At 31.7% G+C, this 72,089-nt stretch overlaps 1 protein-coding gene, 2 long non-coding RNA genes and 1 pseudogene across 3 annotated transcripts; all 4 read left to right on the forward strand.

Moving 5' to 3' along the window:
* The first annotated feature begins 9,766 nt into the window (after window positions 1–9,766).
* LOC139498702 (uncharacterized) lies at window positions 9,767–10,761 on the forward strand. The gene is made up of 2 exons (XR_011657990.1): window positions 9,767–10,502; window positions 10,539–10,761. It is a non-coding gene; the product is annotated as an uncharacterized lncRNA (long non-coding RNA).
* A 14,993-nt stretch (window positions 10,762–25,754) lies between these two features.
* Window positions 25,755–29,610, forward strand: LOC139497663 (uncharacterized). The gene is made up of 2 exons (XM_071285894.1): window positions 25,755–26,399; window positions 28,475–29,610. The coding sequence occupies exons 1-2, from the start codon at window positions 25,755–25,757 to the stop codon at window positions 28,484–28,486; spliced, it is 657 nt and encodes a 218-aa protein (XP_071141995.1). The 3' UTR covers window positions 28,487–29,610.
* LOC139498704 (integrase/recombinase xerD homolog) lies at window positions 27,098–29,610 on the forward strand (annotated as a pseudogene).
* A 33,473-nt stretch (window positions 29,611–63,083) lies between these two features.
* Window positions 63,084–70,761, forward strand: LOC139497164 (uncharacterized). Its single transcript, XR_011657699.1, has 3 exons — window positions 63,084–63,184; window positions 69,381–69,472; window positions 70,568–70,761. It is a non-coding gene; the product is annotated as an uncharacterized lncRNA (long non-coding RNA).
* Window positions 70,762–72,089: the final 1,328 nt, after the last annotated feature.

Consider the following 72,089-nt stretch of genomic DNA (forward strand, 5'->3'; position numbering starts at 1 on the left):
AGAAGAAGAAAGTTACCTCTGTCAAACATAGGGTGTATTCTTCATAGTATTATACATTTGGAATGTAGCTTGAACTATTTCGGCCGAGTGTGGCATCGAAAATCAACAGCGACTTCCAGGGTTAAGTTATACAAAATGTGTCTATTACTTGCGGATATAAAAAAATATCCACTATGTTGATATTGCTGGCTAATAATAACTCAGATCTTAATGAATTTTCAAATACATGTAGATACAAATTAGCAAGATATCTTTATAGGCATATACATCTACATGTTTCTTATTATGACTGTAAAAAGTCGCACAACTCTGAAATGGAAAACCAGACAAAAATATCCTAATCCACCGGCAAATCTACATTCCACCATTCCAAGGATTTGTATAGTATCTTACTATTATACAAATCCTTGCCAATTCCCAGCAGCAGTCAGTGTAAAGTTTGAAGTGATCCAAGTGCAAGACATATGAGAAGATCTGGTGGTCAAAGTACCATAACTCTGGAATTAAAAATCGAAAGTTATCTGATTACTTTTACCAATTCCAATTATTAAATAAATTGTGAAAGCACACTCAGTTTACGGTAAAAAAATATTAGAAAGTCTTTCAATCTGATAGTTTAAGTGCTATAACTCTAGAATAACACACCATTTAATTTACATAATAGAAAGGGGGTTCCAGTTTAAAATCCCAACAATAGTGTAAGATTTGAGGAAATTAATTCAAAGATATACTGGGGCGAGTGTGAGGAAATGTTGCATGGGTACTTGGGGACAAAACAATTGTTTAGCCCCCCCCCCCCCCCCCCAATTTATTTTCCAAAATCCATTACTGCTATTTACTATCAACAGTGGTCACTGATATGATACAAATATTCTAGTCTATGTCGGAAACTAGTTATTGTTGAAGGTATGCATTAATCCAGTAGAGCCAGTAGAGTAAGAAGCCTATGTTTACTTTTGACAGAAAGCATAGGCGGATCCAGGGGGGGCCCTTTCTTGGGAAAAATTTGGTTGATTATATAGGGAATTATTGAATCATGACTGGAGCGGGCCCCCCTTAGGAAAAGTTCTGGATCCGCCACTGGAAAGCTCTCTTACTTGTTTTTTTATATGTTTAATAGAAAACCAGAGGATATAGGGTACCATACACAAAATAAGTACACGCAAAATACAGCTGTATTTGTCAAATCTTATGCAAACATGTTTGACCCTGCCATATTTGTATGTGCCTGTCTCATGGCAGGATTCTACATTCATTATTTTGTACATAAATTAGGCTGTAGTTTTCCTTGAATGAATTGTCTTACATTTGCCATTTTATGGTCTTCTATAGGGGACTATGCTGTATGGGCTTTGCTCATTGTTGAGGGCTGTACAGTGACCCATAATTGTTAATTTCTTTGTCATTTAGTCTCTTGTGAAAAGTTGTCTCATTGGCAATCCCACCACATCTTCTTTTTTATATATGTATTTCGCATTAACACTATCATCCTGTAATATTAGCCCCAGGACATTTATCAGATGTTAATATATAAATTAACCTATGACCTTATAAGCAGCTATACAAAGAGTGCATTATGCATCCGTTTTGTGCATTTTACCATTGTTGCAAGAATAGAATTAAATGTTTAAAAGCAGCTGTAATTTAGTTGTTGTTTGTGTTTATATCATTTGAACTCTGTAGGATAGTTTTTTTATTTGCACTCATAACATATCTCTTCTTTTTTTTTCATATAGAACAAATAAATAAATCTATTCTATTAAACACATGAAAATACAAACCACAGATATAATCATCATCATAACGGATTTGAATGAGTAATCAACTATCCAGAGTATGGATACTCTTTCTATTCTTTTTCCTGTTGGAACATTATCTTCTTCATTTCATCCAATTCAAGTTCTTGAGATGGCATCAGCTGGATCGCATCATAGATTTCTAATAATCACAAATTTGTTTGTAAATTTGTTTTCTTAATGAACAAAACTGTAACTGCTGTTTGATATGCTTTGACTTAGTTATCATTTTTATACTGCAACTAGTTGTGTTTACTTCCTAAATATATACTTCCTAAACTATGCGGTATGGGCTTTGCTCATTGTTGAAGGTCGTACGGTGACCTATAGTTGTTAATGTCTGTGTCATTTTAGTCTTTTGTGGATAGTTGCTTCATTGGAAATCATACCACATCTTCTTTTTTATATAGTAGCACAGCTATATTTTGTGCAATGTCAATTTCATCATGGATCACTTTTTCTACAATCAGGGGTACAAGATAATGTATAACATCCACTAGACAACTATCCATCAATGGTAAAATATGTATAGTCGTGTTTGATTTTTGGAGATATTAAACAAGCAAGTACTTGTGTTTCTCTCCATAACACCAATGAGTACTTGATCAGAAATTCTTCACAGAGTTGACATCCCTATTCATCATCATACATCTCAAATCTTCTAGCAAGGTAAAAAAAGCAAAATAACCATGGTATATCACAATTTATTAACCAACAAAGACCACAGTTGTATATTCCAAATATTATACATAACAGAAGCCAATCACAGTTTATTGTTTTTCGTAACCTAAATCTTTCCCTCAAATACATCATACAAAGTACGGGAAATAATGTGGTGATCAGAGTGGTAAAAATATTCCATGGATTTGCACAGTATTACGTAAGGTAATAAATAATAAGAAAATATACAATATAAATATAACATTTACAAAAGAAGTGAAAAAAATAAATAAGTTACAGCTAGACTCTACTTAAAGTCATTGTATGACCCAAAATGTTATCACCAGATGCTCCGCAGGGCGCAGCTATATACGACCGCAGAGGTTGAACCCTGAACAGTTGGGGCAAGTATGGACATAACATTTAAGCTGGATTCAGCTCTAAATTTGGATTGTGATTAAATAGTTGACACAGCATAGGTTTCTGACACAGAATGAATGTGGTCTAATGAACTTAAATTTTTTTTTTTGCCTTTGAGCAATTCACTATGCTGTTGAATACTAATCCTCTCAAAAAAATGTTTGAAGAAATTTTCTTTTTATTTATGAAATCTGAAATGAGAAAAATTTACCCCCCCCCACCTCATTTTTTTTTCACATCCCCCTTTCCCTTTTTCCAAAACTGATCTCAATTCAAATTCCTAATGGAGTTTGCAACAATAACTACTCATTTAAATACATCATAAAATATTAAAATGTAAAATAAAGTGCTTGTTATCACTGAATGGTAAAGATTGTTTTAATTTATCAGTTGGTAGTAAAAGTGAATATACATTGTATATTGTATAAAACAATGATTTAAGTTGATTCAACTACTATTCTGGACAAAGAAAGATAACTCCAATTGAAAATTTCTCGCTATTGCACAATATTGTGCAATTAGATATTTCTTGCTATTGCGCAATACTGTGCAATTGAAAATATTTGCTATAGCACAATACTGTGCAATTGAAGATTTCTTGCTATTGCGCAATACTGTGCAATTGAAAATTGCTTGCTATTGCACAATACTGTGCAATTGAAGATTTCTTGCTATTGCTGAATACTGTGCAATTGAAAATTTCTTGCTATTGCACAATACTTAATATAATAATTTTGGACCCCGATTTGGACCAACTTGAAAACTGGGTCAATAATCAAAAATCTGAGTACATTTTTAGATTCAGCATATCAAAGAACCCCAAGGATTCAATTTTTGTTAAAATCAAACTAAGTTTAATTTTGGACCCTTTGGACCTAAATGTAGACTAATTTGAAAACGGGACCAAAAATTAAGAATCTACATACACAGTTAGATTCGGCATATCAAAGAACCCCAATTATTCAATTTTTTTATGAAATCAAACAAAGTTCAATTTTGGACCCTTTGGGCCCCTTATTCCTAAACTGTTGGGACCAAAACTCCCAAAATCAAACCCAACCTTCCTTTTATGGTCATAAACCTTGTGTTTTAATTTCATAGATTTCTATTTGCTTATACTAAAGTTATGGTGTGAAAACCAAGAATAATGCTTATTTGGGCTCCTTTTAGGCCCCTAATTCCTAAACTGTTGGGACCAAAACTCCCAAAATCAATCCCAACCTTCCTTTTGTGTTCATAAACCTTGTGTTTGAATTTCATTGATTTCTATTTACTTATACTAAAGTTATTGTACGAAAACCAAGAATAATGCTTATTTGGGCCCTTTTTTTGGCCCCTAATTCCTAAACTGTTGGAACCAAAACTCCCAAAATCAATCCCAACCTTCCTCTTGTGGTCATAAACCTTGTGTTAACATTTGATAGATTTCTATTCACTTTAACTAAAGTTAGAGTGCGAAAACTAAAAGTATTCGGACGACGACGACGCAAGACGACGACGACGACGCCAACGTGATAGCAATATACGACGAAAAATTAAAATTTTTGCGGTCGTATAAAAAGTTGTTTAAAATATGATGTATTTCTCCTCTTTTTGAGTAAAAAATTCTAAGTTTCAGAGGTTTTGTATAGTAGCACTATACAAATCTATACAAATCCTTTGTATTTGTATTTCATTTTCTACAACTGTAAAACTACCCCTTGTCTGAGGGAGGGTTGTTCCCAACCTGATAATAACAAACACAGGTCAAGGTACGGCCTTTTACACAGGGCTTTGATCCAGACCAAACAGCAACCTATAAGGGACCCCAAAATTATTAGTGTACACAATTCGAACAGAAAAACCAACTATCTAATTTACATATCCAAACGGGAAAATACCAATGACCCACATCAACAAACGAGAACTGCTGAACGACAGGCCCCTGAATCAATCAGAATAGGTGCATAAACATGCAGCGGCTATGGATAGTTTTGTTTCGCCAGCATACAATATAATTGCAGTTGAAGGCAAATCCTTCAGAAGTTCTTTGTACTTTATTCTAACAACGAACATTTTTTGATAGGGAATATAATAAGTAAGGGGGAAAGAAACAAATGTTTTGTTCTGTACAGGTATTTCCCCTGTTATATATTTAAATCGGAGCACTCCTACGTGGGATAAATCGCTTTCGTGCTGAAACAAATATTCTCACAAATATTTACAGTGTGATGGGGATCTTATAGGTTTAAAATCGTTATATACTGGTTAGACTGTGATTTTAAAAACAAATGTTGCTATCTTTTATAGAATTTACAAAAAAACGATACGGGATATTATAGACATGATTACATTTCCCGATGAGGTAAGCGGGAATATAAAAAAAAATCTGTTTTAAAAAAAATAGGTGCGGGTGGGTCCGTCGAACAAGGAATTCAATTGGTGTGGCCTAAATGACAAATTTGTTATTTAAAGTCTAATTTCATTTTCTCTTTAAAGCTTTTACGTTTTTCCATCTTAGGGAAATACACATTCAATGTCAAATTCGAAAATTAGAACAACGAAAATGGACCTCTGCTTTCCATTGGTCGGTGGGAATAACACTTGTGTCGGTAACGCCTGAGTGGTTTCCTGATTGAGAACGGTAATGACGAAGCAAAGCCGGTTCCGCCCTGATAATGGCTGATTGGCCAATATTTTTAAACCTGATATATTTCTGGTAAAATGGGGAATTCAGTGCGAACAAATGACGAAATTTATGCACTTGTAACAGGAGACGGTTTAACCTCTGTATTTTTCTATGTATAAAATATCTTTCTTTTATTAACTCTGTGTTTTATTTGTTAAAGTCAGCTATAATGTTAACTCAGCCTCTAAAGCTACAGGTATTTCTACATTGTAATGACGAGTTCCTTTTTATCGTGTGTCCAAATCAACAATACTGTAAATACGTGTGTCTGCAACGTAAATGGGTTTTCGTGTGTAAACGTATTCTCATTCATAATCTGTCTCATGACATTAAACCCTGCTAGCTCAGCCATTTACGTTACTGGTAGAGAGGGTTCGGCCTGTGCTTTCGCTCCAGGACTTCTGACAGCATACTGACAATACAACGAAACAGTAAATTCAATAAATGACAGGTATAAGAAACCTAAAAATGACCAGTGATGACGATTTGCCAAGCAAGGTATTTGCTCATAGAACAAATGACAAAAATTCATAAAACAGTTTCATATTTAATAGACAAAGACAACATAAATACATAAATCATATCGCGGTATCTCCAGGGCAAAAATATCAATTTAGAATTTCAATACACTTTCGAACTTCCCCTTCTTGGACAAACCATGCGGTGAAAAATACCCATACAAGTTAACCATTTCAAAGAAGCGTTTGGCCTTAGTTCTATCTAATTGAATAAAATAAAAATGATACTAGAATTTTGAGGTGTCCGTTTACTTTAAATATTGAGAGCTGTACACTATTCGTTTTTAACTAAATTATAATCCAATCAATCAAGTTGTGACGTCAACCTTCCGAGACAAAATAATTATACCCACTGGTTCCCACCGACTTTGTTAGACTAGAACATGAATCTCATTATTCTATGACTAGGGAACAAAAATCGATCCAGTAAAAAAAACCATCGCATTTCCCGTTTAGTTTTCAATCCAACCAGAGCAATGTCTGAAAAACGTTTTTCAGTAAAATTTGACCAGTTCAAGATCCAAAACCAAAACATGCGATAATACAAAATTCTATTTCAGAGTAATTAGGCACGAACAATCCCGTAGATTGACGACCGTTACTCCAAAATATCCCTCGGATTAACCCTCTGTCTAAATATCGCTATCAAAATGAAACCCATCTCTTTATAAACCCGAAGTAATAAAATATTTAGCTAGTGTACAATTCCCTCTATTTATTCTGGAACGGAAACGTAATTTAATATTTTAGAACTGTTTGACTACAAGACCGAAAAGAAATATATCAAATGAGAAGAAATAAATATTTAAGTCAAACATCAAAATACAAAATAAAAATGAAATTTTAAAGTACAACTTACCAGTACGAAAGTTTTCCCCAATCTAAAGAAATACTGCCCTGACGAGGTTTAAATATCCAAGTCTGGACATTGAGTTCAAGCACGAGATAAACGATCCCCGCGAAAAAGTGACCGGACAACTATAGTTATATATAGTATCTAAAAATAGAAAAAGGGGAATTTACGATGACCCACAAACGTTACAATACCCCCTACCCAGAAAAACAAATCGTCCGCGATTTGACAACATAGTAAGACAATTTAAAGGACAAGACACGGTTGTCTTTAAACAGTTGAAAATGTGCAATTTTTTGTATATAATTTAAAATTTCAAAGTCTAAATGTTGATAAATGTCCAAGAAGGTCCAAACAGTGATGAAGGTCTAAATGGTGACGAAGGTCCAAATAGTAATGAAGGTACAAATGGTGACGAAGGTCCAAATAGTGATGCAGGTTCAAATGGTGACAAAGGTCCAAACATTTCCATTGTTGAAGGCAATGTCCAAGCGAATTAAGAATTGAATCCATATACGTCTTTAATATTCTTTTACTCCAACAATGCACAAACACTGAAAAATAATAACTGACAAAAAATAGAATCAAATCAAATATAAAAAAATAAATAAAAAATCTTTAGGTTTTTGGAGATACCGACAACCACATATATTAACATTTTACGTGCAGAGCACGGAGATTGGGGAAGGTAGACATTCGAAATTAAAGTAATTTTGGATACATGTAATCTAAAATGAACTAAGGCCAAGCAATTATTTTCGAGAAAATCAGTACCGATTACACGAGTGTGCTACGTCCCTACGTGGGCGCCAATGCAACGTAAATGGGTTTTCGTGTGTAAACGTATTCTCATTCATAATCTGTCTCATGACATTAAACCCTGCTAGCTCAGCCATTTACGTTACTGGTAGAGAGGGTTCGGCCTGTGCTTTCGCTCCAGGACTTCTGACAGCATACTGACAATACAACGAAACAGTAAATTCAATAAATGACAGGTATAAGAAACCTAAAAATGACCGGTGATGACGATTTGCCAAGCAATGTATTTGCTCATATAACAAATGACCAAAATTCATAAAACAGTTTCATATTTAATAGACAAAGACAACATATGAATACATAAATATCGCGGTATCTCCATGTGAAATTATCAATTCAGAATTTCAATACACTTTCGAACTTCCCCTTTTTGGACAAACGATGCGGTGAAAAATACCCATACAAGTTAACCATTTCAAAGAAGCGTTTGGCCTTAGTGCTATCTAATTGAATAAAATAAAATACTAGAATTTTGAGGTGTCCGTTTACTTTAAATATTGAGAGCTGTACACTATTCGTTTTTAACTAAATTCAATCAATCAAGTTGTGACGTCAACCTTCCGAGACAAAATAATTATACCCACTGGTTCCCACCGACTTTGTTAGACTAGAACATGAATCTCATTATTCTATGACTAGGGAACAAAAATCGATCCAGTAAAAAAAAACATCGCATTTCCCGTTTAGCTTTCAATCCAACCAGAGCAATGTCTGAAAAACGTTTTTCAGTAAAATTGGCCAGTTCAAGATCCAAAACCAAACATGCGATGATACAAAATTCTATTTCAGAGTAATTAGGCACGAACAATCCCGTGGATTGACGACCGTTACTCCAAAATATCCCTCGGATTAACCCTCTGTCTAAATATCGCTATCAAAATGAAACCCATCTCTTTATAAACCCGAAATCATAAAATATCAAGCTAGTGTACAATTCCCTCTATTTATTCTGGAACGGAAACGTAAATTTAACATTTTAGAACTGTTTGACTACGAGACCGAAAAGAATATATCAAATGTAAAGAAATAAATATTTAAGTCAAACATCGAAATACAAAATAAATTGAAATTTAAAATACAACTTACCAATACGGAAGTTTTCCCCAATCTAAAAAAATACTGCCCTGACGAGGTTTAAATATCCAAGTCTGGACATTGAGTTCAAGCACGAGATAAACGATCCCCGCGAAAAAGTGACCGGACAACTATAGTTATATATATAGTATCTAAAAATAGAAAAAGGGGAATTTACGATGACTCACAAACGTAAATGGGTTTTCGTGTGTAAACGTATTCTCATTCATAATCTGTCTCATGACATTAAACCCTGCTAGCTCAGCCATTTACGTTACTGGTAGAGAGGGTTCGGCCTGTGCTTTCGCTCCAGGACTTCTGACAGCATACTGACAATACAACGAAACAGTAAATTCAATAAATGACAGGTATAAGAAACCTAAAAATGACCGGTGATGACGATTTGCCAAGCAATGTATTTGCTCATATAACAAATGACCAAAATTCATAAAACAGTTTCATATTTAATAGACAAAGACAACATATGAATACATAAATATCGCGGTATCTCCATGTGAAATTATCAATTCAGAATTTCAATACACTTTCGAACTTCCCCTTTTTGGACAAACGATGCGGTGAAAAATACCCATACAAGTTAACCATTTCAAAGAAGCGTTTGGCCTTAGTGCTATCTAATTGAATAAAATAAAATACTAGAATTTTGAGGTGTCCGTTTACTTTAAATATTGAGAGCTGTACACTATTCGTTTTTAACTAAATTCAATCAATCAAGTTGTGACGTCAACCTTCCGAGACAAAATAATTATACCCACTGGTTCCCACCGACTTTGTTAGACTAGAACATGAATCTCATTATTCTATGACTAGGGAACAAAAATCGATCCAGTAAAAAAAACCATCGCATTTCCCGTTTAGCTTTCAATCCAACCAGAGCAATGTCTGAAAAACGTTTTTCAGTAAAATTGGCCAGTTCAAGATCCAAAACCAAACATGCGATAATACAAAATTCTATTTCAGAGTAATTAGGCACGAACAATCCCGTAGATTGACGACCGTTACTCCAAAATATCCCTCGGATTAACCCTCTGTCTAAATATCGCTATCAAAATGAAACCCATCTCTTTATAAACCCGAAATCATAAAATATCAAGCTAGTGTACAATTCCCTCTATTTATTCTGGAACGGAAACGTAAATTTAACATTTTAGAACTGTTTGACTACGAGACCGAAAAGAATATATCAAATGTAAAGAAATAAATATTTAAGTCAAACATCGAAATACAAAATAAATTGAAATTTAAAATACAACTTACCAATACGAAAGTTTTCCCCAATCTAAAAAAATACTGCCCTGACGAGGTTTAAATATCCAAGTCTGGACATTGAGTTCAAGCACGAGATAAACGATCCCCGCGAAAAAGTGACCGGACAACTATAGTTATATATATAGTATCTAAAAATAGAAAAAGGGGAATTTACGATGACTCACAAACGTTACAATACCCCCTACCCAGAAAAACAAATCGTCCGCGATTTGACAACATAGTAAGACAATTTAAAGGACAAGACACGGTTGTCTTTAAACAGTTGAAAATATGCATTGTATTGTATATAATTTAAAATTTAAAAGTCTAAATATTGATAAATGTTCAAGAAGGTCCAAACAGTGATGAAGGTCTAAATGGTGACGAAGGTCCAAATAGTGATGAAGGTACAAATGGTGACGAAGGTCCAAATAGTGATGAAGGTCCAAATAATGAGGAAGGTCCAAACATTTCCATTGTTGAAGGCAATGTCCAAGCGAATTAAGAATTGGATCCATATATATATTCTTTTCCTCCAACAATACACAAACACTGAAAAATAACAACTGACAAAAAATAGAATCAAATCAAAATAAAAAAAAAAACTTTATATTTTTGGAGATACCGACAACCACATAATTATATTAACATTTTACGTGCAGAGCACGGAGATTGGGGAAGGTAGACATTCGAAATTAAAGTAATTTTGGATACATGTAATCTAAAATGAACTAAGGCCAAGCAATTATTTTCGAGAAAATCAGTACCGATTACATGAGTGTGCTACAAGAACAAACTAATTATGTAATTAAACAGTATTTCCAATATAAAATATACTATAAATCAATATATCAAATGCAATGAAGTTAAATAAGTGTGTATGATGTGTGTACTAAACCCAACTTCAGAAGTACAGTAAGCTAACTATTAAAACATAAGAAAGATAACAATCACGTGCAAATGCTATTCTTTTATTTCAGAGTGCATTTCTGTCACCCATGACTCTATATATATCTACATGTATACTGCCATACTGTGAATCTTAGTTCACGTATCAATATTATTCATAAATCATCTATATTCAGCTTAAAACTACTGCACCACCAAAGCTTATGGTAGCGATGTATGGCCAGAGCAAAGCTAATACTTTCTATGTATATTATATCCAGGCAGTTTCAACTGTATACTAATGTTCAACTGGTCATGTGCATGGGTGAATCATAAAATCATGTATTTACTGTCATGTATACGATTTACATGAATAAGATTTAAAAAATAATGTACTCGTGAACTTTTTTTTTTTATGCACCTCTAAAATTGGATTCAACACACTTTTTCTATATTTCATCATCACATGCAATCTTCACTGCATTAATCTTTTACCATATATATGAATAAACTTATTCCATCACAAGACACCGTAAATCTATTATCATTATTATAGAGAGCACCGGTGGAAGGCCAACTTTCATCACTAAACTCAATAATTTTTACATATTAACATATCAGGTTATTACCTTCCCAAATTACTTGAGTTAAGTTTAAATTCCTCCCAATGAATACGTTTGACTAAGATTAACGTCCATGCGCAGGCAAAATTGACCATTCACGCAAGACGCAAATCTGAAGTCAATTAATAAATAAATGAATATCTGAATAAATAGAATAACCCTGAAAAAACGTATACTAAACCCCTTAATAGCAAATAATATATAATAGATATATTCGAGTATGAAGGCACCGACTGTGTAGAAAACAATTCCTTATTCACAACAAGTCTATGCACGGACTTGTAAAAAAAAATCACTCATACGTAATTTACAACATATATCAACCTTTCAATGAATATGACCTTTTATTAAAACAATCTACAAATATTCAAATTTGCCAACATACAAAAACAAAGGTTTCGTACCCCCTTATCTTAACAAAGTATCAGTTCATGACACACAATGACTGTAAATAGTCCAAATTCCGTTATTCCGCACATATATAAAATAGTTCTTCAGCATAACGCATCCTTGCTGCAGTCAAGAATATTATTCACAAGCGTAGGTTCTGACCTGGGTCAGGAGTCAGAATCAAACTTTCAACATACAGATTGTTCATAGAAATAAATCCACCAATATAATCGTTCGACTATAGTTATACTTCGCAGATAAGGAGGCACGACAAATACATACACTGTCGGCAAGGTAAAAAAAAAAAACATTACGAAATAAACTTCTTTTTTTTTAATTTTATTTTTATGAACATGAAATGAATGATAACAACATTATATTACACAGCCGGTGAAAAATCTGACAAGCTATACAATTTATATTACAAGCTCAGCCTTCCACTGTCGCTACCAATTTCTCGAGATTAAAATAAAAATCAAAGTAATGAGGTGCGGAAGTTCGAACATGAAATGAAAGGTCCTAAAGCTAGCAAATCGGGGGGACTCTAGTAAAGCTGGGTCCCTACGTGGGCGCCAATGCAACGTAAATGGGTTTTCGTGTGTAAACGTATTCTCATTCATAATCTGTCTCATGACATTAAACCCTGCTATCTCAGCCATTTACGTTACTGGTAGAGAGGGTTCGGCCTGTGCTTTCGCTCCAGGACTTCTGACAGCATACTGACAATACAACGAAACAGTAAATTCAATAAATGACAGGTATAAGAAACCTAAAAATGACCAGTGATGACGATTTGCCAAGCAAGGTATTTGCTCATAGAACAAATGACAAAAATTCATAAAACAGTTTCATATTTAATAGACAAAGACAACATAAATACATAAATCATATCGCGGTATCTCCAGGGCAAAAATATCAATTTAGAATTTCAATACACTTTCGAACTTCCCCTTCTTGGACAAACCATGCGGTGAAAAATACCCATACAAGTTAACCATTTCAAAGAAGCGTTTGGCCTTAGTTCTATCTAATTGAATAAAATAAAAATGATACTAGAATTTTGAGGTGTCCGTTTACTTTAAATATTGAGAGCTGTACACTATTCGTTTTTAACTAAATTATAATCCAATCAATCAAGTTGTGACGTCAACCTTCCGAGACAAAATAATTATACCCACTGGTTCCCACCGACTTTGTTAGACTAGAACATGAATCTCATTATTCTATGACTAGGGAACAAAAATCGATCCAGTAAAAAAAACCATCGCATTTCCCGTTTAGTTTTCAATCCAACCAGAGCAATGTCTGAAAAACGTTTTTCAGTAAAATTTGACCAGTTCAAGATCCAAAACCAAAACATGCGATAATACAAAATTCTATTTCAGAGTAATTAGGCACGAACAATCCCGTAGATTGACGACCGTTACTCCAAAATATCCCTCGGATTAACCCTCTGTCTAAATATCGCTATCAAAATGAAACCCATCTCTTTATAAACCCGAAGTAATAAAATATTTAGCTAGTGTACAATTCCCTCTATTTATTCTGGAACGGAAACGTAATTTAATATTTTAGAACTGTTTGACTACAAGACCGAAAAGAAATATATCAAATGAGAAGAAATAAATATTTAAGTCAAACATCAAAATACAAAATAAAAATGAAATTTTAAAGTACAACTTACCAGTACGAAAGTTTTCCCCAATCTAAAGAAATACTGCCCTGACGAGGTTTAAATATCCAAGTCTGGACATTGAGTTCAAGCACGAGATAAACGATCCCCGCGAAAAAGTGACCGGACAACTATAGTTATATATAGTATCTAAAAATAGAAAAAGGGGAATTTACGATGACCCACAAACGTTACATGTCTACTCTTCGAACACACCTTTACCTATAAGTACACAGACAAATCAATACTTGACATTGACCTCAATATACCTAAGTTAACTACAAATTGAAACACCTGTAATCGGACAATTATATTAAATCAAGCGTAATTAATCTTATGGCTCGGAAATGATTAATTCCCGAAACACAAGTCTACTTGATATTTCCGACTATAAATTGTATAAAACCGTCTGTTAACCTTATGTAAAGGTTCGAACCACTGGGCCCTGAGTCTCCTTGGCTGAAGAGATCGAGATAAGTAAGTTTATATAATTTAATAAGGTCTCTCAAAATATCAACAGATGTAAATTATATTGCAATAACAATACAAAGTATCAAAGTCACATAAAATATTACATTGTAAAATAATGTAAAAGCTCCTATAAAAAATGTAAAATGAATATTAAGTTTCGGCTTCTAAACAAATGGCATTTTACCGTAAATACCCTAAACGGTGAAACTCTATCGTAATCTCATTAAATCTTAAATTCAAACCCCCAAAATATAAAAGCTTCTTTACTAAATTCTTACTAGAACACGCTATGGACTAAAAGCGGACCAAATAAAGCAACGAACAATCACCCTAAGAAATAAAGCATATCGGTTTTATTCAAACCAAGTTGCAGTGTCTTATTCAGACATCGGGGTATAATACACCCGTAAGCCCTTAATAATAAAGATAAACAACGGCGGTTTTATTCAAACCAAATGTCGATTATGTCTTATACAGACCTTGGCTTTATACGATCAAGCGGCCGAATTAATAAAATATCTACTTTATATACTAATTACAGGTGAAGAAATAACAACTTTAACCAACCGCGTACTTCGATACAAACTTGTATATAAAGGTGCACTCGAATATATTTTAATCCAAACAACTATTGATTACTACCGAGAAGGAAAGAAAAGCTTTTTATCATTTATCTTATGTAAAACACCGAGAAGCCTTAGTGATTAACCAATGAAAATCAACTACACTTTTTAGTTTACCCTAGATACGAACATGTAAGCAAAATAATAACAATGAAAATGAATTGTAAATTGAAATAAGCAATCTAACATATAATTTTAGATATATAAAAACCGATTCCGCTACACACTCATGATTTGAAGGGGGTATAGAACACTTTACTCAGCTGTGCAGTGTTATCACTGAATAATCTAAGGACAAAACAGCAGACACTATTGATTTTGTAAAATTTTAAGGTTCATCATAACAAATGGACAAATATGACCGTATTTTCACCTCAAAAACTGCTCCGTGTACAAACCTATCTGTGCTGTTTGGAAAGTTTTAATGCCTAGCATCCACTAGATATATAAATGTTAAATGCATTTTGTGTTTAAGAAAGATGAAATCTTTCTTGGTTTTTGATGGGCATTTTTTTCATTTGTGCAGAAGGTGTAAAAATAAACAAACACCTGAATTACTTTGATACTGTCCACTCACTGACTCAGATAAACTCTTTAACTCACCTGTATTTGTGAAGATACTCTTGTCCATGTCAATTAAGGACAATCAAAACAATACAAACAGGTTTTTTACCTGAGGGAGCATCTCAAAGTTGTACCACAACTTAGTTAATTTTCACACTTTAAGCATGAAAGGAAAAAAAAATGCCCATCAAAATCCAAAAGAGATTTTAACTTTCTGAATCACAAAATGCATTTAAATTTAATATATCTAGTGGATGTCAGGAGGATTTTTTTTGATCGGTTATTTATTTTTGTAAACTAAGAGGACAGATTATTCATTTTCTGCACTATTGAAGCAAGATTTTTCATTTTCATTAAAGCAAGGGACTGATTATTCATTTTCACAACTATATTTTTGATATTCGAAAACATACAATTTTTAAATGATTTGTTTATTATAAATAATACATATAGTATAGTCAAGTCATCATGTACCATTTAATTAGATTAACCGCCCCCCCCCCCCTCTCTGCAGAAATGAATCTTTGAAATTCCCAACTGCATATACATGTATTGCATACATACATAGTATTAAAGTTTAGTCATAACTTAACAATTTTAAATGTATTGGCAAACATACTACGCCAAGCGGAGCGAGGCAAATTATTTTTTGGAGGGTTTTGGAGCCACTAAAGGCCCAAGAAACTATAGAACAAATGATGCAAAATCATGCTTTCTGGGTTCCAAAGACCCTTTCATAATCTGAAAATGAAGTTTTGTTTTAATAATTTTTTGACAATATTTTGGTCTCAAAGCAAAATGTATAAATTCAGTGTAAGACTGAAGTTTCTAGGAACAAAATCAAAAGACCAATGTGCATGATAAAGCAAAAATGGAATTCACATAGTTAAGTCTGTGGCTGCTGGTTTTTTTTAAAACTCATGATCAACTTTATAACAAAATTACTAGATTACAAAAAGAATGCAACACTAACAGAATACAGAAGGGCAATCAATGAACAAAAGACAATTAAATAAGAAACATTGATCCTGAAAAATCAGGGAAAACAGAACTTTCTTCTTGCAAGGCCGTGAACACAATTTGATATGGAGACAAGCGTTTGGTTTTGAAATTGCCTACATGAAGTTAGGGCCCTGTTAAAAATAAAAGTGAGGTAAGGTTTCCTGAGACAATATACCTCAAGTTAAATGAAACCAATTTTCAGACATTTCAAGTATATTTAAATAATATTTATACTTTTGTTATTAAAAAATTTGGGAAGTGTTTCCCGATTTTTTTTGGGGAAAAAGATGAATATATTGTTACGTCCTATTAATTAACTTATTCATGTTATCATTGTTTCTATTAATTCATCATGTTTATAATGTTGTTCTATTATTGTGTATATAAATAATTATTCTTGTTTACCTGTTTACCTATAGTAAACCGGTTTATATTTGTTTCACCTGATTGATTTTATGTTACTGATGTACCTTATATGAATTTAGAACATACTCACCCCTTCTCGTCCAATGAAAAGTCAGTTTTTTGCCCTCTAATTTTCATAGTGCATGGTTTTCCATGCACTATGAAATGCTGTACATGAATGACTTTCCATTGTCAGTTAATTATGAAAGTGAACTCTTATTAGCTGCACTAACGAAGTGTACAATCCCCTAAGGCATTTTGCTTGGGAAAAAAGCCTACTGATTAAAGATGAAAGAGCAAAGATTAAAATAAAAACATTTTGAATTTTGCAAAATTGCATGCATTTTCTAATGGTACATATATATAGAATACACAAAAAAAAATGGTAAGGATAAATAAAATTATATTTATTTAAATTATATACTTTACATTTGAGGGAATTATTTTCTTTTTCTTTCTAAAAACACAATGTCAGACTGCTGATATATAAAGCAAAGAATTGTTTTCGGAGAAACACAATACATTTCAATTTCTCAATAAAAAGTAAGCATTTAATGTTAAATGGTCTGAATTCAAATATTCATACAGAGTTTTATATTTATAAAAAAAATCAAATTCCAAAAATTGTGTTGCTTTTTAAAATAAAAAAAATGTAATAAAAGATATATATAAAGTATTAAATTTTACCTGAAGTAGAAGAAAAACAATGTATCCTTCACAAACTATGTCAATGCTATTTCATTTCATCTATTGAAATGATCATTACCTATGTTTTATATTTAGTGCATTATAAAAAGTGAACTCTTATTCAGGTTTGAATATTACAATGGGAAAGGATTGTCTTGTAAGGTCACTCGAAAGTGTGAATATGTTCTAAATTGGTCAGACAATACTTGGTAATGTTTTATGAAGATTTAAGCCCTCGGCTTCGCCTTGGGCTTAAATCTTCATAAAACATGACCAAGTATTGTCTAACCTATAAGTATTGTTATAATATCACGTGACTGGTCAGTTCTATTATAAAAGGCGTCTGAAATTACAAATGTCCCAAAACATCAATATATAATACTTGGGTGTTCAGTCTGTCGATATACACAGAACGTTACGAACCCTTGGTGAAGGCAGCCATGACAATTATAATTAAGTTATAATTAATTAGTAGACATTGGTTACAACCCATAATTGTGGTTAAAGATACCCAATTAGTGTGGTTAATGATAACCAGGAACTGTGGTATAACTATACCAATAACTGTGCCGGTTAAAGTATCCCACTAATTATGATTAAAGTATACCAATAACTGAGGTTAAACTTTACCAAGAATTGTGGTTAAAACTATAACAAGAATTGTGGTTAGAACTGACCAGTTGTTTTTGTCATTGTATATTAATTCAGACTTGTTTCTATTACTATAATTAAAGCAGTCGATACTGTCCGACCGCTAATAAAATCATTTATCCTTAGAAAATCTTGATTCATCTAGCCATATTAACGATATCGGTTCATGCTCGCAACTGAGACACTTAATGCACTGAACCCAAAATTGTAGCGAAAGGCGAGCTCGTTACAATATGAAGAATCTGGTGCCATCTCATACTTTCGATTAGACCTGCTGAGTTTTTTATTTTCTATTCATTGCAAGTCAGGTAATTTATTTTCAAACTACCACAGAACAAACCATTTATTTTTGTGATTATCAAGCCTGAGTTATTTATTTTCAAAATCCTCCTAAATAGACTTTTAAGACGTCACAATTAATTGAATTATTTGGACTAGTGTCAGACCCTGTTTTATTTGGCACGAGTATCAGTCATTCCGTCAAATAACCACAAAATGCAAGCTGAATATATGTCACAGATAATCTTTTTCGTGTTTTAAGTGATTAATATGTATACTTAAATAAAATTGAGAATTTGTTTTCAAGTTCTAATTTTATGAATTATATTTACTTACCAGTCAAGGAATATACATAAGGATTATCTCCCTTACAACGTTCTCATAACTCGCAACACCTGGATGATTTCAAACATCTATCTAACATTGATCATCCGGGTAAAGGCCTCCTCAGTTTATCGGCGGGAACAAAATATTCCCTATACCGAAAATTATTTATAACTGGGGAGGTGGTGGGAGCCTTGACTGGTAAGTAAAAATAATTCATAAAATTAGAACATGAAAAAAAATTCTCAATTTTATATCATATATATTTTTACTTACCAGTCAAGGAATATACATAAGGATTACTACTGATTTCAAAGCAGTCTGAACCTTAGGAGGAGTGTTATAAATAAATTATCTCACCTGAAGAGACTTTCTACAACACATCTAATAACAGAAAAACTTCTCTGTGATTCTTTGTCATTTCAACTTCATCATAAGTTCAAATGCAGTTCATAGTTAAAAACATATAAAATACTTCCACCATTTAAAATGCTTCCACCAATAACATTTTAATGAATAACAAAAAACATGCTGTGCAACTCGCCGAAAATATCAACTAAGTCTATTTTCTGTAACACATTTACATCTAATTCACGCAAATAAAATCTACTAAAGGTAGATTCCGAACTCCAATCTGCAGATTCTAAGATCGAATTGATAGATGCTCCTTTAAAGAATGCCCAAGTCGGACCAATAGCTCTTGTAGAATGTGCATGTATTTTCCCTTTCCCTGAAGATTCAGAGTCAGAATAAGCCTGTTTAATAATTTGAACAATCCAATGTGAAATTGTCTGAGAGGTAACTGGTTTGTGAGGTTCACATAAAGCTAAAAATAATTTCCCTCTTTGGTCCTGCTGTAATTATTTTCGCAACGGTTTTGTTTTATCTAAATATTGTAACAAACTTTTCCGTGGATCTAAAGAGGTATTCTCAGTGTATGTAGGTACGAAAATTTTTGCTCCAAAATGTTTCTCCCTATCCTGTTTGGCCAGGCCATGTCTTATAAACGTAATTCCTTTAGTCTGTATTCTCATGGAGCCTTCATCCGTTCTTAGTGCCTGCAGATCGCTACATCTCCTGAAAGTAGTAATGGCAGTTAAGAATACAGTTTTTAAAGTCAAATCTTTTAAACTCATTTGTTCAACATTGTCAAAAGGACTATTTTCTAACATTCTTAATACTATGTGCAAATCCCATTCAGGTAATAGTTTTGCAACTGGAGGTCTTGTATTGAAAACACCTTTAATCAATCTAATTATTTTAGGATGTTGTCCAATTTGGAAATTATCTATAGGAGGTAATACTGTGGACAACATTGAGCGATATCCTGCAATCGTTCTGTATTGCAAACCACTATCAAATAAATATGATAAAAAAATCAGCTATCTGACTTAAGATATTTTATAGGGATCAATTTTCCTTGTACTACACCAGCTATTGAACCTTTTGAATTTTGAGCAGTAATCTTTTTGAGTCCCTTTCCGCCATGAGGCGGAGAGTAACTCTCTAACCCCTTTAGAAAAGCCTTCTGTTGTAAACCGTTCGTTGATAGAAGCCATGCAGTCAGCTTGAAAACTTGTTGATTGGGATGATAAATCCGAGTTTTCGGTTGACATAACAATTCTGGAATTACTGGTATCCTGATGGGAACTGCTATCAATAATTGAAGCAACTCTGGGTACCAATGTCTCCGTGGCCATTGTGGCGCTATCAACAAAATCTGACACTGGTACTGCCTCATATATTGCAAGACTTTTGGGATCAGACAGATTGGGGGATAAGCATAGGCATACATTCTCTCCCATGAAATTGTCAAAGCATCCAGAGCTAAAGCTTTCTGATGTGGGATCCATGAACAAAAAATTTCTGTCTGACGATTGTCTATTGAGGCAAATAAATCTATGAGAGGAGTCCCCCAAATTTGAAATAGATTTTGAACCACAAGTTTGTTCAGAGACCATTCCGTATGTTGAATTTTGGTTCGACTGAGTTGGTCTGCTAAAATGTTCAATTTTCCCGTTATATGAGCAGCCTTCAATCGAATATTGTTTTGAATTGCTAGATTCCATAAATCCCATGTTTGGTAGCAAAGAGTGGGCGATTTCGTCCCCCCTTGTTTGTTTATATATTGGACCACTGTGGTATTGTCCGATCTTATCAGAACATATTGACCTTTCAACTGATTTAGGAAGTGTTTCAGCGTTAAAAACACTGCTTCCAATTCTAGGGAATTTATATGTTTCTTGCTCTGCATTTCTGACCATTCCCCTAGAAAAATTTGATTGTTCATAAAACCCCCATACCCGGTTTTGGAAGCATCTGTCGTTATGGTGACAGAAGTCTGAGCCAGTTGAAAATATTGGCCTCTCAGCGTGTTTGCTGAATTTTTCCACCAACTGAGATGTGATTTCAGATGTGGTGTAACTGGGATCTTTATGGACAGATCCTGACAACTTGGTCTCCAAAATGAGAGGAGATGTAGTTGAATAGGTCTCATGAACAAGCGTGCATTCGGAATTAACTCTATGCAAGATGCCATTATGCCTAGTAATTGTAGTAAGTGAAATGCTGACACTGCATTCCCTGATGAAAGAATTAATATTGCCATATTCAGTTTGTCTATTCTTTCCTGAGTTGGGCAAACAAGTCCCTTGTCCAAATGAAACTGCCCCCCTAGGTATATCAAGTTTTGAGTTGGTACTAGACTTGATTTTTCTCTGTTGATAAGAAAACCTAGTGACATTAGGAGATCGAGACATTTCTTTCGATCTTGATATAATTGATCTTTGTTTTGATTGACTACTAACCAGTCGTCTAGATAGACTGCTAGTCTCAAATTTTGAGTTCTCAGAAAAGCCGCTACTACCGAAACCATTTTTGTAAAGACTCTCGGAGAATAATAATATCTGAATTATATCCAATGATAATTGGCTTATTGGTTATGTGATCTAGTTGGTCCGAAACAAAGAACTTTCCACTGATAACACTGGTTCTGAACAGAAAATCTGAGAAATTTGCGATGTTTCTGAAATATTTGGATGTGTAAATAAGCATCGCTTAGATCTAGAGAAATGGCCCAATCTCCTATTTTTACTAAATTTAATACTTTTGTGAGAGTGTCCATTTTGAAATGTATTTTCTTGAGATACCTGTTGAGGGGTCTGAGATTTATTACTGGTCTCATTGTCCCATTCTTTTTGGGGACTAGAAAAAATGTACTGTAGAAACCTGTTGCTGCATCTTGCTGGCGAACAGGTTCTATAGCGTCTTTTTCTATAAGAGTATTTATTTCTTGGACTAAAATATCCGAGTCTTTTAAAGACACAGAGGTTTTCCGTATGCCTGTCCAAAATGGCATTTCTAGAAACTCTAGTTTGTAACCCTCTGTTATTACTGACAAGACCCATTGATCGTCTGTTATTTTTTCCCAATTGTCCCGAAAAAATCTTAGACGACCCCCAACTGGTATCTCGGCCTGATTCTGATAACTTATTACCTTCAACTCTGAGTCAGCTACTGTTTTTCTTTGGGATCCGAAAAGAATTCCAATTGCCACCTGCTTTCTTTTCTTTATCCTTTTTCCCAAAGTCATCAGCTTTATTGTCTTTCTGGAACTTCCTGGGAACAGATCTCACAGAAGATTTGTTATAATTAAAACCTGAGCGTTTATCAGCTGAATTAGCATTGTTATAATTAACATGAGTAGAACTATTATTAGAACTATATCTAGGAGCTTTATTTTGCCAATCTTGACGCACCTGAGTTGATTCAAACTTTCTCTTATTATTGTTTTTATACTCAGGTAAGAGATCGTCTAGTTGCTCACGTTGTTCTTTACGTTTCTCAAGTTTGTCTTCCAAACATTTACCAAATACACCCTCATTCGAAAGAGGTAAATACAACACTTTAGCCTGTATATCTTTCAAGTTATTTAAACCAGACTCAGTAGCTGCAGCTTTCCTGCGTATCATATGGTTAAACGCCCCTGTGCGTCCTACCTGATCAAGAGACTTTGTCGAAATTGCAAACAAGTCCTTCACCATTTGACAAGTTTCATCACTTACATTTTCATTCTCAACTCTCTCTAATAAGGTTCCTAATGTTTGTTGCATATACAACACTGATATAATACCCATACGTGAAGCCACCTGCCCTTGATAGGCTAGATTTTCTATCTGTTTTAAAGGTTGAGTAACCAGTTGCTTGTGTTTGTCCCATGACTTAACACTATTTGTACCATGAACAGTTCTTATCATTGGTTCTAATAAATCATCCAAACTGGGTACTTGCAAAAAGCTTTTAGATTTATCATTAACCGGAAAACAACTACGGTATTCATCTTTAAAAGCAGTAAGTTTCTCTGGATTTTATTTCTCCAGGAACGTTCCAGAATTCTAACCTGCGCTTCATCAATGATCAAGCCACCTGAATTATCAGAAGATTCTGAAGGAATATCTTCCTTGAAAAGCTTAGACAATAAATTTAAATTATCTGACTGCTTGTCTACAGTTTTATTGTTATTATTATCAATGTTACTTGTTTGTCTCTGATTTGACTGACTTTCAACATTGTTATTAATTATAGTAGGTTGAGTTTGTAGATATTGGCTAAATCTTTCAACATTTCTAGATTTATTGCCAGCCTGAGAATAAACACTAACAGGACTACCAAGGCCACGAGAATATTCATCCTCTGATGAACATAGACCAAGTAAATCAGCCTTTTCACGACTGTCTATATGAAGAGAAATTTCTGACCTATTGTCAAAATCAATATTTCTAATAATTCTAGGACTTCCCAAGTCCTCATCAAGATTTGCATTCAAAGAAATTACCGGTCTACGCTCCCCTGTATTTGGGACGTTATCCGAACTTTGTTCTCTCTGCGTGGCTAAACCACCAGATTGAGAAATCTCTGCAACAGTCGAACTACCTGTAGTAGCACATGACTTGTTCAAAACTGCAAATAACATATCTATTTTCTTATCAAACCTGTCCTCCATACTGGTTAACTTATAATCAAGTTCAGCCGTCTTTGACACACGTTTCTTTTTCTTTGAAGAAGAGTCTTTTGTTGTCCTCGCCATTTTTTTCACGAGAAAATCACCCGTTGGCGTTTCACCTGCACTATCTGAATCTAAATTTTCAGCATTTGCGTCAGCAAGTGAGTGTCTATACTCTTCAGCCATCGTCCAATATGAACGGACGATAATATCAAACGTACATAAATAAAAATTTCAACGACGAGACTATAGTAGAAAGTCTCAAAGTGAGAACGTCTTATTTTGTTGCCGCCGAAAGATAAACTGAGGAGGCCTTCACCCGGATGATCAATGTTAGATAGATGTTTGAAATCATCCAGGTGTTGCGAGTTATGAGAACGTTGTAAGGGAGATAATCTTTATGTATATTCCTTGACTGGTAAGTAAAAATATATATGATATAAAATCATATTCTTTTGTGATGTAAATCGTAAATATATGTGTGTGATTTTCTATTCCAAATACGGAAATCACACGAATTTCGAATGTCGCCAAGAAAAACTCCAAATATCGGTGTGAATTAAAATACTTAATTTCATCTGAATCATGATTAGATTTACGCTTTTTATTTGACACCATATTGATTTTTTTAACCACAAAAATATTTTAGAATCAAAAGTAATAATATACACTTTGATTTACCCATTTAACCAATGAACAGTCTCCGGGACAAGTTTGCAATTCCGCTGAGTGCAAAAGTTGTCACCTTAATTTTTGGAGTTAAGTCAAAATGAAGTTGATAACTTGGTTGGTATTGGTTCCCTGATATTTGTCCTAAATTTTTTTGGCTCTAGTACCACTGTTGAAAAAGTTATGCCCCTTTTTTTCAACAATTTCCTCAGAGGAAAAGTAGTTTTCCTCAAGGGAAATCAAATTTCCCTAAAGGAAAAAGAGTTTTTCTCAAGGGAATTTTTTTTTCCTCAAGGGAAAAAGATTTCTCTTAGGGAATTTGCTACATAAATATTTCCTTTGAAGAAATTCTATTTCCTTAGAGGAAATTCTATTTCCTTAGAGGAAATTCTATTTCCTTTGAGGTAATTCTTTTTCCTTTGAGGAAATTTGCGGCTTCAAATTTTCCTTTGAGGAAATTCTATTTCCTTTGAGGAAATTTGCGGCTTCAAATTTTCCTTTGAGGAAATATTTTTTCCTGTGATGAAATTTGCAGCTTCAAATTTTCCTTGGAGGAAATACTTTTTCATGTGAGGAAATTTTTGACAAACACTTTTCCTCGAGGGAAAATTCAAGACAACAAATTTCCTCTAAGGAAATCATTGTTCTTCAAATTTCCTGTAAGGAAATTTCCGAACATCAAATGTCCCTTAAGGAAATGTTTTCCCCTATTTTCCCTCTATGAAAATTTCATAACAGTACAAACATTATAAAAATAATTTTTCCTAGACTGAATTATTGATACAAAAGATAATTAAAACTTTAATACAAATTTTCATGGTGAGTAGTAAACATACAAAAACAAAAGGCTGACTGTTAAACATGTTTTAAGACAATACAATAATAGGCAAAACGCTATGAATATCATACCATTTGTGATGTTATTAATATTGTGCTCATATTTGCATATTAAATAAAATAAACACTGTTCATGTTAAATTAATTTGTCTTCTGTTTCAGCTGCTGTGTACAATTATTCGACCCCCTACATAACAGTTCAGTGCATAAATAATTCCATCCACAAGACATCTTCCTTCAATTGGTTGAATAAATTTTGGCAACTTGTTCTTCAAACATCTTCTCTGTATATTTGATATGATCATGGAAGTATTATATTGACAGGAAATATATTTTTCAGCGTTTCGCAGTATAGCGGAAAAATACTGTCTTAAAGTTTCTATAATATATTGTATGGGTCAATCATGTATGATTCGATAGGTCAGGTGACCTAATGTTTTGTTATGTTAATTTGTTTTTCGCGGGTTCGTGAAAAAATTGTCTAGGTGGTCATTCTAGCCGTAGACATCGTACAGTTAAAATGTCGGAGCCGGTACAGCTAGATTCTTTAATTAAACAACGTGTGCAAGAATCTGTTTCAACCGCACCGAATGATATTGATGGACAGGATTATCAAAAGCAGTTTCGACGCTTTCCAAAAGTCGACGAACGAAAATCAACGACAATTGTCAGAAACACAACTTGCCAAGATTGAAGAAATGAATTCAGACAATTACGTGTTTAAGAGAAAGGGGAATGAAGAACAATTTAAAGTCAATTCCAAAGTTGCCAACAAGTTGAAGGAAGCTAGATGTTTTCTGAGGGAAGACCCGGAGCAAACCGAACAGACCCAAAAGGCAGCACAAAGTATCAGTGAAGGTTTGGATATGTTACGTCATAGACAAAAGTTAGTTAAATTGGCAGATCAATCTGAGAGTGGCTGGAAAACAGTGACAGAATACGAAACTCATAGTCTGGCCGACGACTCTGAAGATGAAAAACGAATCATCAGAGCCGAAAACAAAGCTGCACGTAAAATCAAGAACGAAAAACAAAGTAAACAGCATAGATCAACCCCTTACAGTACCTCTCAGTCGTCGAGATTTAATTCCAACACACCTAGAAATAATGTTCCAGTTCAACGCCCAGGGAAATGTTATGAGTGTGGTATTCCCGGACACTGGAGAGTCGACCATCAAACTGGTGCTTTTGGTGCAACAATGCAAAGAAACAAGATTGACAAGATAAGTAAAAATGTAAATAGTTTTGATAAAACTGTAGAAAACTTTGATAGTTTTGACAAAAGCACAATAGCAAAAGATACGCATTCACAATTGGTCAAGCTTGATAACACATTTAAAAGTACAGTTAAAAAGGTGAACTCTAACGATTCACCGGTAAACAGGTTACGCAACGCGTACACTTATTGGCAAAGTATTAATGCAAACGACTATATTCTTAGTATTATTAGAGATGGTTACAGAATTCCGTTTTATACAGAACCTGAAAGCTGTAGTTTAAGTAACAATAAGACAGCATTTGATAATTCAGAGTTTGTTGAATCCGAGATCACTAAGTTAATTAGTCGGGGTTGTATATCTCAAGTACACGAGTTACCTAAAGTAGTCAATCCTCTCACAGTTGCGAGAAATAAAGAAAAATTCAGACTTGTTCTTGACTGCAGGCGTATAAACCCCCACTTACACAAATTTAGGTTCAAATATGAAGATGCTGTTGAAGCTAGTCATATGTTCGAAAAGGGGGATTATCTATTAACATACGATCTTCGATCGGCATATCATCATATTGAAATATTTGAGGATCACAAAACGTACTTAGGTTTCAGTTGGTTTCATGAACATGAAAAAGAAACAAAATACTACGTTTTAACCTATTACCTTTTGGTATAAGTACAGCAGGATACATATTTACTAAGGTCGTTAAATGCATTGTAAAATACTTAAGAGATCAAGGATTACAGATTATAATGTATCTTGATGATGGCATAGGCGGGGCAAGTGAAATTAGTAAGGCTATTTTCTGTAGCTTAACTGTACGTTATGCTTTAAGGTCGGCTGGTTTTTTAATTGCCGAAGAAAAGTGTAGTTGGGAACCAAGTCAATCAGTTACTTGGCTAGGTTTGGTGTGGGACATGAAAGATGGTATTGTTTATGTGACAGAAACTAGATTGAATAAGTTGAAAGATACGTTGAATGTGATCATTCACAGGTTGGGAAAAGGTGAAATAAAAGTAACAGCCAGGTTTTTGGCGTCCATTATTGGACAGATTATTTCTATGCAAGGGGCAATGGGCCCAGTAGTACGGCTGCGTACAAGGAGTATGTACGATTGCTTATTGTATAGAGCAAGTTGGAACGCTCCTGTGCTTTTGAATAGCAAAGCATTAGATGAAATTGTTTTCTGGAAGGAAAACGTAGCCATACTGAATGGCAGAGATTTGAGTATAGTGGAACAGTACTCTTGCATTGTTTATAGTGATGTCTCTGGTATAGGTTTCGGAGGGTATGCTGTCAGTATCAGTGATACTGAAGTTATGGGTAGTTGGAATTCTGTAGAAAGTTTGAAAAGCTCCACATGGAGAGAGTTAGAAGCTGTATATAGAGTTTTGTTGTCATTACTAGTAACATTACAGGGTGAAACTATTAAATGGTATACTGATAATCAAAATATTGTTTACATTATTAAGCAAGGTAGTAGAAAGGGCGATCTACAATTAATCGCTATCAAGATAGCCAATGTATGTAAGCTTAACAATATTTTATTGTTACCACAGTGGGTACCAAGAGAGGAAAACGTTAAGGCTGATCAGATCAGTAAAACTGTAGACTGCGATGACTGGGGAATAGACCCAGAAGTGTATTCAGTTCTAGATAATTTGTGGGGTCCTCATACGGTAGATCGATTTGCGTCAGATTATAATACAAAATGTTTGGTTTTCAACTCTAAGCACTGGTGTCCTAATACTTCAGGTATTAATGCTTTCGATCAAGATTGGAAAAGCGAAATTAATTGGATTGTACCACCACCTTCACTTGTTTCCAAATGTATTCAAAAAATGAAACAAGAAAAATCTATCGGTACACTAATTGTTCCATACTGGAGGTCAGCTCCTTTTTGGCCAATTTTAAACGTTGGTTTTGAAGGTTCGCAAAAATTTGCTAGTTTTGTAGGTGACAGCAGATCGTTGTTATCAAGTGTAGTTATGAGAGGAAGAGGAAAGAACGGATTATTCGGTAAGACCGATACAAATTTCACTTTGTTGGCACTTAAAATTAGATTTTAGATATTTATTATTGTATTTGTTTTTTAGGGATCGGGTTAAAATGTACCATTCAAAAAGAGATTTCACAGTGTGGAGCGATTTCAGAAAATTTCACTCATCTTGGTGGGAAAATGGAAGAATTTTTGTTACATTAACATAGTAGCAACACCAATAGTAAATATTTTTATTCTTTTAAACGTTGGGAACAGTTCATATCTAAAGAAGGAGGAAAATCTATTCCCGCTTCTCCAATTCACGTTGCGTTATACTTAACCCATTTACTGGATAAAGGCTCGTCTAAAAGTGTTGTGCAATCTGCCGTTTACGGGATCAAGTGGGCGCATAACATTCAAGGAATTCAAGATCCGACAACAAATTCTTTCGTTGTGAATTTAATGGAAGCTGCAAAACGACAACCACAAAGACCGAAAGTGAAAAACGATCACATTACCGTAGGTGTTTTGATAAATTTATGTTCTAGGTACAAAGATTGTAATGATTTACTTGTTATACGGGATTTAACTATGATTATTTTATGTTTTGCTGGTTTTCTTCGCTATGATGAAGTAAGCAGTATTCGTTGTAAGGATATAGTTTTCAAAGATGATCATTTTTCAATCAAGATATTTAAGAGTAAAACTGATCAATATAGATTAAGTGACGAAATTGTCATTTGTAAAGGAGAGTCAATTGCCTGTCCATATTTATTATTGAAAAAGTATTTTCAATTAGCTATGATTAATTCTGAATCAGATAATTTTTTATTTAGACCAATTTTCAGATCAAAACAAGTTTGTTCATTAATATATAAAAATAAACGGTTAAGCTATACCAAAGCTAGAGAATGTATAGTTTCTAGGTTAAAAAGTATTTGTCCTGATTTAAACATTGGTTTGCATTCTTTGAGAGCAGGTGGGGCTACTGCAGCCGCCAATTCAGATGTAAACGAACGTTGTTGGAAACGACACGGTCGGTGGAAAAGCGACACTGCTAAAGATGGTTACGTGGCCGATTCACTTGATCATCGGCTTCAGGTTACGAAAAAAATTGGTTTGTGAATGTTTAGGGTTTGAATTTTATTTTCTATTATGATTTATGATTTTGACCAGTATCTTGCATTGTATTCATATTGCATTTCTCACGCCCGTTCTTTGTTTTTCTAGTCTGTCTGAACGGCAAAATGCATATTTTAGTTGAGTCTAATTTAGTGGCCAAAATTATTGTGTAGTTAGGACATATATTTTTCAGCGTTTCGCAGTATAGCGGAAAAATACTGTCTTAAAGTTTCTATAATATTTTGTATGGGTCAATCATGTATGATTCGATAGGTCAGGTGACCTAATGTTTTGTTATGTTAATTTGTTTTTCGCGGGTTCGTGAAAAAATTGTCTAGGTGGTCATTCTAGCCGTAGACATCGTACAGTTAAAACTTCCTTTTTGCATAAATAAAAATGTTTTTTTATATGATGGAGTACGGCATCATTACCCAGAAACGGTTCTTGCATCATGTTACCTCCCTTGACTTAGATGGTCGATGTTTTTGAAGCTCATACAAAAACTTGGTTTTAACAAGGATTTATACAATTTGTGCAATTTTGGATTAGATGGTTTGCTTCCGATATAGTTCTACTTTGCAGTGAGTGTTGATTTTTGTTGTTTATTACAATATCATAAGACTTATACTATAACAAGTTTATTGAAAATTTGCATTGACATAACTGAAAATAACTCACTAACCAACCGTCCACAGTAAAGTAAACACTAAAATACCCAACGGCTATTTGTTATTCAGTGAACTTTGAACTTTGAACTTTTGCACTGAAATGGGTAAAAAGAATAACGGTAATGGTAATACCAGGAATAAATCTACTCAGGACAAAAGTAAAAGCAATGATGTCATTGATGGTAATACCTTAGATGATTCGGTGAATGTAATTGGTGCCATCACAGAAGCCCATAACGTAATTTACAATGATGACGAAACTTTGTTCGGACATCTGTTCGACAATACGCAATCCCAATCAAATAAGTTAAAAAGAAAACTTTCAACAGTCAGTGACAGTGAAAGTGAGTCAGATTCATTAAAAACTACAAAACAACATAAAACGCACTAAAAACCTCCAGACAACAGTAAGCGGTAGTGCTGAGGGTAATAAAACCAAATCCGTTAGTAATGTAATTACGGAAGCTGAAGTACATATGGACTCAAGTATATCTCCTGATTTGCGCATTCTTAGTCAAATGATCAGTACCCTCTCGCATGATATGCGCAATATTTTTGGCGATATGAATACACGCATTAATGACCTGGAAAGAAATCTAGAGCGTAAAATAACTGTTAAGGTTAATCAAATCATTGATAAGCGTGTCAGTTCGGAAATTAAAAAAGTCCGATCAGAGGTCAACGCCGTTGTAGATTCTTTGCGACTAGATATTGACGAAGACTTGCAAGTGGTAGAGAAAAAACTAGAGGATTTTTCAAAACAAATAACCAATCAATCTACTAGCAATATTGATTGTAATCTAGTTATCAGGAACCTTCCGGAGAGTACCAATGAAAATATCGAATCAAAAGTTTCCGCCTTGTTCAGAGAAGGGCTAAAAGTGCAAATTACCCCAATAAACTGTGAACGTAAACAGAGCCGAAGTACGCATTCTAGTGGTGTTGTTATAGTCTCGTGCAAGTCCAAAGCAGTTGTAAATGATGTTATGTCAGCTAAATACAAACTGAAATCTAGTCGTCAGTACAGTGGTGTTTTCATACACAGAGATCAGACTGTTCAACAACGTATTGAACGTAAAAACTTTCAGACAATCGTAGATGTGTTAAAGTCTGTTGATCCACATATCAATATGAAGGGCGCGGAAGTTATTGCCAGTCGTTATGTTAATAGCAGAAGATCTTCCGATAACCGCAGCGAACATGAGAGTAGGGGGACTTCTCATACACAACAAAATACGTCACGACGTGGAACGAACAATTCAACACGAAGTAACACTTCCAACTTACACAGTAACTACAACGCAAGAACAAGTTATCGGGAACAGAACAACGAACACAGCAGTAGAAACCAGCATCAACAGTGGAGAAGAGGTAGATGGTAGTTATCTGCAGGTTTTTGGAATGTAAATAACTGGAATAAAAACACTAACTCTGATAATTGTATTCTTCGCTCTATTTGTATAAATAAACTCGATTTAGATATTATATGTATTGGTGAAACTCATTTGAAAGGAGATGATGTATTATTTATTAATGGTTATAAATGGATAGGTCAAAATAGAAAAGCATTACATAGAAATGCAAAAAATGGATCTGGTGGTGTAGGTATTTTTATAAAAATGTATTTATATGACTTATTTCATATTACTATATTAGACGATTCATTTGAAGGTATTTTGTGGATAAACTTTATCAGGTCAGGAATAACCACCAATTGGTGGGTTATACCTCAATTGACGTATAATCCACCAATTGACATATAATGGTATAGACCAATTGGTGTATAATTCTTTGTTTTTCAAAACAAATTATTCCACCAAAATGGAGCATTGTTTTCTTAAAACCATATTATGGTATGAAAACTTGTCAACCATTTCTAGTTTAGTATTGTAACATAACATATTGCATTTTATCAATAATTATATTTGAAGTTTCTTCTATTGTCATCTTGTCAATTCTTGATTGGCAAATTTACCTGTAATCACCTGTCAATGGACATCATTACTGTCTGCAGTCATGTGATCATGAGTACAACTCCAAAGGTGAATGGAGCTCTTTGTTAATACTTAACTTTCATTATCAAAAGTCAATCATGGTCAATAGCACAAATGTTTCAACAAAAGATTTGTTGTACACATGCATTCTCAAGAGATGCAGCAGGCTTTGACAAAACTGAAATTTTCGAAGGACTCAATAAGGGTCATAAAATAGGTTGCAAGTTGCAAAATCATGCTCCTATCTCACACTAGCATTTAAATACAAAAAACTTGCATTATACATCAATTGGTCTATACCAATATACCTCAATTGGTGGATTATACGTCAATTGAGGTATAATCCACCAATTGGTGGTTATTCCTGACCTGTTTATTGAAAAATCATCTGAATTTGAATTTAATATTTGCATTTGTTATTTACCTCCAGAAAATTCAACACGTCAAATCGATAAAGATACTTTCTTTGACACTTTAATCACACAAGTTTATGAACATCAAAATAAAGGGCCGTTTTTCATTTGCGGAGATTTTAACAGTAGATGTGGTAATGAAAGTGATTATATTGAGGGTGTTGACAATTTATGTCAAAGAGATGTCATTGATTTTAAGTGTAATTCATACTGCAATGCATTTATTGATTTCCTTATTAGTGTTAATTGTTGTATACTCAATGGTAGAAACTTTGTAAACAATGATTTTACATGTGTATCGACAAAAGGCTGTTCAGTGGTTGATTATTGCATTGTACCTTATGATAATTTAAACTTGTTTAAAGATTTTTGTGTTATACGAGCAAATGATCTGGTCACGTCCGCATGCTTCGACGTGAACGGGGTAGATTTAAAACTAATACCTGATCATTCATTAATTAAATGGAGTATAGATTTAAATGCTTTTATGTCTTATGTACAACCAACTACGAAGTTTGAGAAATTTGATTTTAATAAAATTCCTGCAAATTTTATGAATACCAATAGCATTTTTCAAAATATATGTTCATTAATAGAAAACCTTTAGACTGTTGAACATCAACAAAATTGTGTAAATGGCATTTATGATGATTTTTGTAAAACGGTTGAATCAGAGATGTCTGATAAAATACCAAGTAAGACTATTTTTGTTGGTGGTAAGCAATCAAATAAAAAATATCGGAATAAGAAACCCTGGTGGAATGAATCTTTGAGTAAATTGTGGTATGAGATGTGTAATGCTGAAAAAGCATGGAATAAAAGTAATAACATGCAACAAAAACAGCTAATAAATTTCTTTTTTTATTTCGATATTACCTATATTTCTCCTATTACTTCAACCACCTTTACAAAAATGTATGCTTCTTTCGAAGGCAGATTGTGAGAGCAAATGAACGGTGACTCCTTATTTTTATTTTATTTTTCTATTAACTATAAGATAAAGTTCATTTATAGAAAAATATAGAGAAATCCTATATAAATGATTTAGACCCGCGAACCCCCTTAAGTTCAAATAAAGTGACAATCATTGCATGTCAAAGCAACACCTTCTGGTGTCCTGTACTGAAAAAATCAACATACCTTACATTGCATATAAGAAAGAACTGGTTCCCGGAACTTCGGATGTACCAAAACAGGTACTTCCGATCTGACAAAAAGGCAAAATGTACCCTCCTTTTTAAATTTCATGCCATTTTTTTATTATTCAAATTTATTAGTCAAAAATTGTTCTGCAATGATCACCAGTCATGCAGCTTTCATTTGATACCGAAATTAATAAAATATTCTATATATATTGAAAGTTATGTCCATGCGTAGGAACTATTTTGTGTTAAATATGTACTACTTTCTGGTATGTGCTTTCTGGCCGGGCCTGAATTAGTGGTGTTACACCTATAACAGAACCAAACTTGCTATATTGACTTGAGCATTACTTTATTTCATTCTATGATATATTTCAAGCAATAAAAAACATATAAAGCTTTAGTCCAAATACTATTTTATTAATTTTAAGCTCAAATTGGACTGGTAGTAACATATGGGTTATTCAAAGAAAACTGCATATGGATATTACCATTGGCCAATATACCTTTTTCATTCTCAATATTATTGTTTTATTTATTAATTTCTATTAGGAAAGCTATGTGCTTACTAATAGTCATATTTTTATCAGAGGTTCTTCATTAAATAAAAATATATCAGTTTAAACTTAAGACATAAATGAGAAATTATCCCCCCTTTTTTCTTGAAACTGGAAAAGGGCATTTTTTTGTATATACCATAATTCTGTGGTAAAACATAGATTAATAAGAGCGATTTATATATCCCTCAGCTAGATAACTTGCTAAACTGGTTCAAAATTGCATGTACAGTGAGATTTTAGAATTCTTATATGAGTATGTACCATTTGCCTTGATTGTAAAAGGCTACCATAAGAAAAACAAAAAAACTTGAAAAATCATAAGATTATTTTGACCAAGAGCTATTTTGTTCCATATACAAGTCATAAAATACTTGTTTTATTGATTTCAATCAGAAAAAATGCAAAAATAAGAACTTGGAGTCAAGTCTTAACTGCATGCATGCTGTATGACCATAAAAGGCTAACATACTTGAGTATGCCAATTTAAGAGCTTAAATTTCCCATAAGCAAGACGGTTGACCAAAAAAGATGATTAAACATGATTACTAACATCAAATTGGACTTATTTTCATTGGAAAAGGTACAACTTCTAAAAATTGGATTTCTGGTGATTCTCTGTAATAGGAAGTACACCACTAATTAATGGCCCCATTGCTTTCTATGTTAAATTCCTCAATTTCGAGTGGTCACAGCTCTTTTATCTTCAGTTCAAATAAAGTGACAATCATTGCATGTCAAAGCAACACCTTCAGGTGTCCTGTACTGAAAAAATCAACATACCTTACATTGCATATAAGAAAGAACTGGTTCCCGGAACTTCGGATGTACCAAAACAGGTACTTCCGATCTGACAAAAAGGCAAAATGTACCCTCCTTTTTAAATTTCATGCCATTTTTTTATTATTCAAATTTATTAGTCAAAAATTGTTCTGCAATGATCACCAGTCATGCAGCTTTCATTTGATACCGAAATTAATAAAATATTCTATATATATTGAAAGTTATGTCCATGCGTAGGAACTATTTTGTGTTAAATATGTACTACTTTCTGGTATGTGCTTTCTGGCCGGGCCTGAATTAGTGGTGTTACACCTATAACAGAACCAAACTTGCTATATTGACTTGAGCATTACTTTATTTCATTCTATGATATATTTCAAGCAATAAAAAACATATAAAGCTTTAGTCCAAATACTATTTTATTAATTTTAAGCTCAAATTGGACTGGTAGTAACATATGGGTTATTCAAAGAAAACTGCATATGGATATTACCATTGGCCAATATACCTTTTTCATTCTCAATATTATTGTTTTATTTATTAATTTCTATTAGGAAAGCTATGTGCTTACTAATAGTCATATTTTTATCAGAGGTTCTTCATTAAATAAAAATATATCAGTTTAAACTTAAGACATAAATGAGAAATTATCCCCCCTTTTTTCTTGAAACTGGAAAAGGGCATTTTTTTTGTATATACCATAATTCTGTGGTAAAACATAGATTAATAAGAGCAATTTATATATCCCTCAGCTAGATAACTTGCTAAACTGGTTCAAAATTGCATGTACAGTGAGATTTTAGAATTCTTATATGAGTATGTACCATTTGCCTTGATTGTAAAAGGCTACCATAAGAAAAACAAAAAAACTTGAAAAATCATAAGATTATTTTGACCAAGAGCTATTTTGTTCCATATACAAGTCATAAAATACTTGTTTTATTGATTTCAATCAGAAAAAATGCAAAAATAAGAACTTGGAGTCAAGTCTTAACTGCATGCATGCTGTATGACCATAAAAGGCTAACATACTTGAGTATGCCAATTTAAGAGCTTAAATTTCCCATAAGCAAGACGGTTGACCAAAAAAAGATGATTAAACATGATTACTAACATCAAATTGGACTTATTTTCATTGGAAAAGGTACAACTTCTAAAAATTGGATTTCTGGTGATTCTCTGTAATAGGAAGTACACCACTAATTAATGGCCCCATTGCTTTCTATGTTAAATTCCTCAATTTCGAGTGGTCACAGCTCTTTTATCTTAAGTTCAAATAAAGTGACAATCATTGCATGTCAAAGCAACACCTTCTGGTGTCCTGTACTGAAAAAATCAACATACCTTACATTGCATATAAGAAAGAACTGGTTCCCGGAACTTCGGATGTACCAAAACAGGTACTTCCGATCTGAAAAAAAGGCAAAATGTACCCTCCTTTTTAAATTTCATGCCATTTTTTTATTATTCAAATTTATTAGTCAACAATTGTTCTGCAATGATCATGCACCAGTCATGCAGCTTTCATTTGATACCGAAATTAATAAAATATTTTATATATATTGAAAGTTATGTCCATGTGTAGGAACTATTTTGTGTTAAATATGTACTACTTTCTGGTATGTGCTTTCTGGCCGGGCCTGAATTAGTGGTGCTACACCTATAACAGAACCAAACTTGCTATATTGACTTGAGCATTACTTTATTTCATTCTATGATATATTTCAAGCAATAAAAAACATATAAAGCTTTAGTCCAAATACTATTTTATTAATTTTAAGCTCAAATTGGACTGGTAGTAACATATGGGTTATTCAAAGAAAACTGCATATGGATATTACCATTGGCCAATATACCTTTTTCATTCTCAATATTATTGTTTTATTTATTAATTTCTATTAGGAAAGCTATGTGCTTACTAATAGTCATATTTTTATCAGAGGTTCTTCATTAAATAAAAATATATCAGTTTAAACTTAAGACATAAATGAGAAATTATCCCCCCTTTTTTCTTGAAACTGGAAAAGGGCATTTTTTTGTATATACCATAATTCTGTGGTAAAACATAGATTAATAAGAGCAATTTATATATCCCTCAGCTAGATAACTTGCTAAACTGGTTCAAAATTGCATGTACAGTGAGATTTTAGAATTCTTATATGAGTATGTACCATTTGCCTTGATTGTAAAAGGCTACCATAAGAAAAACAAAAAAACTTGAAAAATCATAAGATTATTTTGACCAAGAGCTATTTTGTTCCATATACAAGTCATAAAATACTTGTTTTATTGATTTCAATCAGAAAAAATGCAAAAATAAGAACTTGGAGTCAAGTCTTAACTGCATGCATGCTGTATGACCATAAAAGGCTAACATACTTGAGTATGCCAATTTAAGAGCTTAAATTTCCCATAAGCAAGACGGTTGACCAAAAAAGATGATTAAACATGATTACTAACATCAAATTGGACTTATTTTCATTGGAAAAGGTACAACTTCTAAAAATTGGATTTCTGGTGATTCTCTGTAATACAGAACCAAACTTGCTATATTGACTTGAGCATTACTTTATTTCATTCTATGATATATTTCAAGCAATAAAAAACATATAAAGCTTTAGTCCAAATACTATTTTATTAATTTTAAGCTCAAATTGGACTGGTAGTAACATATGGGTTATTCAAAGAAAACTGCATATGGATATTACCATTGGCCAATATACCTTTTTCATTCTCAATATTATTGTTTTATTTATTAATTTCTATTAGGAAAGCTATGTGCTTACTAATAGTCATATTTTTATCAGAGGTTCTTCATTAAATAAAAATATATCAGTTTAAACTTAAGACATAAATGAGAAATTATCCCCCCTTTTTTCTTGAAACTGGAAAAGGGCATTTTTTTGTATATACCATAATTCTGTGGTAAAACATAGATTAATAAGAGCAATTTATATATCCCTCAGCTAGATAACTTGCTAAACTGGTTCAAAATTGCATGTACAGTGAGATTTTAGAATTCTTATATGAGTATGTACCATTTGCCTTGATTGTAAAAGGCTACCATAAGAAAAACAAAAAAACTTGAAAAATCATAAGATTATTTTGACCAAGAGCTATTTTGTTCCATATACAAGTCATAAAATACTTGTTTTATTGATTTCAATCAGAAAAAATGCAAAAATAAGAACTTGGAGTCAAGTCTTAACTGCATGCATGCTGTATGACCATAAAAGGCTAACATACCTGAGTATGCCAATTTAAGAGCTTAAATTTCCCATAAGCAAGACGGTTGACCAAAAAAAGATGATTAAACATGATTACTAACATCAAATTGGACTTATTTTCATTGGAAAAGGTACAACTTCTAAAAATTGGATTTCTGGTGATTCTCTGTATAACAGAACCAAACTTGCTATATTGACTTGAGCATTACTTTATTTCATTCTATGATATATTTCAAGCAATAAAAAACATATAAAGCTTTAGTCCAAATACTATTTTATTAATTTTAAGCTCAAATTGGACTGGTAGTAACATATGGGTTATTCAAAGAAAACTGCATATGGATATTACCATTGGCCAATATACCTTTTTCATTCTCAATATTATTGTTTTATTTATTAATTTCTATTAGGAAAGCTATGTGCTTACTAATAGTCATATTTTTATCAGAGGTTCTTCATTAAATAAAAATATATCAGTTTAAACTTAAGACATAAATGAGAAATTATCCCCCCTTTTTTCTTGAAACTGGAAAAGGGCATTTTTTTGTATATACCATAATTCTGTGGTAAAACATAGATTAATAAGAGCAATTTATATATCCCTCAGCTAGATAACTTGCTAAACTGGTTCAAAATTGCATGTACAGTGAGATTTTAGAATTCTTATATGAGTATGTACCATTTGCCTTGATTGTAAAAGGCTACCATAAGAAAAACAAAAAAAACTTGAAAAATCATAAGATTATTTTGACCAAGAGCTATTTTTTTCCATATACAAGTCATAAAATACTTGTTTTATTGATTTCAATCAGAAAAAATGCAAAAATAAGAACTTGGAGTCAAGTCTTAACTGCATGCATGCTGTATGACCATAAAAGGCTAACATACCTGAGTATGCCAATTTAAGAGCTTAAATTTCCCATAAGCAAGACGGTTGACCAAAAAAAGATGATTAAACATGATTACTAACATCAAATTGGACTTATTTTCATTGGAAAAGGTACAACTTCTAAAAATTGGATTTCTGGTGATTCTCTGTATAACAGAACCAAACTTGCTATATTGACTTGAGCATTACTTTATTTCATTCTATGATATATTTCAAGCAATAAAAAACATATAAAGCTTTAGTCCAAATACTATTTTATTAATTTTAAGCTCAAATTGGACTGGTAGTAACATATGGGTTATTCAAAGAAAACTGCATATGGATATTACCATTGGCCAATATACCTTTTTCATTCTCAATATTATTGTTTTATTTATTAATTTCTATTAGGAAAGCTATGTGCTTACTAATAGTCATATTTTTATCAGAGGTTCTTCATTAAATAAAAATATATCAGTTTAAACTTAAGACATAAATGAGAAATTATCCCCCCTTTTTTCTTGAAACTGGAAAAGGGCATTTTTTTGTATATACCATAATTCTGTGGTAAAACATAGATTAATAAGAGCAATTTATATATCCCTCAGCTAGATAACTTGCTAAACTGGTTCAAAATTGCATGTACAGTGAGATTTTAGAATTCTTATATGAGTATGTACCATTTGCCTTGATTGTAAAAGGCTACCATAAGAAAAACAAAAAAACTTGAAAAATCATAAGATTATTTTGACCAAGAGCTATTTTGTTCCATATACAAGTCATAAAATACTTGTTTTATTGATTTCAATCAGAAAAAATGCAAAATTAAGAACTTGGAGTCAAGTCTTAACTGCATGCATGCTGTATGACCATAAAAGGCTAACATACTTGAGTATGCCAATTTAAGAGCTTAAATTTCCCATAAGCAAGACGGTTGACCAAAAAAAGATGATTAAACATGATTACTAACATCAAATTGGACTTATTTTCATTGGAAAAGGTACAACTTCTAAAAATTGGATTTCTGGTGATTCTCTGTAATACAGAACCAAACTTGCTATATTGACTTGAGCATTACTTTATTTCATTCTATGATATATTTCAAGCAATAAAAAACATATAAAGCTTTAGTCCAAATACTATTTTATTAATTTTAAGCTCAAATTGGACTGGTAGTAACATATGGGTTATTCAAAGAAAACTGCATATGGATATTACCATTGGCCAATATACCTTTTTCATTCTCAATATTATTGTTTTATTTATTAATTTCTATTAGGAAAGCTATGTGCTTACTAATAGTCATATTTTTATCAGAGGTTCTTCATTAAATAAAAATATATCAGTTTAAACTTAAGACATAAATGAGAAATTATCCCCCCTTTTTTCTTGAAACTGGAAAAGGGCATTTTTTTGTATATACCATAATTCTGTGGTAAAACATAGATTAATAAGAGCAATTTATATATCCCTCAGCTAGATAACTTGCTAAACTGGTTCAAAATTGCATGTACAGTGAGATTTTAGAATTCTTATATGAGTATGTACCATTTGCCTTGATTGTAAAAGGCTACCATAAGAAAAACAAAAAAACTTGAAAAATCATAAGATTATTTTGACCAAGAGCTATTTTGTTCCATATACAAGTCATAAAATACTTGTTTTATTGATTTCAATCAGAAAAAATGCAAAAATAAGAACTTGGAGTCAAGTCTTAACTGCATGCATGCTGTATGACCATAAAAGGCTAACATACTTGAGTATGCCAATTTAAGAGCTTAAATTTCCCATAAGCAAGACGGTTGACCAAAAAAAGATGATTAAACATGATTACTAACATCAAATTGGACTTATTTTCATTGGAAAAGGTACAACTTCTAAAAATTGGATTTCTGGTGATTCTCTGTAATACAGAACCAAACTTGCTATATTGACTTGAGCATTACTTTATTTCATTCTATGATATATTTCAAGCAATAAAAAACATATAAAGCTTTAGTCCAAATACTATTTTATTAATTTTAAGCTCAAATTGGACTGGTAGTAACATATGGGTTATTCAAAGAAAACTGCATATGGATATTACCATTGGCCAATATACCTTTTTCATTCTCAATATTATTGTTTTATTTATTAATTTCTATTAGGAAAGCTATGTGCTTACTAATAGTCATATTTTTATCAGAGGTTCTTCATTAAATAAAAATATATCAGTTTAAACTTAAGACATAAATGAGAAATTATCCCCCCTTTTTTCTTGAAACTGGAAAAGGGCATTTTTTTGTATATACCATAATTCTGTGGTAAAACATAGATTAATAAGAGCAATTTATATATCCCTCAGCTAGATAACTTGCTAAACTGGTTCAAAATTGCATGTACAGTGAGATTTTAGAATTCTTATATGAGTATGTACCATTTGCCTTGATTGTAAAAGGCTACCATAAGAAAAACAAAAAAACTTGAAAAATCATAAGATTATTTTGACCAAGAGCTATTTTGTTCCATATACAAGTCATAAAATACTTGTTTTATTGATTTCAATCAGAAAAAATGCAAAAATAAGAACTTGGAGTCAAGTCTTAACTGCATGCATGCTGTATGACCATAAAAGGCTAACATACTTGAGTATGCCAATTTAAGAGCTTAAATTTCCCATAAGCAAGACGGTTGACCAAAAAAAGATGATTAAACATGATTACTAACATCAAATTGGACTTATTTTCATTGGAAAAGGTACAACTTCTAAAAATTGGATTTCTGGTGATTCTCTGTAATACAGAACCAAACTTGCTATATTGACTTGAGCATTACTTTATTTCATTCTATGATATATTTCAAGCAATAAAAAACATATAAAGCTTTAGTCCAAATACTATTTTATTAATTTTAAGCTCAAATTGGACTGGTAGTAACATATGGGTTATTCAAAGAAAACTGCATATGGATATTACCATTGGCCAATATACCTTTTTCATTCTCAATATTATTGTTTTATTTATTAATTTCTATTAGGAAAGCTATGTGCTTACTAATAGTCATATTTTTATCAGAGGTTCTTCATTAAATAAAAATATATCAGTTTAAACTTAAGACATAAATGAGAAATTATCCCCCCTTTTTTCTTGAAACTGGAAAAGGGCATTTTTTTGTATATACCATAATTCTGTGGTAAAACATAGATTAATAAGAGCAATTTATATATCCCTCAGCTAGATAACTTGCTAAACTGGTTCAAAATTGCATGTACAGTGAGATTTTAGAATTCTTATATGAGTATGTACCATTTGCCTTGATTGTAAAAGGCTACCATAAGAAAAACAAAAAAACTTGAAAAATCATAAGATTATTTTGACCAAGAGCTATTTTGTTCCATATACAAGTCATAAAATACTTGTTTTATTGATTTCAATCAGAAAAAATGCAAAAATAAGAACTTGGAGTCAAGTCTTAACTGCATGCATGCTGTATGACCATAAAAGGCTAACATAATTGAGTATGCCAATTTAAGAGCTTAAATTTCCCATAAGCAAGACGGTTGACCAAAAAAAGATGATTAAACATGATTACTAACATCAAATTGGACTTATTTTCATTGGAAAAGGTACAACTTCTAAAAATTGGATTTCTGGTGATTCTCTGTAACAGGAAGTACACCACTAATTAATGGCCCCATTGCTTTCTATGTTAAATTCCTCAATTTCGAGTGGTCACAGCTCTTTTATCTTAAGTTCAAATAAAGTGACAATCATTGCATGTCAAAGCAACACCTTCTGGTGTCCTGTACTGAAAAAATCAACATACCTTACACTGCATATAAGAAAGAACTGGTTCCCGGAACTTCGGATGTACCAAAACAGGTACTTCCGATCTGACAAAAAGGCAAAATGTACCCTCCTTTTTAAATTTCATGCCATTTTTTTATTATTCAAATTTATTAGTCAAAAATTGTTCTGCAATGATCACCAGTCATGCAGCTTTCATTTGATACCGAAATTAATAAAATATTTTATATATATTGAAAGTTATGTCCATGCGTAGGAACTATTTTGTGTTAAATATGTACTACTTTCTGGTATGTGCTTTCTGGCCGGGCCTGAATTAGTGGTGTTACACCTATAACAGAACCAAACTTGCTATATTGACTTGAGCATTACTTTATTTCATTCTATGATATATTTCAAGCAATAAAAAACATATAAAGCTTTAGTCCAAATACTATTTTATTAATTTTAAGCTCAAATTGGACTGGTAGTAACATATGGGTTATTCAAAGAAAACTGCATATGGATATTACCATTGGCCAATATACCTTTTTCATTCTCAATATTATTGTTTTATTTATTAATTTCTATTAGGAAAGCTATGTGCTTACTAATAGTCATATTTTTATCAGAGGTTCTTCATTAAATAAAAATATATCAGTTTAAACTTAAGACATAAATGAGAAATTATCCCCCCTTTTTTCTTGAAACTGGAAAAGGGCATTTTTTTGTATATACCATAATTCTGTGGTAAAACATAGATTAATAAGAGCAATTTATATATCCCTCAGCTAGATAGCTTGCTAAACTGGTTCAAAATTGCATGTACAGTGAGATTTTAGAATTCTTATATGAGTATGTACCATTTGCCTTGATTGTAAAAGGCTACCATAAGAAAAACAAAAAAACTTGAAAAATCATAAGATTATTTTGACCAAGAGCTATTTTGTTCCATATACAAGTCATAAAATACTTGTTTTATTGATTTCAATCAGAAAAAATGCAAAAATAAGAACTTGGAGTCAAGTCTTAACTGCATGCATGCTGTATGACCATAAAAGGCTAACATACTTGAGTATGCCAATTTAAGAGCTTACATTTCCCATAAGCAAGACGGTTGACCAAAAAAAGATGATTAAACATGATTACTAACATCAAATTGGACTTATTTTCATTGGAAAAGGTACAACTTCTAAAAATTGGATTTCTGGTGATTCTCTGTAATAACAGAACCAAACTTGCTTTATTGACTTGAGCATTACTTTATTTCATTCTATGATATATTTCAAGCAATAAAAAACATATAAAGCTTTAGTCCAAATACTATTTTATTAATTTTAAGCTCAAATTGGACTGGTAGTAACATATGGGTTATTCAAAGAAAACTGCATATGGATATTACCATTGGCCAATATACCTTTTTCATTCTCAATATTATTGTTTTATTTATTAATTTCTATTAGGAAAACTATGTGCTTACTAATAGTCATATTTTTATCAGAGGTTCTTCATTAAATAAAAATATATCAGTTTAAACTTAAGACATAAATGAGAAATTATCCCCCCTTTTTTCTTGAAACTGGAAAAGGGCATTTTTTTGTATATACCATAATTCTGTGGTAAAACATAGATTAATAAGAGCAATTTATATATCCCTCAGCTAGATAACTTGCTAAACTGGTTCAAAATTGCATGTACAGTGAGATTTTAGAATTCTTATATGAGTATGTACCATTTGCCTTGATTGTAAAAGGCTACCATAAGAAAAACAAAAAAACTTGAAAAATCATAAGATTATTTTGACCAAGAGCTATTTTGTTCCATATACAAGTCATAAAATACTTGTTTTATTGATTTCAATCAGAAAAAATGCAAAAATAAGAACTTGGAGTCAAGTCTTAACTGCATGCATGCTGTATGACCATAAAAGGCTAACATACTTGAGTATGCCAATTTAAGAGCTTAAATTTCCCATAAGCAAGACGGTTGACCAAAAAAAGATGATTAAACATGATTACTAACATCAAATTGGACTTATTTTCATTGGAAAAGGTACAACTTCTAAAAATTGGATTTCTGGTGATTCTCTGTAATACAGAACCAAACTTGCTATATTGACTTGAGCATTACTTTATTTCATTCTATGATATATTTCAAGCAATAAAAAACATATAAAGCTTTAGTCCAAATACTATTTTATTAATTTTAAGCTCAAATTGGACTGGTAGTAACATATGGGTTATTCAAAGAAAACTGCATATGGATATTACCATTGGCCAATATACCTTTTTCATTCTCAATATTATTGTTTTATTTATTAATTTCTATTAGGAAAGCTATGTGCTTACTAATAGTCATATTTTTATCAGAGGTTCTTCATTAAATAAAAATATATCAGTTTAAACTTAAGACATAAATGAGAAATTATCCCCCCTTTTTTCTTGAAACTGGAAAAGGGCATTTTTTTGTATATACCATAATTCTGTGGTAAAACATAGATTAATAAGAGCAATTTATATATCCCTCAGCTAGATAACTTGCTAAACTGGTTCAAAATTGCATGTACAGTGAGATTTTAGAATTCTTATATGAGTATGTACCATTTGCCTTGATTGTAAAAGGCTACCATAAGAAAAACAAAAAAACTTGAAAAATCATAAGATTATTTTGACCAAGAGCTATTTTGTTCCATATACAAGTCATAAAATACTTGTTTTATTGATTTCAATCAGAAAAAATGCAAAAATAAGAACTTGGAGTCAAGTCTTAACTGCATGCATGCTGTATGACCATAAAAGGCTAACATAATTGAGTATGCCAATTTAAGAGCTTAAATTTCCCATAAGCAAGACGGTTGACCAAAAAAAGATGATTAAACATGATTACTAACATCAAATTGGACTTATTTTCATTGGAAAAGGTACAACTTCTAAAAATTGGATTTCTGGTGATTCTCTGTAATACAGAACCAAACTTGCTATATTGACTTGAGCATTACTTTATTTCATTCTATGATATATTTCAAGCAATAAAAAACATATAAAGCTTTAGTCCAAATACTATTTTATTAATTTTAAGCTCAAATTGGACTGGTAGTAACATATGGGTTATTCAAAGAAAACTGCATATGGATATTACCATTGGCCAATATACCTTTTTCATTCTCAATATTATTGTTTTATTTATTAATTTCTATTAGGAAAGCTATGTGCTTACTAATAGTCATATTTTTATCAGAGGTTCTTCATTAAATAAAAATATATCAGTTTAAACTTAAGACATAAATGAGAAATTATCCCCCCTTTTTTCTTGAAACTGGAAAAGGGCATTTTTTTTGTATATACCATAATTCTGTGGTAAAACATAGATTAATAAGAGCAATTTATATATCCCTCAGCTAGATAACTTGCTAAACTGGTTCAAAATTGCATGTACAGTGAGATTTTAGAATTCTTATATGAGTATGTACCATTTGCCTTGATTGTAAAAGGCTACCATAAGAAAAACAAAAAAACTTGAAAAATCATAAGATTATTTTGACCAAGAGCTATTTTGTTCCATATACAAGTCATAAAATACTTGTTTTATTGATTTCAATCAGAAAAAATGCAAAAATAAGAACTTGGAGTCAAGTCTTAACTGCATGCATGCTGTATGACCATAAAAGGCTAACATACTTGAGTATGCCAATTTAAGAGCTTAAATTTCCCATAAGCAAGACGGTTGACCAAAAAAAGATGATTAAACATGATTACTAACATCAAATTGGACTTATTTTCATTGGAAAAGGTACAACTTCTAAAAATTGGATTTCTGGTGATTCTCTGTAATACAGAACCAAACTTGCTATATTGACTTGAGCATTACTTTATTTCATTCTATGATATATTTCAAGCAATAAAAAACATATAAAGCTTTAGTCCAAATACTATTTTATTAATTTTAAGCTCAAATTGGACTGGTAGTAACATATGGGTTATTCAAAGAAAACTGCATATGGATATTACCATTGGCCAATATACCTTTTTCATTCTCAATATTATTGTTTTATTTATTAATTTCTATTAGGAAAGCTATGTGCTTACTAATAGTCATATTTTTATCAGAGGTTCTTCATTAAATAAAAATATATCAGTTTAAACTTAAGACATAAATGAGAAATTATCCCCCCTTTTTTCTTGAAACTGGAAAAGGGCATTTTTTTTGTATATACCATAATTCTGTGGTAAAACATAGATTAATAAGAGCAATTTATATATCCCTCAGCTAGATAACTTGCTAAACTGGTTCAAAATTGCATGTACAGTGAGATTTTAGAATTCTTATATGAGTATGTACCATTTGCCTTGATTGTAAAAGGCTACCATAAGAAAAACAAAAAAACTTGAAAAATCATAAGATTATTTTGACCAAGAGCTATTTTGTTCCATATACAAGTCATAAAATACTTGTTTTATTGATTTCAATCAGAAAAAATGCAAAAATAAGAACTTGGAGTCAAGTCTTAACTGCATGCATGCTGTATGACCATAAAAGGCTAACATACTTGAGTATGCCAATTTAAGAGCTTAAATTTCCCATAAGCAAGACGGTTGACCAAAAAAAGATGATTAAACATGATTACTAACATCAAATTGGACTTATTTTCATTGGAAAAGGTACAACTTCTAAAAATTGGATTTCTGGTGATTCTCTGTAATAGGAAGTACACCACTAATTAATGGCCCCATTGCTTTCTATGTTAAATTCCTCAATTTCGAGTGGTCACAGCTCTTTTATCTTAAGTTCAAATAAAGTGACAATCATTGCATGTCAAAGCAACACCTTCTGGTGTCCTGTACTGAAAAAATCAACATACCTTACATTGCATATAAGAAAGAACTGGTTCCCGGAACTTCGGATGTACCAAAACAGGTACTTCCGATCTGAAAAAAAGGCAAAATGTACCCTCCTTTTTAAATTTCATGCCATTTTTTTATTATTCAAATTTATTAGTCAACAATTGTTCTGCAATGATCACCAGTCATGCAGCTTTCATTTGATACCGAAATTAATAAAATATTTTATATATATTGAAAGTTATGTCCATGTGTAGGAACTATTTTGTGTTAAATATGTACTACTTTCTGGTATGTGCTTTCTGGCCGGGCCTGAATTAGTGGTGCTACACCTATAACAGAACCAAACTTGCTATATTGACTTGAGCATTACTTTATTTCATTCTATGATATATTTCAAGCAATAAAAAACATATAAAGCTTTAGTCCAAATACTATTTTATTAATTTTAAGCTCAAATTGGACTGGTAGTAACATATGGGTTATTCAAAGAAAACTGCATATGGATATTACCATTGGCCAATATACCTTTTTCATTCTCAATATTATTGTTTTATTTATTAATTTCTATTAGGAAAGCTATGTGCTTACTAATAGTCATATTTTTATCAGAGGTTCTTCATTAAATAAAAATATATCAGTTTAAACTTAAGACATAAATGAGAAATTATCCCCCCTTTTTTCTTGAAACTGGAAAAGGGCATTTTTTTGTATATACCATAATTCTGTGGTAAAACATAGATTAATAAGAGCAATTTATATATCCCTCAGCTAGATAACTTGCTAAACTGGTTCAAAATTGCATGTACAGTGAGATTTTAGAATTCTTATATGAGTATGTACCATTTGCCTTGATTGTAAAAGGCTACCATAAGAAAAACAAAAAAACTTGAAAAATCATAAGATTATTTTGACCAAGAGCTATTTTGTTCCATATACAAGTCATAAAATACTTGTTTTATTGATTTCAATCAGAAAAAATGCAAAAATAAGAACTTGGAGTCAAGTCTTAACTGCATGCATGCTGTATGACCATAAAAGGCTAACATAATTGAGTATGCCAATTTAAGAGCTTAAATTTCCCATAAGCAAGACGGTTGACCAAAAAAAGATGATTAAACATGATTACTAACATCAAATTGGACTTATTTTCATTGGAAAAGGTACAACTTCTAAAAATTGGATTTCTGGTGATTCTCTGTAACAGGAAGTACACCACTAATTAATGGCCCCATTGCTTTCTATGTTAAATTCCTCAATTTCGAGTGGTCACAGCTCTTTTATCTTAAGTTCAAATAAAGTGACAATCATTGCATGTCAAAGCAACACCTTCTGGTGTCCTGTACTGAAAAAATCAACATACCTTACACTGCATATAAGAAAGAACTGGTTCCCGGAACTTCGGATGTACCAAAACAGGTACTTCCGATCTGACAAAAAGGCAAAATGTACCCTCCTTTTTAAATTTCATGCCATTTTTTTATTATTCAAATTTATTAGTCAAAAATTGTTCTGCAATGATCACCAGTCATGCAGCTTTCATTTGATACCGAAATTAATAAAATATTTTATATATATTGAAAGTTATGTCCATGCGTAGGAACTATTTTGTGTTAAATATGTACTACTTTCTGGTATGTGCTTTCTGGCCGGGCCTGAATTAGTGGTGTTACACCTATAACAGAACCAAACTTGCTATATTGACTTGAGCATTACTTTATTTCATTCTATGATATATTTCAAGCAATAAAAAACATATAAAGCTTTAGTCCAAATACTATTTTATTAATTTTAAGCTCAAATTGGACTGGTAGTAACATATGGGTTATTCAAAGAAAACTGCATATGGATATTACCATTGGCCAATATACCTTTTTCATTCTCAATATTATTGTTTTATTTATTAATTTCTATTAGGAAAGCTATGTGCTTACTAATAGTCATATTTTTATCAGAGGTTCTTCATTAAATAAAAATATATCAGTTTAAACTTAAGACATAAATGAGAAATTATCCCCCCTTTTTTCTTGAAACTGGAAAAGGGCATTTTTTTGTATATACCATAATTCTGTGGTAAAACATAGATTAATAAGAGCAATTTATATATCCCTCAGCTAGATAGCTTGCTAAACTGGTTCAAAATTGCATGTACAGTGAGATTTTAGAATTCTTATATGAGTATGTACCATTTGCCTTGATTGTAAAAGGCTACCATAAGAAAAACAAAAAAACTTGAAAAATCATAAGATTATTTTGACCAAGAGCTATTTTGTTCCATATACAAGTCATAAAATACTTGTTTTATTGATTTCAATCAGAAAAAATGCAAAAATAAGAACTTGGAGTCAAGTCTTAACTGCATGCATGCTGTATGACCATAAAAGGCTAACATACTTGAGTATGCCAATTTAAGAGCTTACATTTCCCATAAGCAAGACGGTTGACCAAAAAAAGATGATTAAACATGATTACTAACATCAAATTGGACTTATTTTCATTGGAAAAGGTACAACTTCTAAAAATTGGATTTCTGGTGATTCTCTGTAATAACAGAACCAAACTTGCTTTATTGACTTGAGCATTACTTTATTTCATTCTATGATATATTTCAAGCAATAAAAAACATATAAAGCTTTAGTCCAAATACTATTTTATTAATTTTAAGCTCAAATTGGACTGGTAGTAACATATGGGTTATTCAAAGAAAACTGCATATGGATATTACCATTGGCCAATATACCTTTTTCATTCTCAATATTATTGTTTTATTTATTAATTTCTATTAGGAAAACTATGTGCTTACTAATAGTCATATTTTTATCAGAGGTTCTTCATTAAATAAAAATATATCAGTTTAAACTTAAGACATAAATGAGAAATTATCCCCCCTTTTTTCTTGAAACTGGAAAAGGGCATTTTTTTGTATATACCATAATTCTGTGGTAAAACATAGATTAATAAGAGCAATTTATATATCCCTCAGCTAGATAACTTGCTAAACTGGTTCAAAATTGCATGTACAGTGAGATTTTAGAATTCTTATATGAGTATGTACCATTTGCCTTGATTGTAAAAGGCTACCATAAGAAAAACAAAAAAACTTGAAAAATCATAAGATTATTTTGACCAAGAGCTATTTTGTTCCATATACAAGTCATAAAATACTTGTTTTATTGATTTCAATCAGAAAAAATGCAAAAATAAGAACTTGGAGTCAAGTCTTAACTGCATGCATGCTGTATGACCATAAAAGGCTAACATAATTGAGTATGCCAATTTAAGAGCTTAAATTTCCCATAAGCAAGACGGTTGACCAAAAAAAGATGATTAAACATGATTACTAACATCAAATTGGACTTATTTTCATTGGAAAAGGTACAACTTCTAAAAATTGGATTTCTGGTGATTCTCTGTAACAGGAAGTACACCACTAATTAATGGCCCCATTGCTTTCTATGTTAAATTCCTCAATTTCGAGTGGTCACAGCTCTTTTATCTTAAGTTCAAATAAAGTGACAATCATTGCATGTCAAAGCAACACCTTCTGGTGTCCTGTACTGAAAAAATCAACATACCTGACATTGCATATAAGAAAGAACTGGTTCCCGGAACTTCGGATGTACCAAAACAGGTACTTCCGATCTGACAAAAAGGCAAAATGTACCCTCCTTTTTAAATTTCATGCCATTTTTTTATTATTCAAATTTATTAGTCAAAAATTGTTCTACAATTATCACCAGTCATGCAGCTTTCATTTGATACCGAAATTAATAAAATATTCTATATATATTGAAAGTTATGTCCATGCGTAGGAACTATTTTGTGTTAAATATGTACTACTTTCTGGTATGTGCTTTCTGGCCGGGCCTGAATTAGTGGTGTTACACCTACTGGCTGACGAGCAAAATGGTTTCCGGCAACAACGTAGTACAATAGACCAATTATCTAGTCTTACTAATTTGATTGATGTAAGAAAAAAACTTCGTAAATCAACCTTTTGCGCCTTACGACACTATACAAAGGGATATTTTGTGGTATAAATTAAATAAAATGGGTATTGCACACCCTTTTTGTTCTGCTATTAAGTCAATTTATACAAATGTTTTATGTTCTGTAAGAATAAACGGTCACTTCACAGACTGGTTTGATGTTAACTGTGGCTTGAAACAAGGATGTCCCTTGTCGCCCATTTTGTTCAACTTGTATATTAATGATTTAGTTACATTTCTTAAGTCATTTGACTGCGGAATAGAAATAGATGATGAAAAACTGTGTATTTTATTATATGCTGATGACGTTGTAATTATAGCAAACGATGAAAAGGAGCTACAACTTCTGTTAAATGCTTTATCTACATGGTGTCAGGACAATTGTATGACAATTAATGCAAACAAGAGTAAAGTTGTACATTTTAGACCGCCATCTATACCAAGATCTGATGTAATTTTTAATTGTAATGGCCATACCATTAAGTTTTCTAGTAATTATACTTATCTTGGTCTCGTTTTAAACGAACATTTAGACTATAATGTTACTGTAAAAGCAGTTGCATCTTCAGCAAATAGAGCTTTAGGGTTGGTAATAGCCAAGTGTAAACTTTTAGGTGGTGTTTGTTTCGATGTATTTGTAAAATTATATGAAAGTTTAGTTTGTCCTATAATAGAATATGGAGCAGGTATATGGGGTGTAAAAACATATTCTTGTATAAACTCCATACATAATAGGGCTTGTAGATTTTTTCTCGGAGTAGGAAAATATGCACCAAATGCTGCAGTTACTGGAGACTTAGGTATAACACCTATTTTTGATAAGCAGTGAAAAAGTATTATACGTTTGTGGTGTAGATTAAATAACATGAGCTCAAATCGGTTAAATGCAAAAATTCACAAGTGGGCTGATAGTATGAGTATTAAGCATAAGTGTGTTAAAAACTGGAATTTTTTAGTAAAGAAAAACTTCTGTGAACTAAATTTAAGTAATTTATCGTGTCCCGAAAATATGGACACTAACTATGTTATAAAAAAATTTATGTCAAAATTACACGAAAAACGTCGATAATTGGCATGCTGTTTTACATTCTGATAAATCTATATCGGGCAGAGGTGGCAATAAGCTACGAACTTACAGACTGTTTAAGGAAAATTTTGAACCGGAGGAATACTGCAAAATAGCTTTACCCTTCAATCACAGAAGTGCTTTCGCCAAATTTAGATGTGGTATTGCTCCCTTAAGAATTGAAACAGGGAGATATGAAAATATTGTTTTAGAAAATAGAGTGTGCCATATATGTGACGTTTTTATTGAAGATGAAGCGCATGTTTTATTAAGATGTCCTCTTTATGACGATTTTAGAAACAATTTATATTATGTTGCTGAAACTTTTAATGACAATTTTAATACTTTAGATGATAATCAAAAGTTAGTGTTTTTATTCTCAGATGTAAATATGATACGTGTGTGTGCCAAAACCTGTCATTTGATTTTAAAAAGACGTAGAAATTTTATATATTGTAAATAGTATTTTATTTCATATTGTGTATTATATCTATGCATTTTAATAGTCTCTTATAATTCTGTATAGAATGGCTCTCATTTTATCTAGTGTTATTTTACAATGTATAAAGATTGATTGTACTTGTTGAGAGATGAGACTTTAATAAAACATTGAATTGAATTGAATTGCATTGCTCCGTGCGCAGGTTTCCAAACTTTATAAGTTGGTTTTTCCTGGGCGGCGAGTGTCTGTTTATGACGGGTATTCATAATATGATATTTATCATTTGGAATGTTCTTGGAAGTTAATAGAGATTTATTACTATTGTTGCCGGAAGTATATTTTTTGGTTCACAAACTTGTGTGTTAAATTACTTAGTATATATACTATTACTGTGTTATATATGATGTATGCATATGTATATATGAGATTATTGTATTGTACTGAATTAAAAATGTGATTAAATGCTGGCTCCAGTCTGTCTGCACGGCAAAATGCATACTTTAGTTGAGTCTAATTTAGTGGCCAAAATTATTGTGTAGTTAGGACCTACAACGATTAATTAGCATTTATTTATAACCCGGGTAGCCCTGTAGAAAATATATGGAAACCGGCGTTTTACGTTTCCGCAAATTGGCATTACAATTCCGCGAAAAAAAGATGACGTTTCCGGAAAAAAAAGTTTACGTTTCCGCAAATAAATGTCTTACTTTTCCGGAAAAAAAGTAACTATTCCGGAAAAAATAAATTATTACTTTTCCGCAAATAATAAAGGAATACCTATTGATCGAAAGCAAAGCTATAATAAAAAATAAATATGTATTACGTTAAAGGTCATCATAACATGTAAGTAAAATACATCATTAAAATGTATGAAAACGTATGTTCAAAAATATCTTGATATGAGTTCATAAGTTAGTTCTGGCAGAATATTTGTAGCCAACACGTCGTACAAAGTCCATAGAAGCACATTCACCGTTTACAAGTTTTGTATTTTGTCTAGGAAGGAAGTCCATATTATCCTTTTCATATTTCCGAACAGGTGCTTTTACAGTTAGAGTTCTCATCTTTATGTAAGGTGTTGTCTTCAATTTCAATAACACATCGATAAAGACAAATTAGTTAGGATGGCTAGCGTAAAACTGCTCGTTCAGAAATCTCAATTGCCATCTATATAAAATTCCAATATATAATCGGCAGACCTCTTTATTAAAAAGAAAAAAGAAATAATTTATCATATATGTACATTCAAATCTTTATATTTTACCAGGTAAATTTGCGGAAAAGTAATAAATACAAATTGCGGAAACGTATACTTTAAATTTGCGGAAACGTGGTATTGGGACTTTGAAAAATTAGCGGAAATGCAATACGCCCATGGAAACTGTCTAATTAGTACGCTGTCGTTTAATTTCTTTTGTGACTATCTGCGATGCCGCGGTCATAAATTGACCAGAGATACTTTTTATCAATCACGTGGTTTTAATCGAGACAGCTTAACAATATTACCTTATATGTAGGAAAACACCTTTACTTGTTTCAATCGCGTCGGTAGACCTTTATTCGTGAACAACCTATTTAAACAAATCGACTGATGCATAAAAAATGAAAATCGGCCCAGAATTAATTATTCTACAACAATTTGAAATAGTGAGTGACATTATTTTATTAGTTTGTGGGTGAAGTTTAAATCGCGATTAAGGTGGGTTCCGGTTACCGCCGGTTAACAATAAATATATTTGATAAATATTAAAACTGTGAAGTGTAGAGTGATATATATGGTTAAGTTACTTGATAATCCTGGAAAGTAGAAATTTCCAGTTTATAATACGAAAATTAATCGAGCAAGTACCAATCAACAAAATACAGCAGAAGAAAACAGACATCTAACTACGTTATATAATTATGTAATATATTTTTGTCCTCTAAAATATGTTATCACTATCCGACCAAATGATACTGGTAAATATTATTGAACAGTCGCACAAGAATTTGTATAATGTCACTATACAAATCCTTGAGTCGCAGTACTAAAAAAAAATTCAACACATCGGGGTTCAGCTGAACATTCGTATATACCAACCAATGATCTTACCCTGGATTTAGAGCGAAGCTTAATAATTCCTACATTTGTCTAAAATCTCTTTGATCTTTTGATTTTATCAAAACGATCATTTACAATCGTCTTAAAAATGCAAGAAATGTGTGCCACTCAGTGGAGTAAACAGTAGTTATTATATAATCACAACTTGCGATATATAGTCCAATTTCTACCGAAAAATAAATCAATAAAAATGGGGCATTTATTCAATAAATTGGTACAAATTTCCATCGTCAATGTGTTTTTCTATAGAATTAATGATGACTCGCATTAATCCATCAATCACTCAATCGGCACACATATGCAGATGTAAGGTTAGCCTGGGATCCGGCCCAATCTAGCTGCGCGTCGTAAGGACCAGGTGGGGAACAAATACCATGTGATCGATTCAGTGCCAGTTGACTCTGAATCTAAAGTGAGGCTGAATAAATATTTGCATAAATTTTGATGTTTGATGTAAACCAGCACAATTGGAATCCAATTGACACCTTGGACATGTGAAATTTTAAACTTTTAACTTTCTCACCAGGCGATTGCCGATAAGAATTAACCCTTTTCTGCTTACTAATTATCATCATACTACTTATTAGATATGATAACACTATACATCAATTCATAAAGAAAAATAATTACACTCTAATTTTTACTAATTGATGTTAAACAAGAATTGATTGGATACAGATGTAAAACAAACATTGAGGACAAAATTAGGGACCGTTCAATATTTATCAGAAGGATGGGCCGGTGCATTCTTAATATTGTTTCATTAAAAAAGTTATTGCCCATCCTTTTACATTCTGAAAAAAAGTCCTTGCCCATCTAAAAAAATCTATAAAAAAAGTCCTTGCCCCTCTAAAAATCTCAGACAATCAAAAATGATTTAGGTTCTTTTTCTATTTTTAAGTTTTTAGATTTTTATGTCTTGGACTTAATACAAAATTTAAATGTTCTAGTTAATTCTATATGTATATATAGTGTGTATCAGAACCATACATTTTATTGATTTTTAAAACCAGTATGAATATACATGTACAGATTTGATTTTATATGTACAGCCTCAAATACAATATTGATTTAAAATAAAGGAAATAATTTAAATTAAGGGACAATAACTCTTGGACTAGTAAACATATTATCATATACTGAATTACTAATTATTGTCCTAATAACAGAACATGTTTATAGTTCAAATATCAATGTCCCTTTATCTATTCTACTTTTCAAAAAAGAAATTTAATATGATCTTTTTAAGCAAATATAGGCAGACGTGTTTTTGACTTTAATGATGCAGCCTTTTTTGACAGCTTTAATAACACAAAACTATAAAACAACCTGGCATTCTTTAAGATCAATATATAAATGAGATAGCTGTACAGTTATATGAAAATCTAAGTTGATTTGAAAAAGTTATGAAAAAAATGAAAGGTGACCATCTGAACTTAGTCTAAACTTAAAATTGTAGCTTTTTTTCAACCTATTAACTAAATCCATAAAATGACAGCAAATTACCAAAGTACTAAACAGTCTGGCATTCAGTAAGATCAATATAAAAATGATATAGCAGTAGAGTTTTATGAAAATGCAAGTTGATTTGAAAAAGTTATGAAAAAAATTAAAGATGACTATCTTGAAATAACCAAAAACTGAAAAAATCTTTTTATTAAATCCATAAGAATGACAGCAACACACCAAACTACCAAACAACTAGGCATTCTATAAGATCAATATATAAATGATATAGCTGTAAAGTTTTATGAAAATCCATGTTGATTTGAAAAAGTTATAAAAAAATTTAAAGATGACTATCTAGATTCAGCCTAAACTTAAAATTTGTGCTTTTTTTTTCTTACCTATTAATTAAATCTATAAATTATTTAACAGCAATACACCTAACTACCAAGCAACCTGGCTTTCTATAAGATCAATATATAAATAAGATAGGTGTAGAGATTTAGGAAAATCCAAGTTGATTTGAAAAAGTTAGAAAAAAATTTAAAGTTGACTATATGAATTTAGCCTTATCTAAAAATTTGAGCTTTTTTTTCTTACCTATTACTTAAATCCATAAATTTTACCACAATACACCAAACTATTAAACAATTTGGTATTCTATAAGGTTAAAATAATTTAAAAGATAGTCTGAACAGAAAATTTTATCTTTTTATTCCTTAATTAAATCCTTAAAATTGACAGAAATGAGCCAAGCTACCAGTTTGTTGAGACATGTTTTGAGTGCCCACAAAAGAAATATCCTACAAACCAATAAAATTGATAGCAAAATTTTTCCTATAAATATGTTCTGGCCCATCCACTAAATATTTAAAAAAAAGTTCTTGTCCATCCAAATATTTCCACAAAAAAAGTGCTTGCCCCGCCCCATTTTGCACCGGCCCATCCATCTGATAAATATTGAACGGTCCCTTAGTATTAACCAATCATTGACAGGCAGTACATTGATACACGCCTGGCTATACTGACAAGATTAGCCAGGACCCCAGGCTATCAGTAATAAAGTTATCTTTCATAGAAGACAGTTATGATTTATATTCTCTTTTTCACCACTTGAAATTACACCACGCTAAACCGTTATTTTATTCAACAACAGCCATTAATCGGTACGTCTAAACACTGCTAAGGACACCTTAGTGCACAAAGGACTATATAATGCCACTAAGGACTAGAAGGAGAGCTGTTATATGTATTATTTTTAAATATTATGGTCGAGATAGATATTTAATGCATAGATTTAAAATTTTATAGAAATATAATCATAAATAAATAAGATATTTAACATTATTTAGACACGTGCCTGTTTATCTTTGATATGCCGAAAATCAATAAACCAATTGACACGTGCCAAATAACATAACAACAGTTACTTATCAAACAATCATGATCTTTTTATTTTAAGAAATTAACAATTGTATCAAAAAGATTGATGGTTAATATTTATAATTAAACGTCTTGTTCTTAATTGAAATGATTAAAAGGCCAAATAAGTCTGCTTTTATTTTATTTATTTCCCGACAAAGCTATTTGCCATAGGTGCACGACTTTGATGTGACCAACTAAGAAGTTAGAGTGTGGTCAGCTTGTTAAAATGTTGATGTAAGAGTCACTAAGACAAAAAAGGAATAGATATATTTATAAGTGTTTTGTTTTTATTTTAATTCAGACAAAGATGCGTGTATATACAAATGGTTTCACTAAAAATATGAGTAAATTCCGAAAAAAAACCATATAAATCATGATGATTGCTTTTCCACTTTTTAATTAATGCTATATATAATAAATAAATAAATAAAATAAATATTTAATTTGATTATAATATACATAGTATACGAATTGCGATTGAATTGAGAAAAAAATAATCATATTGTTTGTAATTGTTCGACATTTTTTTTTCTAAAAGGAAAAGAAGGTTAAAAATTATCTAACGAACTTATTCGTCAGATTAAGTTTAATTTTCAAATAAATAAAAGACTCAAATGTTTTTTTTTTATCGAATTGTCTGTTTAACATAAAAAAAAATATTGTATGAAATAATTTATGAAATAATAACTATGTGGTATGTGCTTTACTCACTGTTGAAGGCCGTAGTGTGACTTATGGTTATTTATTTCTGTGTCATTTTGTCTCTTGTGTAGAGTTGTCTCATATCTCCAATCATACCACATCTTCTTATTTATATTGGTTGCATTTAGTAAAAAAATATTATCGTATTGAACTCGTTTTTGTCCAGAAATATATTGCTAAAACGTGTTCTTCGTGTGATAATAAATTTAGAAAATGAACCATAGCTAACGCAAAAGATGTCCAAATACGTCTGTTTACATGCAGCTTGCAGAAAATAAGTTTGATTACACGTTATAAATATTTTTTATCATATGGAATTCGTATTTGTCCTGAAATATATAGGTAACAAATTTTCTTCATATGATATAATTTTTGAAAATGAACCAAAAAAACAACCGCATAAGATAATCTCTGCCCAAACAGGCGAGGAACTGGGACCCACAAAGTATACCAGAATTTGTGAAAATGCTCCACGAACTAGTCAAGATGGAGTTTGCCGACTTAAGACTCGCACTGTACAGCCAGAGACGTATAATACAATTGTATTATATGTCTCTGGTACAGCCAAGGAAATTACCTGCTGTTTGGATACTTTAAGCGCCACTAATTGTTGTATCAATGCTGGCTTACAAAAAACATCTGATCAAAGAGATTGCCTTTTTAAAAAAAATAACGAAAGACGATTAATCAATTAGTAACGATCAAGAGACAATTGTTTTTTGGATAAGGTTGATTGAACGTGATGATTGGGAAATTCCGAATTTGCAATATAAAGCCGTTGGTCACGTGCCGAGTGGCACGCGCTGATTAAAAAGTCATGTAACTTCAAAATTACAACATCTATTGACACCAAACTTTATAAATGTGAGGTATATACTCATATCCTCTTACATCCATGTTCTTTGGGGTCTTATAACATCGTTTTAATGTCCTTAGTGTAAAAACTTACTTCCTAGTGCACTAAGAAGTCCTTTGCGGTATTTCTACACACCGCTAATGGGTCTGTATTAGTAGCCTGGTATAAGGCCAATTTTCTGTCCCTCCTTTTTCAGTGGCAGTCGAAAATATTCCGACCGTATTACGGGCGGTCTCAATTACAAGACCTACCTCTCGTATTTATTGTTTATTTTGTTTTCTTCCTGAACATACATTATTTTTGTTTAGCACTGTTTAGGCGCACCCGACATTAATCAGTATTTTACTATAGGGAATGAGTATCTCCAACATTCACTTGTCTCTTGAAGAATCAATATTGAATTTCTTCCATCCGCACCAAACATGTATATTAATGATGTAATTTGTTAATGTTTGAGTTTGGCAATATACAATCAAAGTAAGCAATATACAACAGGCAGAAGATCTGAATTTGTAAATTGGTATTTTGATATCACCTGATTAGGACGTGTCTCTCTGAAATTTTCTGATAAACTTACACACACATAATCTGCCTTTTAATCGTAAAGTTATGAGATCTATAGGAATATAGAGCTATAAGCCTAATTGCATGCAAGTCTACAAATTATATATTTTGGTATGCTATAGTTAATTTTTTTATAGACTACTACTAGTCATTTGGTAGTTTTTTTGGTTTTTCTTTTCCATGCTGATTGACTTGAGTGTGATATATTATGTATCTTTTGTGCTGTATAAAAAATAAGGAGATGTAAATATTTAAATGTTTCGTAATGAGACAACTATCGACCAGAATTTAAAATACCTAATATAAGAGTTGTGACTTTCTTACTTTCTTTATTCAGAGTGATTGTAAATTAATCAGATAAGCTGAAGGAGGGGTGGGGCTTCATACTAAAAGAAAAGAAAATAGTACTAGCTTTTTGTGATAAATATATATAATACATTTACAGTAACAGACATAGATCATACGAGAAAATAAGCTCTTCAAAGCTCTGTCAGATCCCGGCACTTTTAAGTGTTTCTTGACGCGTGCAAAAAAAAAATGCAGTACCGGGTTACAGGTGCTCATTGACAAGTTATCATCTTTCGATTAAATGATCTTTAAAATCTATATGGTCGTAAATTTTAAGTTATAAAATCTAATGTTAAGTGATCTAAAATGTTCATTACTGATGAGTATTTTCGATTTTTCTGTATATGAGTCTAAGGTCGTCTAAAAGTATATACATGTGTATTTGGCAACTGACTGCATAGTAAACTATTTATGTACCTATTCGGGGGTCTGAGCGGGACGCGGGGTTGTCGAGGCGGATATTTTGTAAGCGTGACACATCGTTCAAGTCAAATTAGGGACCGTTCAATATTTATCAGATGGATGGGCCGGTGCAAAATGGGGCGGGGCAAGCACTTTTTTTGTGGAAATATTTGGATGGACAAGAACTTTTTTTTAAATATTTAGTGGATGGGCCAGAACATATTTTATAGGAAAAATTTTGCTATCAATTTTATTGGTTTGTAGGATATTTCTTTTGTGGGCACTCAAAACATGTCTCAACAAACTGGTAGCTTGGCTCATTTCTGTCAATTTTAAGGATTTAATTAAGGAATAAAAAGCTAAAATTTTCTGTTCAGACTATCTTTTAAATTATTTTAACCTTATAGAATACCAAATTGTTTAATAGTTTGGTGTATTGTGGTAAAATTTATGGATTTAAGTAATAGGTAAGAAAAAAAAGCTCAAATTTTTAGATAAGGCTAAATTCAGATAGTCAACTTTAAATTTTTTTCTAACTTTTTCAAATCAACTTGGATTTTCCTAAATCTCTACACCTATCTTATTTATATATTGATCTTATAGAAAGCCAGGTTGCTTGGTAGTTAGGTGTATTGCTGTTAAATAATTTATAGATTTAATTAATAGGTAAGAAAAAAAAAGCACAAATTTTAAGTTTAGGCTGAATCTAGATAGTCATCTTTAAATTTTTTTATAACTTTTTCAAATCAACATGGATTTTCATAAAACTTTACAGCTATATCATTTATATATTGATCTTATAGAATGCCTAGTTGTTTGGTAGTTTGGTGTGTTGCTGTCATTCTTATGGATTTAATAAAAAGATTTTTTCAGTTTTTGGTTATTTCAAGATAGTCATCTTTAATTTTTTTCATAACTTTTTCAAATCAACTTGCATTTTCATAAAACTCTACTGCTATATCATTTTTATATTGATCTTACTGAATGCCAGACTGTTTAGTACTTTGGTAATTTGCTGTCATTTTATGGATTTAGTTAATAGGTTGAAAAAAAGCTACAATTTTAAGTTTAGACTAAGTTCAGATGGTCACCTTTCATTTTTTTCATAACTTTTTCAAATCAACTTAGATTTTCATATAACTGTACAGCTATCTCATTTATATATTGATCTTAAAGAATGCCAGGTTGTTTTATAGTTTTGTGTTATTAAAGCTGTCAAAAAAGGCTGCATCATTAAAGTCAAAAACACGTCTGCCTATATTTGCTTAAAAAGATCATATTAAATTTCTTTTTTGAAAAGTAGAATAGATAAAGGGACATTGATATTTGAACTATAAACATGTTCTGTTATTAGGAAAATAATTAGTAATTCAGTATATGATAATATGTTTACTAGTCCAAGAGTTATTGTCCCTTAATTTAAATTATTTCCTTTATTTTAAATCAATATTGTATTTGAGGCTGTACATATAAAATCAAATCTGTACATGTATATTCATACTGGTTTTGAAAATCAATAAAATGTATGGTTCTGATACACACTATATATACATATAGAATTAACTAGAACATTTAAAATTTTGTATTAAGTCCAAGACATAAAAATCTAAAAACTTAAAAATAGAAAAAGAACCTAAATCATTTTTGATTGTCTTAGAGTTTTAGAGGGGCAAGGACTTTTTTTTATAGATTTTTTTAGATGGGCAAGGACTTTTTTTCAGAATGTAAAAGGATGGGCAATAACTTTTTTAATGAAACAATATTAAGAATGCACCGGCCCATCCTTCTGATAAATATTGAACGGTCCCTTATTGTGCCGTGAAAACGGGAAATGAAGTTTAGCGGGACACGGGAAATTGCAAAAATATCAGAATTGCTTACTTACATAGTGTAAGCGGGATGCGGGAATCTAAAAAAAAAATTAGTAACTAAGCGGGATCCGTGATGAGACTCCCATTAGTTGTGGCTTATTTTGGTCTTTTAAGTTAGTTTCTTTCCCCTACGTTACTTGATCATTTTTGTAAAACAACAGCACTCGAGGTCTGACAGTATTTTACCAAGAAATGGACAAAATATTCAAAAAGAAGGCTTAGAAAATTTAAATTTTGGTATGCACACATACTAACCTGTCAGCACGCCAAACTCGTTTCTTCCACAGTGCGACAATCTTTACAATGTTGATGTTGGTGAAAACAATTATGACGTCTTGCAAGGCTATTTTATTTCTGGGACGGCACGCTTTCCTCCGACGAAGCCGAAATGTGAACCCAAATCAACAAGAAGTCTAACTTTTATAATAGAACTGAAAATAAAATTGAAAATGGAGATGGGGAATGTGTCAAAGAGATAACAACCTGACCAAAGAGCAGATAACAGCCAAAGGTCACCAATGGGTCTTCAATGCAATGAGAAAATCCCACAACCTGAGGCTGGGGTGGATTCAGCCATTTAAAGGAGGGGTTCAAATGGGGGGGGGGGGGTTCCAACTACATGTCCCCATTCAAATGCATTGATCGTCCAAAAAAAGGGGGGGTTCCAACACTCTGACCCCCCTGGATCCGTGCCTGTGAGGCATGCTTTAGCTTGCCATTAAACAAAAATGTATACTAGTTGAGTGATAATGGACGTCATACTAAACTCAATATAAAAAAAAGAAACTAAAATAAAAATCATACAACGGTCACAAAGGCCATAACTTCTGCCAAGTTCTGGCTCCTGACTTGGGAAAAGTGCAAAATGCAGTGGGGTTAAAAGCCTTAACTTTAAATTCCTGAAATTACAATTATATAAATCATCTTGCATCTTTGTCATGTTTGTGCATTTCTTAAAATTGGTCATATTAATAAATGCATGCAATATTTTCAGAAAATTGCAATATATAGGCTTTTAAAAGTCAATCTGGTGCATGATTATCATGATTATACTCGCACAATTAACACATGTGGTTCTCAAAACTAAGAGGTGTCTATGCTATTTATGACAACATTTTAATCAAGTATTTACAAAATATGTTTACTACTCTCATGACTCTATGATCCTAGGTTTTTAAGCATAAATATAGTGGGTCATGATCTGCCTACTCTCACTGACTGACTGAGCACATGAATTCAACACTAGTTTTTTGGTGATGTTGGTGTTGCTTAGTGTTTTGTTTTGTTTTTCTTTTTTGCATCTTATGTTTTGCCTTGGCATTGTCAGTTTCTCTTCTTTTTTTTTGTTATGTTAAATAACAAGAGAGAAAAGACAAAAAAAATATGTGAAAAAATTGGCTTAGTTCAGTAGATATTAAGGACAGAGATAACAAATAGCTAAATAAGAAAAAGAAAATTCCTTTTCTACAGTCAATTGTCTGATAATCTAGAAGATAGCCTGATTTGCTAATTCTCCTGAATTCTAGCAGGTACTTCATTCCAACTTTTTTAATTCAACAAACCATGTCTTAGATAGTCTTGGAATTAGAATACATTAATCATAAAATTTTCATAAAACTTTGATGAATTATCTATTGATATAATTAAGCTCCTTTTTAATTTTTAAAGATTTTAAATTTGCAATTTAAAGTAAGGGATTTTATTCATAAAAGAGGTGATTTTTCCAGTATACTATTAATAATTCTTTGAGCAATTTTCATGAAACTTGGTGAATTATTTTTGTACAATATATAACATAATCACGATAATTTTCCTTTCAATTTTCAAAATTCTGATATATGTCATTGTACTATTGGGATTTGGATAGTCTGTTTGAATCTGTATTACGTTGACATGTATTCATATAAAAGCTACCAGCTAGTTCCCCCAACCTAGCAAGATGAGTAACCAGGTCAGGAATGAACATAGTACTGGCCTTGGTTATACGTGGCGGAGTGACCCAGCTTTCCGGTACTGAGGAGGGATACATGTAGGATGCGAACCTGAAACCAAGACAAGAGTCAGCATATCTCCATATAGGAAACAGTGAATTTTCCTGAGTATGCAGAGGTGAGTCAACCTTTTATTTATGATCTTATATGACACCAAATCTTTAAATTTTACTTTATTTTGTAATTAAAGTTGTCAAGATCTTTTAATAGGATTTTCCCTCTAAAAAGACTCAAAATGTCTATCTCAGTTCATCCTGATCCCTCCTTAGCTCTGATAGCCCCCCTTACGGAAAACATGATAATAGCCCCCCCCCCTTTTTGGAAAATATTATCCATTTGAAATTAGGTAATTATAGACATAAAGTTAGATATAGAAAAATCAATTATCATCAGTTCTTAAGAATGTGAATGATAGTATAACATTTTTGGATTGACTTTCTTAAAGCTTATAAAGCACATAGATTTTGAAAAAAATATGTATAAGTAAATGAAATGTACCCTTTAATAATACAGAGAGTATAAATTAAAATGGATATACTTTGTACAGATATTTATATTCTGCTAGATTAAGTAAAAAAAATAAAATAAAAAGGAATAAGTATTTTGTTTAACCTTAAATGAAAATGAGTCAATGCAATGAGACGAATGCTTACTCTTTTGTGTTATTGAAAAGGGGTTATTTTGTTCTAAATTACGGGTTACAGTACAACCATATCAGTAGTTATACTGTGTCTGTCAGTTAATTCCTGCTGGACAAATGTATTCATTGGTAGTTATAACTATAAGATCCTTAAATATGGCAGGCTGACGGCACAACTACTGATGTACGGTTTAAAAAACCAATTTTAATTCAGATTATATAAAATGATTGCTAGTTAATGTACAAAAATGAAAAGGCTGCGTACAAAATATTAAATTTAAACTGGACTAAGAAACTAAGTATAGAAATAAAAAAAAAAAAGGATGTTATAACTTAAGATATTCAAGCAGTATTATAAGCATACATAAATTGCATTGTGACAATATTCTTTTGTATCGTTGAAAAATGTTATTTTTGTTCTGAATTTCTGGTTAAAGTACACAATATTCAGAAGTTATAGTGTCTGTTAATTTAATCCTGCTGGACAAATGTATTCATTACATTAGTAGTTCTTACTATTAGATCCTTATATATTGCAGGTAGACGGCACATCTACTGATGTACTTTTAAACCAATTTTACTTCAGATTATACAAAATGTACTTTATCAATGATACAAATAGAACTATCAAGTGGTCCCTATACATACATTGTATATAGGCATCACAATTTTTGAGCTGTTGTCTTTTTTTATTATAACTTAAATATTTTTAGTGGAATACAAACAAATATTTAAAGAGTACCTAATTAGGAAGTACAAAATAAACTGGCGTACAGTTGCTAAATATATAAATTAGAAATAAGAAGAGAAAGTATAGGAAATTAAGATAGAATATAAAGGGAAGACAATTAGAAATTCTTACATGTAGTATGTTATTTATTTTAATATTTATAAATAGGTAATATTGGCCTGAAATTGTGGTATTCTAATGAATATTTAAGAGATAAATAAAAAAAAATTCCCCAATTCAAATGAATTAAATATAATAAGAGATAAGGGTTAATTGGTGTCATGTATGATTATAATATTGGTTGCACTTACATTGATGAAGTAAAGGACCAATGGTGGACCCATAAAATGCAGAAATGGTGGACACACAGATAAAGAATTGGTGGACCCATAGATGTATGGTGGACCCATAGATGTGACCTACCAATGGTGAACCCACAAAATGAAGAAATGGTGGACCATAGAAGTGACCAAATAGTGCATTTAAACTTAATGAAAGACAATTTATTTAATATTATAGGAACTAATTAGCAGAGATTTGTGATATATATATTGACATAGTGATGAAGAGTAAGATACAATGAGATGTTAAAGTTAAAATTGAACCAGAAATATGTGAAAATTAATCCGTAAAAACTTTCAATTATGTGTTTCCCCCCAAAATGGTGTTAGCATGGAATATGACGATTGCGCTCAAGAACAAATATATTGCCTATATTTATGTATTGAATATGTAATTAATACAAAAACAGTTATTATTGCTTATTGCTATGTTTTGCTTATGATATATTATTGATATTGTTTTGTGTTTCAGTTATATTAATCAGATAATTCTTTGATATATTACATACTGATGTGTAAGGCATAAACTAATTTATTTTATATGAATAATATTTATGATATGATTACTAATATTTGTAATTTGTAGCTGATGACCGATATGGATAAAACATTGATAATCTTATATTTCAGCTGTATTGTATATATTGCTATTTTTATGCCCCTTTATGCACCTAGAAATACTTCATGAAGTATGCAATGAGCTCATTGTCATTAATTATGTGAGAGTTGGACTTGTCAATATTAGTGAACTTCTGAAAACTTCCCTGATATGGACAATCTAAACTTGACCATTCCCCATCCAGGAACATGTACATGTATATATATATATATTTAGTAATGTTTTATTACAGGAATCAGTGAATTAATTAATGTTTTCACCATAATTTTTTTTTTGGGTATATATTGTAATATCTTATTGACAGGAATCAGTGATTGAATTGTTTCGCAATATATTGTAATATTTCTTTGACAGAAACAGCAATTCAATTGTTGCTACATTGTATATAATATGTATATAATATTTTTTTTTTATGATGCATTTTGTATTTTAATTGAAGATTGCAGGAGCAATCTTGGCGACGAAGGGAAGGGTATAACCAGTATATTTAGATGCAAGAATGTTAAAATGTGGAATTTGAATAATTGTTATAATTCAGTATTAGTTAAGATATTTAGCACTAGCTTAAGAAATAATTTACTTGATAAATAGTTAATATAAATCTTCACAATTTTAGATAAGTGTAAAGCAAATTATTATGTAATCCCCTGAGGCCTAAATGACAATAGAGACTTAAGGATTAGAGAAGTGCTATATATACAAAAGGGATTTCTTACTTTTTAAGATTTTAGGTTATGTCACAAAGACTTGATATTTGGGAAAATAGATAAAATAGCATTATTATGTAAATTAGATATTGAGTATTAATGTGTAAAATTGAATAATGAAAAACAATATATATTAGTTGACCATGCAGTTTGGGACACTTGCCTTATAGTCACGTATTGGACACTTGTGTTTTAGACTTGGATTTAGACAGTTTTATTGAATTGATATTAGACATGCTGTTTTAATATGTCTCATGAACTTATGTGATTATTGTGATTATTGTGATTGATAAAACTATACTGAATGCTGATTTAATAAACATTATATATTGAACTTTGAATCTGTGTTACGTTGACATGTATTCATATAAAAGCTACCAGCTAGTTCCCCAACCTAGCAAGATGAGTAACCAGGTCAGGAATGAACATAGTACTGGCCTTGGTTATAAAACTTTGGTGAATCGTTTTTATATCTTGCATAAACTCCCTTTTCATTTTCATGACCCATACTGGAGGGGTCATTAAGTTTAACACTTTTTGAATTTTGGTGATGTCAGTGTTACTGTACTAGAGTTATTCCCCTTACAAATGGGAAAAAATGCTGAATTTTTGGTTTCCCGTTCTCTAAACTTTAGTTTGTCTCAACCAAATGTTATGAAACTTATACACAATGCTTATCACCACAAAATACAGATTAAGTTTGAATTTTGGTAGTGTCTCTTTTACTATACATGCTATTCTAGAGTTATGTTCTTTAAAAATGGAAAAATGATAAATTTTTCGTTTCCAGCCTCTAACTTGAGTTTACCTCAACCAAATTTATTAAACTTTAAAACAATGCTTTTTACCACAAAATCAGATCAATTTCAAATTTTGGTAGTAAAACTTTTACCGTTCTTCAGTTATGTTCCTTTAAAACTTCGAATAATATGGGAGTATCATCCCCCATTTATCATGTATATTTTTGTATAAGATGCAGAGTTAAGGAACTTTAGTTGTTGGAATTTAAGTTATTTAAAATCTGTCCATTTTCAAACTTTGGAAGGTTTTAGAAATGTATTTGTTAAAAAATCACAGCTTTAAACTTATAGTCACTTGAGATATCTCTAAATGGAGCCAAATTATCTTCATGTTTTATGTCAATGAATACCACTGTGTGTGCATGTCCTTTTTTTTTTGGAGGGGGCTGGGGGGTCTTATTTGCGCAGTGCTCATAGTTTTTCTAGTTGATCATTAAAATTCATTTAAAGCATAAAGACCAGCTAAAAGGGCAACAAGCTTATCAAGCACTCATGGTACAGATTTTTATTAAACACACATTAATATACATCATGTACATTAAACAGCAAAAAAAATATTGATGCAAGATGTCATTCCATAATAACTTTTACTCTTTTATGTATAGGACAAGAACTATAGAAGATACAGAGAAATTATAAACAGCAGTAATGATAGGCAATTTAAAATTTGCAGAAGCAATTTAACTAAACATAAATGGTAAGGCCACTTTTATTTTTAAAAAAAGTTATTGAACTTGAAAGGTGATTATCATGATTACTTTAAAATCAAAAGATGTGGTATTATGTTAAATATCAAAACTATTGATCATGACTTTGAGAAAGCAATTGTAGGCCTGTGACGACCTTCAATAATGAGAAAATCCATACCCTATAGTCAAAGTAGGCAGCTATAAAAGACCCTCAAATGAAAAATTGAAACAATCCAAACTGTAAAACTAATTGCCTAGTTTATAACAAAACAAATTACAAAAAATAAATATGACCGGTATGAAACAAAAACAACTACCACTAGATTTTAGTGTCAGACTAAACAGTCTCTGAACTTTGGACAGACACAATAGGAATATGGCAAGGCTATATAAAAATACGATGTGGCATGATTGCCAATAAGACAACTTTCCACCAGACAACCAATGATGTAAATTTCCTGCAAACACAGACTGGACTACTGTTAACCAACTAATTTTTCGAGAATACTTTATTTTGCGTTTTATACTTTCTAGTCTACATCGCAGCTATTTATTTTTTGCAATTTACAAGTTTACTTAATGTATTTTAATATTAAGGAAAGATTATACATATGAAAAACATTGGCGACGATTTATATGCACGTTATATTTCTAAATGCGAAAATAAATTGCTTGTGAAAATAAATCGCTCGCAAAATAAGTTGGTTTACAGTAAGCAAGAAATTTATACATTTCCCTTAATTGAAAAGACACAAAGTTAAGTACTCAAAGTAACTGACAGCTTAAGTTAAAAATCCATAAAAACTAATGCATGTAATAAAAAACGGGGTTATAGCACTCAACCCTACCCTAACTTTAGACGGTGGTTTAACAGCTCAACACATATATATAAAACAATATAAAGAACAAACTGCCTCAACTTGAAAGATTGATAAATGCACAAAATCAACTAATATAAGAACTATAGACAATGATAGACAAAAGCATTCGCAAGTAAGAAAGGAAATATATTTAAAATGTTACTAAACATGACAAAATAAACTTTTATTGCTGTTTCTCTCTCCATTTATAACATTTTATTTGTTTATTTTGTGTATTTATAGGTGATCAGACATCTTGGTTTTCATGATCAATAGGTCATTACTGAAGAGGAAACTTAAAGTTGAAATTTATCTACATAGTGCGCAATTTGATTAATCTGAATTGGAATGTGTGCTTTCCTGCAAAGAAGAAATAGGAAATTTCATCATAATCACATGATGATGGCCATAAACAAAATGGAGTTCTATCATAGATACACAAAAACACTTAGTCTATTGTATAAAAGTAACAACATATATATTAGTCGAAAGAAAGGAGAAATGCAGAAAAATACTATTTTGTTGTTGAAAAAAGGAACACCAGTTTTATTCACTCATTTACATCGCTCCCTCATATCATATATACGGAAGAAGATCATTGAAGAACAATTTGCAAAAATCTTTTCTCATACAATGTCTTAGAATTGAAGGAAAATGTGTAGTGAATGAAATAATGTATTCACTAAATTCTTACGTAGTGGATTGAATAACTGTACACAAGCTGAAACAGTAGAAAATTTTAATTTAAGATAACAGGAAAAGTGTATTTTATTATTTAATCTGCAAATATAAACAAATTCTTTAGAACACCACAAATGGTATGACATTCAAATTGGTTGCTTATTAATGTATTGCATTGAAACAGTTACAAAGAAAACAGAATCCTTTGCTACAAATTTTTTTTATAAATCAAAGTTAAAGTTATATAAAAAGTATGAACAATACCTAGACCTAAACAGTCAGACTGTATTAATTTTCAATGCCATTAAAATGTTGAGTCAAACTGGAGCTGGCATGTCAGTTAACTGCTAGTAGTCTGTTGTTATTTATGTATTATTGTCATTTTGTTTATTTTCTTTGGTTACATCTTCTGACATCAGACTCGGACTTCTCTTGAACTGAATTTTAATGTGCGTATTGTTATGCGTTTACTTTTCTACATTGGTTAGAGGTATAGGGGGAGGGTTGAGATCTCACAAACATGTTTAACCCCGCCGCATTTTTGCGCCGGTCCCAAGTCAGGAGCCTCTGGCCTTTGTTAGTCTTGTATTTTTTTAATTTTAGTTTCTTGTGTACAATTTGGAAATTAGTATGGCGTTCATTATCACTGGACTAGTATATATTTGTTTAGGGGCCAGCTGAAGGACGCCTCCGGGTGCGGGAATTTCTCGCTACATTGAAGACCTGTTGGTGACCCTCTGCTGTTGTTTTTTATTTTGTCGGGTTGTTGTCTCTTTGACACATTCCCCATTTCCATTCTCAATTTTATTAAAGTTTTAAATATCATTTGTATCAATTATTCAGTCTTGTAAAAATTATATTCATACTGTTTGTATACATGGTATAGTGAAGAAATGTTTAACGAGTAAAATTAAGGTAAAACATTTCCTTAAGGGAAATTTGATGTTCAGAAATTTCCTTAGAGGAAAATTGAAGAACAATGATTTCCTTAGAGGAAATTTGTTGTCTTGAATTTTCCCTCAAGGAAAAGTGTTTGTCAAAAATTTCCTCCAAGGAAAATTTGAAGCTACAAATTTCCTCACAG

This window comes from Mytilus edulis, chromosome 12, assembly GCF_963676685.1.
Source record: "Mytilus edulis chromosome 12, xbMytEdul2.2, whole genome shotgun sequence".
NCBI lineage: Eukaryota > Metazoa > Mollusca > Bivalvia > Mytilida > Mytilidae > Mytilus > Mytilus edulis.

What these genes read in the sequence shown, in the direction of transcription:
- LOC139497663 (XM_071285894.1), top strand. Translation starts at nt 25,755, where the DNA reads ATGATATTGATGGACAGGATTATCAAAAGCAGTTTCGACGCTTTCCAA.